Below are 55504 nucleotides of genomic sequence, written 5' to 3'. Positions count from 1 at the left end.
GTCAATTAATGTAATTTTCAACAACTTTAGGATATAAATGTAATTCATTCGCTCATTTCCAAACCTTTAATGTCAAAAAGCTCCTTTGCGAAGCTTTTTAAAAAAGAGTTTTTGGAGCATAATCATCTAATTGAAACCTTTCTTTACCAAACACTCAAATTAGAGAATTGACTAGTCAAATCTTCTAATATATGTTTAAACCTCTATAAGTTTTCCCCAAACCTCTCTTTACCAAACAAGGCCTAAAGCTCTGTTTGGTTTGATGGAAAACATTTTCGATGTAAATGTTTTCTGGTAGAAAAATCAAATGATTATTAGTTTTTCTCTAAATTTTGGAGAAAAATGTTTACAAAGTGATGGAAAACTCTTTGGAATCTTTTCCACCTTAATTTTCCTTTATAATTCATTGTCAAACCAAACAACAAAAAATGGAAAAATAGTTTTCCAAGAAAATATTTTCCTCCTAAACAAACGAAACCTAAGTTAATTCTTTATTTACATGAATTATGGGATGGGTTTTCTATCTCGGAGAAGCTCAAGGCTGGACTCCTCTCCCTCAAATTACTTTTTTTTTTTTAGAAGCCTCAAATTACTAGTTTATGGATGGAGGAGGAGTCAAATATAGGGATAGAGTTTTGGATTCGGAGTAGGGATTCAGTTCTCTCCCACTACTTTCTTATTTTATGTTAAGTGATAGAAATAAGGTAACACAATTGTATGAGTAATGTTCGATTTTAAATTGATAGTATCACCTACGTTTCCTTTTTTAAATAGTACAATTTACTTAAAAAGTATACAATTTGAATTTTACGTTTGTTGTTGTAAAATTTTAATCGTTACTATCTTTAATTATTAATAAGTAAAAAATTTAATTTAGTATTTTTAAAATTATATATTGAAAATAATGTAACAAAATTTTACGTAATTATATTTTTACAATAATTCACCTTTGCAAGTCGAAAAGAAATATGTGAATAGTAAAGAGAAGAAATTTTGGCTTTTAGGCTCAGGTAGTGCCTTGACTTGCTGGGTGAAATTTTTTTTAATGGAAATTATATTTGAATTTGAAAACACAAATACAAGATTTCATTGGATGAATGGAATAATACCATACTTTGTTATCGTTCTTCTCTTAATAACACAAGATTTTCCAAAACATGTCACGTCATTGTGTGCAAGTCCCCTATGTGCATGATTGAGTATATTTTGGATATTTCCACGATATTTTACCAACTAAATTAGCTGATATCTGTACAATTATATTTCTTCCGTTTATTATTAATTGCTATATTTTCGTTATTTAGAAATTTCATTTTAATTACTACATATCTATTTTTGGTAATATGTTATCTCTACCTCTCTCTTTATTACATGGATTACTCTTTTGATCTATTTATATCCCTCTCCTATTCCTTAAATATGTGTATATCCCCTACATGCAGTGCTTAATAAAGAACTCGAAAGTCCATGTATATATATATTTCCTCCGCATTTGAATAAATTCAACGTTTTATCTTTTGATAATGTCTTCTGAGCAGTATACCAATAATGCCCTTACTTTATATAGTAAGAGCAACTCCAATGGTGAACATTAGGGACTTGCTAGCAAATAAATAAAAAGTTGAGCAATTAGCCCAACCATTGGAATGAGTAGCTAGAATTTCATTTGCTAGCCAATATAACTTAACTAAGCCAATTGGCTTGAGCTAAAATTGTGGGCCCATGTGGAAATTTTGGTGAACAGTTTCTATACTCTTCTCTAAAATAAACTATCTTACTTCAAGTGGGACATACTCATATTGGCTAACCATTAGAGGAGTCTTGGCTTAAAGTGAAGTTAGCTAGAAAAATCTTTGTGGCACTCTAAGCCAATTTTCATTTTGCTCTACCATTGAAGTTGCTCTAAATGAGTTTTAGATACTATTTGGAAAGCACACATGTATATTCAGTCATAGTGATATAGACAAGATTCAATCACATACAGTATATGCTAGTGGCACCAATCTTATATAAATTTACAATTCAAGTTAATTGATATCCACGATTATACATGTATATTGTTCTATCCGTTTATAATATATATATTAAACATAAAGACTTGAATTATAAAAAAGCAAACTTGATTATTATTATTATTATTATTATTTTATTATTATTATTATTATTGTTATTATTATTATTATTATGAAAAAAAATCAAGCAATTAATTTTTTTTACAATACATATGATAAAGTGTGGACATCCTAATCACCATTATATAAAGGTAATACCACGACCACCTTTGACTCTTTCGATCACATCGAAAGTTATGTCCATGCTTATGAATAACCTCGAGTTCTTAAATGTGACAATTAATTCAGTAAATAATTATTTTCTCTAAACTCTTCAAAACACTTGTTGGTGTCCATTCTCATTAAAATATCCATAAGTATGTAAGCCACTCTGATTTGTCATATTATATGGCTTACTTCTATTGCAAAAGTAAAAATTCCTAATTCTTATGATTAGGGAGGAACAAGAAACTTCCATTTTAGTAGCAATAATGTAAATGAGGGTAGTTATAGGAAAAATAATTTAAGAATTGTATTATAACAAAATAGTAATGTTGTACCATAAATAATAAATGTATATAAAATTATTAATGTTGTATAACGAAAGATATATATGTTGTATAATTAACAAGCTAGCTAATAGTATTGTAATAAAAGTGATTGGTTTATGTTCGTAATATAAATTGACATTTTATAGTCCTTATTTTTTTATGATGTGATTGTTTTCAAACTTTGAATTATGTCCCAGAACAATGATGATCAAAAGAAGAATAAAAGAAATAGAGATCACTCCAATGAAAAATGAGAACACGAAGAATAACAAACATATTTACATCAAATTTGAGCAAATTGATACTGATTACTCTCAAAATTCACATGCTCACGCAATAACTAATGGCAATGGATAGAAAGACAAAAGATGTTGATGGAAAAGATTAGCGCAAGGTCAAGAATCAAGATGTTCATGAAAGGGACACAAGGCTGACCTTTTGCCTAGAATGGTGGTTGTTAGCTAAGGGATCACAAGCCTTTTGGGTTAGGGTAGGGCTAAAATATCACGCCCAAAACTCTAAATATCTATACCACCATCATTTTTCTAAGCAACTACTATTTTTCTTGGCAACCGAGAAAGGAATACAAGGATTTTACAAATAGATTGTCACGTATAGAGATGATCATGAATCGGAATTGGCCGGGTTTTTACCCAAATAAGCGACTCATTGTGCACTAAAGAATAGATCGGGTTTCACTATTGGTTGTAAATTTTATTTCCAACTTTGAGCGGGTCAATTGAGGCTGTTTTTGTGCCTACGCTAAAATAAGGCTACAAAGCACACATTTTAAGACTATGTAATACCCCAAGTATGTGAAAAAGTACCCAACATTTGGAGTAAAAGTATTACTGGGACTCCAACCATTATGACGCAGTCGGAAAATTCAGAGAAAAGCAAGCGCTAATCTCGATCAAGAACAAACAGATTTACAAGCGATAAATCTGTAGAAATCCGGAATCCACCATAAAAGAGTAGAAACTCTGAGATATTATTAAAGATCAAAAACTGTCTCCCAATAATGACCTAATAATGTTTAAATACTTAACACAGAACGCTAATACGAAATTAAGGAAATAATAAAATTCGGAAATAATTAAAATGCCGTTTCCGGGCCCTAAACGAACTCGAATGGCTTAAAAAGCCTATAGGTCACGGCATAGCGGTGAGTTTGACTCGTTGGCCCGTTCGCTTCCAGAAAGGTATTAGAATAAGCAATCGGACTCTGTCGGTCCGATTAGTAGAAATCATTTCAGGCTATTTTGACAAACTTCGTCATCGAACTTATCCGCTAACCTTCCTACGTCACATTAAATTAAACTTTTGGTTCAGTTAGTGCTTTTGTCAAAGGAATAGATCTATACTCTATCACGAAAGGAGGGTGGATGAGATTCGAACCCGTGACCTTTTTGTCACGCTGAATCTAATACCACGTCAAAGGACCAACTCAACCAAAAGTTTAAGTTGATGGTTGAGGCCCATGGAATAGATCTATACTCTAAAAGCTTAAGTTGATGGTTGAGGCCCATGGAATAGATCTATACTCTAAAAGCTTAAGTTGATGGTTGAGGCCCCAAGTTTAGATCTATACTCTATCAACTTTGACATGTAAAGTTAGCGTGACATAAAGGTAGCGAGTTCAAATCTTATTCACCCCTTCTTTCTAAATGTAATATTTAGTATAAAACTATTCTTGAAACTCTAACTATTAACGTCAAGTCGTCAGCTTTTAGTTGAATTTTTCCTTTCACGGCTTTTGATTGACTTTTCCCTTTCATGGTTAGTACCTTAGATAAATTAGCTAGGAGCCTCACGGTCTTCCAATTTTTTTCTTTTTACCCTCAAAATTATGGGTTAAATCCCCATTAAAAAATCTTTTAAGTGGGGATTCCCCTTATTCCCAAAAAGTCTAATTAACCCATTAAATCAAACTAATTGGCCTTCAAATTGGATGCTGATTTGATGATAAGGTATTTCTCCTAAAAACAATAATGGAATAGACAAAGATGATGCAACAGATGAATGGTACAAATACGTCATTCTGCATTTAAATGGTATCAATAACCTTAAAAGTTATGCCACTAGAAAAGATATAAAATTGCGAAATTATATTCCTATATAAGTCTTATAAACTAAGCAGTTGTCACGTATCCATGTTCTGCGATTACAAACTAAGCAAATGTCAACTATTGTATAGCTAGCTAGAGTTATTCCTAATGATCAATGAAAATTATCCCCCTTAATTCACTGAACTAGATAAGTGCAATGAATATATATATATAAAGAGGATTTAAATGTAGGACGTATAATGCTATATATCAATGAATATATATTGCTATATAAAAACACTATAATGTTGGCCTGTGGCAATATAATTTTTAGTAATATAGCAATGACTATATTGCTATTTCCTGAACTACATCAACATAATTATTGAAGGAGAGGTGATAACTCAATGGAGTATCTTCTCGAATTTTAAGGCATTACTCAGGTTTAAATCCTCATCCCAATAATATATTAGGCATTTAATTCTAGGTTGTTTAGCCTTATAAACAGCCTATGAACTGGTGTGTCATGCAGCTAAGTAGCCTAGTAGTAAGGATTGGTCTTCGGATCAATTATTTTTCCTAATCAGAAAAAAATAATAGCAACATAGTCATTTATTTATTTATTTGATCCAACATAGTCATTTATGTAGTCAAGCCCAAGAGACGCCTAAGTCCTTTCAGGAAAGAACAAAAATGTTCCTCTAATGACATTTTTGTAAATAAATAGTGATATTTTTGTAAATAAATAGTGACATTTTTGTAAATAAATTAAGTTTTTTCTAAAAAAAAAAGATTAAAAAATTAAAATTTTAATTTGTTTTCTAGAAATAATTATGCTGTTAATAGATGTCAAATGTACATATATAAACACAAAACTATAAATGTTGCAAACCAAATGATAGATGTTGTATGAAAAAATGGTTGAAGTTCGGCCATTAAATTATGTTCCTTCAAAGGAGGAATTGGGCAAATTCATTAAGCCCTACTCTTTAATCGTAGGATATGCTTATAAAATGGGTTTGAGAAAAAATTTAAAGAACAAGCATATACGTTAATAATATGTATGTGCATTTGCAACATGAAATATTACCTTATTACAAGTAGAGATCGCAATGGGTAGGATGTGGACAGGGTCCTCTAGGATCCATATCCAAATCCGTTTTTAGGTAAGGATCCATATCCTACTCGGATTCACTGGGTAATAATAAGAATGAGGATCCAGATCCAGATCTATAAGGATCCTATGGATCCGGGTAGGTCCTAAACGGATCTTTGCCTATTGTCTTCAAACTACCCTAATTTTTACAATAATTAAAGATTTTAAACAATAAAGTCATCTAATATCAACCCTCCATGACACCTCTTTTTCTATATTATATTCCATATCGCGACATTGGCATTTTTATTATCATTATTGTAGCCTTGACACCTTTTTTTTTTTTAAAAAAAAATGGAAAACTATATATCAATGACTATATTGCTATATTAACATTATCATACGCTACCAACACTGCATAATAGTACACGTGGTGGATTTTGGGAGTGATTAATTAAAGTTTTAAGAGAAAAATAACGGGTTGAAGGTTTGGTGCACATGTGGTACGCCTACACCTTACACACATAGTAGTATTATACATGTTGAAATTGGAGACTGAGTTAGGTGCACCCGTCGTTGCATTAAATTACAAAAAGAATCAACACAAATAAATCTAATTGTGTGTACTGTGCTTTCTTTTTCCTTACCTTGATACATTGAAGATGTAGTATGGTTTCTAAATATTGACATTCATTTTTACTTCAAAAAGAAAATTACAAAAAGGATAATTTGATAATTTTTTGTAACTTAAAATGCATTAAACTAACTTGTATACATGTTCTTGTACCTGCATTTAAAGATCTTGCATAGCATATATAACATGTCAAAGAAGTACTGTATCAAGTAACATGTATTGACGCTTATTGCAATTTGGGCTGACTTCAACAACTATATGGTATATGGGATCTTGATCTTGGCCTCTTCTTTTACAACTGGATACTTTTCTTTCACTTGTCTTGTAAAGTTGGATACTTAATTAGAATAAATATTCTGATTGTTTGATCCTCATTATTGTTCTAAGTCAAATTCAGAGTCTAATGATTTCCTCTCTGGTCTCATCCTTATGATTGTCTTAATCTAGAAGATTTCCCTATAATTTTCACTTTATTTTATATCTAAATATAACCAATTAATATATTCGGCGAGTGTTTTTATTTTTTGAGATCAAGATGAGTCTTTTTAATTTATTATATGTTCTCTTCATGACTTTACCTCAAAAAGAAATAAATTGGTCTAATAAATTTATAATAGTTACAATAAGGGTTTATTCTTTTGACCTTCTTTTTGCTAATTTTCATAATAAATAAGAAAATTTCAGAAAATTTCGAATTAAAGATAAAAAATTTCGATATATTTGTTAAGATAAGTTTGATCAAAAAAAGGTGAACATAGTACATAAGACACCTTTAGTAGAAGGATCTAATTCGGAGCCAACTTCTTGCATATTCAGGAAAAAGAAAAGTTAAAAAAGAAGAAGATGAGTGAGTGAAATAGTATATTTTGTTACTTGATCAAATCAAAACTCTAATAAAGAAAAATAGTATTTAAAATAGCTTATAAAGTTTGACGAAGTGTTTTCTAAAAGCTTAATAAGTTAGTATTTGAAGTAGTGATAGTTTGCATTATGTTTCTAATGGCTAAAAATAGGTCCATTTTAGTTATTTTAAAAATTAAAAGTCAATTACTGACTTTTACTAAACTCAAACTATTTTAGAACTTATAGGAAGCTAATGCCTAAAAGTTAAGATCTTAGCGTATTTCAACCTCTCAAAGGACCAACTCAACCAAAAGCTTAAGCGGATGGTTGAGGTCCAAGGAATAGATTTATACTCTATCATGCCCCCTCACGCAACTCCCTCATACCTGGCGCTAAATATTCCACGCAAGGGGTGGATGAGATTAGAACCCGTGACCTTTTTGTCACGCTGGCTCTTGATACCATGTCAAAGGACCAACTCAACCAAAAGTTTAAGCTGATGGTTGAGGCCCCAGGAATAGATTTATACTCTATCACAAGCAATACAATATAACTAAGTACTACCACAAATACATAACAACTATCTTTACCGAATAAATCTATACCTAGATTATAATTTAAATATCGAAACACACTTATAATTTGATGAAAATGGTCGAGAATCAATATTTTTGACCGTATTCCACCAAACTTAATTGATATGAAATACCATTCCTTGTTTCAACCTTTTGAGTTTTGACTGATCCTTCAAAGTTCAAATAGGGGGAACAAGTCGTGGTTTTTCCTTCTAGACACTTGAAGGTCATGAACAACTGAACAAGTACAACGGTCAATTATGTTTATTAAAATGCAATTGAACCTTAATATGTAGCCAAATAGCCCATATGCAGGAAAAGTATGCAAAAAGTTTTAGTCTGTTTGTATCCTAAAATAGTAGTCAACTGTGGAGTTCCTTTATAGTACTTCTATGAGGTAGGAGTTGAATTGAAAGTAAGATATATATATATGCACTTGGGAAGAGCAAAACTTGTATGAGCATAGATTTATATTAACTATTTTCTGACAGGATTTAGATTGACTTCATCTTAAGATCGTAGTGACTTTTTCTAATCTGTGATCTGTCACTTTTTGAGGGGGAATCTTCTTATAGTAATAATTCAGCTTAAGTTATTGTTATTCTCTAGATTGCTTAAAATGTTTTAGAAAAAATAAAAATGGGTTTGGACTACTTTAGGGTTTAGAATTAGGACTAGAGCTAAGAATACTTATTGTCAAATGACCAACTCAACCAAAAGTTTAAACTGATAGTTGAGGCTGCATAAATAGTTGTATACTCTATCACGCCACTCACGCAAGAGCCCTTTGACTTGAAGTGTGAATGCAGCACATGCCTCCCTCATACCTGGGCCTAGGTATTCCACTTATAAAGGAGGGGTGGATGAGATTTTGAACCCGTGACCTTTATGTCATGCTGGCTCTGGTAGCATGTCAAATTGTCATCTGGAGGTTGCAACCTCATGGTGTTGTAAACCTGGCCCAGTTCAGTAGGAGACATAAGTGGACCATAAGAAGGCTGTTGGGCCGAAAAGTAAGCCTGTTGAGGATGATGGTATATTGGGTGTGTGCTGGGAGATGGGCCCAGAATGTTGTTGGGTTAACGTGGGCCAGCAACAGTTGGGTAAGGACAAGGAGGAGATGCCCATGTAGTGGGGTGCAAGCCAGACCCGTCCACTTTGGCAATAAGAGCGTTGTTGGGTTTGCTGTTGGGCCATAACATAATTGGCATTATTATTTGAATAATCATGTGTTTTGAACGTTGCCATGGGAATTACTTCCGCGACCTCTACGCCTCTGCCCTTGCCTCCTCGCCAATGACCCCTGCCATGCCTGCGGCCACCTCCACGGTGAGTTTGGTCCGAAGACAGTGGGGGAGCAGATGAAGCGGTGTTAACGGTGGTGGTGTTGCTAACCAATGCCACTTGAGAGTGTTCTTCTTGCTTGGAGCGATGCATTTCTTCCAATAATAATTGAGAACGAGCTTTCTGAAAACTGGGCAAAGGATCGGCTTGCTGAATGATAGTAGCAATGGTGTCATACTCACCTTTAGGTAAACCAGTGATGAGTTGGAGGACCATTTTGTTGTCAGTGACGGGGCTTCCGATGTTGGACAATTGATCAACAATGAGTTTTAATTGTTTTGCAATATTCTGTCATGCTTGTGAAGTTTTCAAGACGGGTTGTATTGCATTGTTCCTCTAGATATACAGCCTTAGTATGTTTATTGTCTTGAAAAATATCTTCTAAACTCTTCCACAAGGCCATGGCGGTGGCGCCGAGTTTCATAATCGTGTGAAGGAGGTCTTTGGAGATAAAACCGTAAATCCATTGTTTAACGGATGTATCCAAGCGCTTCCATGTGAGATCATCAATGTCGGAGGGCCGAGAAACGGTTGTCAATGTAGTCCAAGACATTGTAAGCACACGCATATGTTATGGGAACATCAGATATCGTTTGATCATTAAAAGATATCGTGTTAGTTATCAACCCTGTGTATACCAAAAATATAATTGTAGGTCCGATCAGATTGATTATAGTTCAAAATAAAAGAAGCTAAGAACATCAATTTCACCTGCTATTTCAGCGCAACTTTAGGATATGGAGCAGATTTTCATAATATCATAGAAGTATTCTTTTTACAACTTTGGATCAAGGTTGGACTTTGAACTTCCAAAGGTGAGCCCAAACCAATACACGATATTAGGGACCCGAAATTTATTTAGTCTAAATACAATCCAACCCTTTTTGAGTCTAATCCAGTCCGACAAATTTGAACTAAACTTTGAAGTCTGAACTTTGGGCCATCCGGTGACACCCCTAAAATCCCCTCAGCTTTATCCTCGGACAAGTATGTAATCCAAGATCATGGTCATCATCTTTCAAGCAAGATTAGTTTTAGGAGTCATTGTTCATTTCTGCAAGTTGCAGTTTCCAAGACTTGGAGTCTTCTAACTCATCCTGTCACCATTAACAACAGAAAATCAGCATCTTCATTGATCAAGTTTAATATATTTGTCAAACCAGATTATAAATTTTCATACTTTTCGAGAAAAAAACTAACTTTAAATATACAGAAACTTTGGAAAAGAACAACCAAAATATGTTAATCTATCACTCGTTCGTTATTAAGTTTACTTTGTTCGCAAATCAATTCAATAGGACTGAATCTCAAGTTCTCAAATCTTTGTTTCCAGTTCACTTGAAAACTGATTCAAATGAAGAAACTTCATCTTAAAACTCCTTGACTAAAAATTTAAGAAAATTTTATCATCAAATAACTGCCAAATTATTATACCAACGACTAGAAGGTTCACCATTATAAAAGCTGAAATTGAAGTAAACAATCTCAAAATTTTCAGATTTAATATCAGATCACGAAGCTGATGAATAATTAACTTTACCTGAAACATTTTCTCTCTCCATTGGAACACACAGCCACGTGCTTCTAGATGTTCAAAAAGTGGTTGTGGAAGCAAAGATTTGAATGACGAGTGAAGCTTAACTTTTGTCAACCCTCCACAGGCTAATAAGGCTGCTGCTAGACCTCTTGGGCTCAATCCTTTCAAGTGCAATATGATCATGCTCTGTAAACAGCTTATGCTGGCAAGGGACAACAGGCCAACGTCTGTGATTGATGTGCATGACAGATTAATCTGTAGAGGATCCATCAGGTTCACTCGTTAGATCAATAGTTTATATACCGATTGAGTGGAATAAATAATTCAAGTCCAAAGATTTACAACAAGTTGGACAGATAAAGATACCTCTTTAAGATTCTGAGAGAAATGAGCAAGAGGTAGAACTCCAAAATCATTAATGTTGTAGCACTTCTTTATATCCAACTTAGTGAGGTGCTTACATCCAACTGCAATAGCTGCTATGCCTAGAGAACTTATAAGAGGACATCCTCGGCATTCTAATGTGTTTAAGTTTGCACATTTTGACATCGATATCAACGAAGCATCTGTGATGCCTTTGCAGTATGATATGTTGATCATTTCTAGAACAAGACAACCACGGGCAATGGCTGTGATGCCTGAATCTGTAATATCCATAGATCTGGTCCAGGAAATTGTACTTGTAATTAGACAAGAATAGGCACAATGAATATGAAGTATAGCATAAGACAAACATGACCACTAATTAGTACTCAAGTTGGCTTATTAGAATGAGAAGTGAACATACAATAATCACACGCCTTATAACCCAGCAAGTTCTATAAGTGATAAAATACACAAAATTCATCCACAGGGGCCTTCTCTTTCATATACTTCATAGGCATGGATGAGTTATCTAATAAGAAATTCTCAGCAATCAATTTTCATTCTACTTAAATTTCATCTATTAGCCTTTTATATTTAGAAAAGATATCAGTGGTTTGTCCTAGTGAAAGAATTCACTGCTCATGTACTTTTTTTTCCTATAATACAATTTATCATGGCTGTCTAGGAGAGGACGAGACAAGAATGAGCAGTCCTATGAGAAGACCAAAGCTAAGGCAAGTGTCAATAGCGCATGCTATGACCTGAATTCTCCTTCTCATGGTATTTGTGTGTTTTCTGTTATACTAGCTCTATACTTTTGATTCATGTAAACCATCTTAATTTCTTTACTACGTGTAGCACACAACTGGTCTAAGAACTGTACAGCACCTAAACTTTGATGAACAACAGTTAAATGAAAATGCATAATCCACAAACCTGTACAAGTCAAGTTCCACAAGCTTAGAGCAGCGATTGCCTATATAACTCAGCCCCTCATCAGTTATATTCAAGCAGATTCCAAGTTTAAGAATCGATAGTTTTGAGCACTTGGAGATGGACTTTAGACCTGCATAGAAAAAGAAGCTGTAAGCTCACTGAATTATAGCATTCATAAAATTCAACCACAAAATGCAATCAACAAACCTTCATCATCTATCTCATTATCAGTAAGGTCAAGCTCCTCCAGAAGATGGCATCTCCGACCTATAAGAACGAAGGCTTCTCTAGGAACCAGAGTACAAGACTCCATCCTCAGAGATGTGAGAAACGCGCAAGAATACGCAATCTGGGCAATGGATACACAAGTTAACTTCCGACAACATGTAATATCTAGCTTTCGGAGCTCCTTTTGTTTCTTAACCAAGGAAGACAGCCTTCATCAGTCACGCCAGAGCATTTACTCAGGCTCAGTTCCCGTAATGAAGCACAGTAATTACCAATGGCCTGAAGACCAGAACATGTAACTACACAACCATCTAGTTTGATGGATTGCAGTTTAGACAGCCTCTGCAAACTACGAGCAAGGTCAAGAGTGACCTGAAAATACAAACATGGTAAGGGACAGGACAGATGACCAACATATATTATTAAATAAATAAATAAATAAACAAAGAGGAATCCAAAATCTTACAGGAGAACCATATGCTAATGTCAGTTGCTGAAGACAGCCAGTCCCGCTTGTTAATGAAGACAAGCCTGTATCGCTCACATTCTGGCAACTTGACATGTCAAGAGTCTACAAAAGGGAAAACAATGCCAATCAATAAGGACAAAGATTCTCCTTCCATATGGCACCCAACAAAGAGCAAACTATGAAAAGGAACTCGAATGTCAACTTTTTTTTCAAGAATAAGAATGAGAAATTATGTTCCCCTACATGGCTACATAAAGCTTGACCTCTTTCAAAGGAAAAATGTTGTGGCAAGTTGACATGTCAAAAGTCTACAACAGAGAAAACATGCAGATCAATAAGGAAAACGTATTTCTTTCATAAGGCACCTAATATAGAAAACACTATAATTTCTTTACAGAAGGAAACTTGGGTAAGCTTTCTTCTTTCGCAACGACGAGTATGAGAGCTTATGTTCCCGTACATGGCTACATAAAACCCAACCTCTTTTCTGAAGGGGTGTAGCCAAGAATAGAGGATATCAATCCAATCGAAACCAAGTGTTTAAGACTAATTACGAGTCACTCTCAATCGGTCCAAGCTATCAGAAATGCGTACAAAGAAATGGAAAACTTTTTCAAAAGTATGGCAACTTTAGAAAATCCCAAATCATAAAAAGAAGCCATGCAAGTAGCAATACCTTCAGTGACTTGGACCCTTGCTTCAGAAGGGTGAGGCTATCGTCGTCAATCCCATAGCATCCTTCGAGAATCAATTCCTCAAGGTACTGTAACTTCAATATAGCTGGTAAACATTTACTCGTGATCTGCATCAAGAAGAATCAGTACAATCAGCTTTGAAATGCTATTCATCAAGCAGCCTATCATATCTTGACAATTTCGCTCGAAATAATCGACAACATTATATTGAAAATTCCCAAACTATTTCCCTGAAAGCATCATAAAAATCTACTTCCTCATGCAATAGAATTGTAAATGTACTGCTCAATATCAATGATCACCTTTACCTATCAAAAAACTTTCGATATTCTCAGCAAAAAAAAAAAAGGGGGATCATCTATCTCATCATTCATCACCAATGGAAAATACCAACCTAAACAGATTCCAGTGCGGAAATTACAAACCAAATGTGTCAATATCACCGGAATACTCCAGAAAAAGCATATGCCACAAAAGTCATTACACCCTTCACACAAAAAGTTTAAATCAGATTCCAATACAATATCAAATAAACAATCATCTTTCTAACATTTCTACACACCAACAAAATCCCACAACAAAACATACACCATTAATGAGCTCAAAAAAAAACTAATTATATTTGCATTTTCCATAAATCAAAACAAAATAACATTAGCTCAAAACAAATAGACAGTAGTATTACTCTATATGAAAGATTTGATCAAGTAAATTCTTTCAACTAAAAATTCAAAAAAAATTCAAAAAATTCAAGTAATTAGGAAAAAAGTTATACCGTTAAATAGGAAAGATCCAAGCTCCGAAGCTCTCTACACTTAACAGCAACCAACTCAACGCCTAAATCCCCAATTCCTAAACACCATTTTAAGCTAATCATCTTCAATTTAGGGCAACCAACAGCAATACATCCAATTCCAATATCAGTAATCAATTTACACCTCCCTAACCACAACTTCTCCAGATTTTTCGCTTCGCCAATCGCCGCCGCAGCTGCGTCACGCAATTCCGTCGCATTTGTCAAATCCAACGCCGTCAAATTCCTACAATTCGCGACCAAAATCGCCAATCCATTCCCGGAGAAAAACTTGGACCTCGACAAATCGATGAATCGGAGAGATTTAGCACACGTTGAAGCAATAATAGAGAGAGAAAAATCGGTGATTCTAGGGCAAAGAGTTAAATCTAAAATCGAAATATGAGGAAAACGAGTAAGAATTGAAGGTAAATGTTCAGAACGAAGAGGTTTTAGGGTTCTTCGATGTTTAGATTCGATAGAGTAAAACGATTTACATACTGAAGAGAATGATTTCTTATCTTGTGGATTGTTATGGTTGAGGTAATCAAGGATGATGAAGATGATTTCTTCGCTTAGTAGATCGAAGAGATTTGTTTCCACCATTGTTGATTTTTGCTTCTTCATTTTGAAGCTTAGCTCTTTAATGGCGGATGAAGAGAGAGAGAAGAAATTAAGAGAGAGAAAATGAGAGTGGTTAGAGTAAGAGAGAAATGAAATGAGAGTTAACGGTTAACAGATTAAGGTGGATATTCATATATTCATATTGTAGAGAGAGATTAATTAAGAGATTATCAGATATGCATATGGGTAGTTGATACTTGATAGAGAGAGAGTGAGTGGAAAGAAAGGTTATAACTACAGTAGTATTGAAAATTTTAAAATGGTTTGTAATTACAAGGCTGTCCCTTTTGGCTTTTTTCTAAAGTTAGGTCATTAAGTTGTCGTCTTGCTTTTTGGACAATATTGCCCTTTGTATTTATTTCATTTAAACTAAGTAGATCATTATTTTATGTAGATCGATGTTTGTTTTCTCCAACTTATTTTCTGTTTAGTTTGATTCAGCTTAGATTCAATTATCATTTTTATTTTCAAGATTCGATTTCATATTCGAATAAACACCTCGTAATTGTAAAAAGTTGTTTTTTCGCTATGTGGTTATAATTTAATTCAGTTTGGCTCAGTTGCAATCAATTCAGTTCAATTCAACTGTACTCAACTTAGTTGCAATCACTTCAACTCAATTGTTTTGTGTCGAAGAGAACAAACCCCAAAGCTATTTATTAAGTATTTAAGCTAGAGGTGATTATGGGTTGGACCTAATCGTACTTGGCCTAAAAAAAGTGGCCCATTTTGGGCTAAGCCGTGAGCGGAAATTCTCGCAACATAGCCCACAATTTCGGGCCGAGCCAAGCAAGTTTTTTGGTCATTTTCGGAACAAAGAAACAAACCATAAAGTAAGGTGTGTAGATTAAAAAGAAAATGGGAAAGTATTTCTAAGACAAGTACGTCATAAAAAAATTTGAGAATCATATTTCATTAACTTACGTCCGTCTATCTGAGTGATCGGTCTTAATTGGGGAGGAAAAACTGGTAGTAGACACAAAATCATCCATTCTGGTTCTATATTTGTTCGAATAAAATAATGCTTAGCTAATTTCATGCTATAAAATCCTTTTTTCTTCCAACTTTTTGGTCTTTTCATTCATTTCCTGTAGAATCTTATTTCCCTAACTCTTTCCATTCTTCGAATGAATAATAACCCCTTCATTCTCCTTAACTCCTATGAAAAAAAAAAGAATAAAAAGTAATATTGAATTATGTGAAGAAGGAAGTAAGAGACAACTAAAAAAAGCAAAAATTAATAAGAGACGGAGAAAATACTAGTTACAAATATACTCGGAACCTATTTTCCTTCTGTACTTTTTTTTACTTTTTTTTCAAAAAAAATGGTCAGTAGTCGGGTTCTAATAAAAAAGATAATTTCTTAAAATAATTTTGCTTTAAAAGTTAATCTTTCAAAACTCTTTTTCACAAAAATTTTCACAAAAAAGTTATTTTCTTAAAGTAGTTTTTTTTATTTTGACAAATTTTCCAAATAAAAAGAGTTTGTCTTGTAAGAGACCGCCTACTTTTAAATTAAAATTAGGCAATGTGAAGCCCAATATTAAAGCCCAATATTAAAGCCCAATAGTGACTAGGTTAATTTATTTCGGTCACTAGTTTAATCTATTTAGTTACTAGGTCTACTTTTATATTAAAATTAGACCACCTCATTTAATAATTTTTGTAAATAAAAAACGAGATACCATACACATCGAGTTGCAACGTCACACAGTTGTTGGCTTTACGACTTAGCTTAGGAGTAAGGAATCAAAACATAGCAGGGGGCAATTTTGTATTTTCCAATATGAAGGGGACAAAGAAAGAAAGTCCCGTACGAATAAGGACAACGGAAGGACAGTAAGTAAATAAAGAATAATAGCAAGGGTAATTTAGTAATTAAGACACAAAAGTAAAAGAAAAAAAAAGGAAAAAAGTTTCCCCAGATGTTATTAAACTACTGGACCGGTTGTTATTGGGGGGAGAGTTTATTTGGGGAAGGAAAGGACAATTTGAAGTGCACCTTATCGTACGTAATATCACTACTTGAAATTACTTTATTACCCCTTAACTCTGAATTTTACGCATATAGTAATAATAAATATTGATGGTGGAGTAATATTTTGATAGCTTATAGTGCATTATAACCTGCCAACATAAGTTTCTTTGATAAGGCCCATTTCTTTTTTTTTTAATGCTATTAGCATTAGGTGTATAAATGGGACCAACATTACAGTGATATTATTGCAGGAGTAAAAAAAAAAAGTTGTTAATTTTTAGTTTTTTTTTTTTTTTTGAAAAGGAAAGAAAAACTTAGGAAAGGCTCCTAGTCCGAAGGCCAACTTAAAACATCTTTACGGATGAGAAGAGAGAAATCAACATCAAAAGGAGGGAAACAATACAAAAGCGAATTCACCGAATGCCCTCTATGAGCCATGAAATCCGCTGCACGGTTGGCCTCCCGAAAGCAATGATCCACTGAGAAGGATACGAGTTGTTTTTTTTAGTGAAAACAAAAAAAAATCTAAGTAATAGGATTTTCTATTAAAAGGAGTGCATAAACAAGAAATTGTGCCACGTGGCGCTCTCCCTAGGGAATTTTAGTTCATGTAATTCATGTACAATAAAAAAATTAGAAATTGCATAGTATAGGAATTTGATCCCGAGACCTCAAGTACATATATTAAAGTCTTAAGCACTAGACTAAGTTGTATTTAGTGTTATATTATCATAAATTATAAAATTATTACATCAATAGATATTTTTTTTTTACCCCGGGCATAGCCCTGGCCTAATAACTAATTTACATTTGAAAGTTGACAACAAGAATATTGAATAGTGATGCAGCCATTAAATTCAAAAAATGTGGTAGTTGCCTTTGGTACATCTCTAAAATAAATGACATTTATTTCAAATAAAATGATATTAAAGCTTTGTTTTTTTAGATTTAATTAAAAATTCAGTTCAGATTCGTTTTGTTTATTTACTCTTTGTATTTTACTCTCTCTCAAATCGGTTCAGATTCTCTTAATCCAAAAGAATGGGACCTAGTTAGGTCTTTTTATTTAAGAAAAGTCATGATTTTCACATATAGGCCTTATCTTGTTTGGTAATTGGCGGTTGGCGGTTGGCGGTTGGCTGTTGGCTGCTTTGTGTGGCTGTTTTGTGTGGCTGGTTTGACTGGTTGTTTGTATTGGTTGTTTGTGTTGGCTGTTTGACCATTTTTATTTTATAAACATGTTTGGTAAAATTGTATTTGGTTGTTGGCTGTTAAACTATAAAATGGCCATTATGGGCATGGATTTTTTTCATCCAACTTATGCCGTAAGGGTATATATGTAATTTTATTATTAAAAAGCCAACAGCCAAAGAAGAAAAGCTACTTGGAGTAGCTTTTGGCTTTTGGCTGAAAAGTCGGCTTAAAAGCCAACAAAAAAGGCCACAAACCAAACATAATTTTTGGTTGTTTGACCAAACTAAAAAACTAAAAACCAAGCAAAAAGCCATTTACCAAACACCCCATAATGTAATTATTTTCCTGTGAATTTTCTTTTTGCTAGTAAAGGCCTTACGAGAGCTTTGTCTACATGTCCGTGGAATGTGAAAGAGAGTACTAAAAGGGGAAGGGTTGGATGCGAAAAAAAAAAGATATTTAGTAAATAAGCCAAAATCAAGTCGAAATTAGGACAAAATTCAACAATCTTGCTTCTTAATTTAAAATTTTATTTTTAGATATTGTTAAAGGGGTTTTAATTCCCTCTATACACGAGAATCTTTATAGTAAACCTGGGTGTACCATGCTCATGGTACATCCAAGGCTATTTTCAGCAAATGAGCAAAATGAACAAATGAGTAAATGAGCAAATGAGTAAAATGAGCAAAATGAGCAAAATGAGCAAGCATTTCTACTCATTTAAGAAAATGAGCACACTTTTACCCAAATAAGTAAACTTTGTCATTTGCTCATCATCTTCTTCCTCAATTTTCAGATCTGGAAATTTCTTTTTTTTTTCGCGAATTTTAGATCTCCATTGTTGTTTTTGGAAGGAAGGAGGAGAGAGAGAATTATTGAAACAACAACAACAGAACAACAACAACAGATCAATTGAACAAATGAACAACAATGAGCAAAACAACAAAAACAAATCAAATGAGCAACAATGAGAAATTGAACAAATCGACGAATTTCAACTCGTTTCTTTTTGTTTCGCAAATTTTAGATATGTCGACTTTCAAATCGTGGAATTTCATTCGCCCCATCATCATCATTTCGCGAATTTCAGATCGTGGAAGTTTTGATTTCTATGTTTCCGACGAGAAAGAAGAGCAAGAAAGAAGAGAGAGAAAGAATTGAGAGAAATGAGCCCTGAAACAACGACTACGATAAAAATGACGAAGACTTGAACGGTCACCGCCGTCGGAAATGAGCAGCGACAAGCCCGACAACATTGCCGGAAAAAATGGCTGTGAAATCACGCAGAAGAGAAGAACATGCGGAAAATGAAGAGGAGAGAGAGTATGCAGAATCACAAATATGCCCCTGAAGTTGTAATTTATTACAAAAATACCTGGGTGTACCATGCTCATGGTACACCCGGGTGTACCATGAGTGCACTCCTCTATACACCGATGTTAAAATTTATTTCCTGCATATTGTTCATGTAGGAAAGCATGTCAAAAATTTAGTATTTCTTGTACTTAAGCAAAATCGATATTCAAGGTAGCAGTTAACCACAATGAGCTACAAATTCCAGTACTGGTTAAGGGAAAAGAAAAATGCTACATTGAGAAGCGGTTCATTAAACATGACCGCTACTCTTAGTAGCGGTTTCACTATGTATTATGGTACTTCAGCCAGTAAAGGCAAAACAGAAGGGTTGCGTGTGGTGTCTCACATAAACCGCTACTCAAGGTCGTGGTTATATACTCCCTACGTTTCCTAAAGATCTTCCTTGTTACTGTTCCTACAGATACCAAGGATGATCCATTTGTGTGGGGTGGGTAAAGTAGGAGAGAGAAAGGGGTGAAGATAAATAAACAAATAAAAAGGGGTTAAAGTATGAGAGAGAAATGAGTAAAATTGAATTAATAATGTAATGGTGGACCATATGATAGGGACATGAGAGGGTAAAAAGGAGAAAAAAGTTCCAAATAAGGAATAAAGTAACAGAGGGAAGATCTTTTGGAAACGCACTTAAACGGAAAGAGGGAATATCTTTAGGAAACGGAGGGAGTAACTACTAAAATTGGTATGCTGCATATAGCAACATATATAATTATTTTAACCATGAATCCTATTATTTCCACTTCTAGTTAGAAACAAATTATTTTTCGTTGCTAAATTTCCATTTATAATTAGAAATAAATTATCTATACAAATATATTAAAAGGCGTTCCTATTAAAAGAACGGTGTCATGTGACACTCTTAACTTCTCAAGCTTCTAATACGCATGTTTATAAACTCAATAAAAAATATTAAAAATATGTAGTTACTAGGATTCGAACACATGAACCTTGAAATGAAATGTGGGAGTTTAGCTTACCCAAATTCCATTGAAATTATTAATTTTATCCCCAATTCCTTGGAAGTTTTTTCCGAACATCTTATCATGACATAACATCCATTTTTCAATTTCGTACTAGACGAAATATTACAAAAAGCTGATAGAATCAATTATAAAATTTATGAATAATATATTTGATAATTGTAACTAACCAAGACATCATTTGGGGTAAAATACTAGTTAAACCGCTATTTTAGCAGCGGTTCCTCTTGTTGTCCGCTTCTCTAAGGGGCGCTTTGTTTTATTATAACCATTATCTAGTCTCTAAATAGCGGTTTGTTTTGCCAAAAATTAAAAAAAAAATTGTTCATTGTCTTTACTTCATTCGTTGGGGAATTTCGAGCTTTGTCCCTATCTGAAGCACAAGGAAACTCCGTACCAACAAAGAGACTAGTCTAATAACGATTCTTACGCTTTCTTCCTACCTTTTTCAGTGTTGTCCTACATGGACGATATGCATGGAATTATTTTTTAACTTCGACATATAGAAGGAATTAAAACTCCTTTTGATAATATATAGGAAAAAAATTCCCTTAATTCATCTTGGTAAGTAAAAATCGACTAAGTACTTACCACGTAATGTCATTTTAGTAATGGTATTAAATTGCCAATAAACTTTTAAAAAAAACTTGGTATTCGACAATCATTTTCCTAAATTACCATCATCAGCTAGATTTGTCTTACATGATTAAGTATACATTTCTTACCATTATCATAATTTATTAATAATGGTATCAACTAACCATCGACTTCATTATTAATGTTTGCACCAGAAAAAAAATTTCATAATTAACGTAAATCATATATTGACAAAACTAAGATTATTTTGGGCGGTTGATGTTCTTATCACATGAGTTGAAACTGTGGCAAAAAGAAAAAGAAATTTAGGTGTTTGATAATTATTCTTTTCTCCTTCTCAAAAGATAGTGCCGTACTTATAAACGACCTTTCTTAGGTACAAGCCTCACTCAAATAGAAAAAAATTGAGTTTAATATTTGCAGTTGTTATTCTGGGGAGGTAAGATAAGTCATATAAGAGAGAAAATGACAACAATCTAAAATCCCATACTAGAAATAATCAAATATAAACAGATATAGTATACTTTAGCTTTTAGAGGGTATAGATTATAAAATAAAGGCAAGTGGGTGAGTGGTGGATGCTAGTCAATATTTGGTGGTACATCAAAGAGTACAAGTTTTTGGTGGGGAAGGTTGTATCTAGTCCATTTTGTAATCACTAATCACTACTAACATTAATTAGTAGCACCTTCTAGAGTGTAGTTGATCAGAAAAGCTAAACTACTCGTGAGTCTAGTGGTTCCCCTTTAACTTTTACCCCTTCGTCACATATTATAGTGACTGATTCTATTTTTGTACGGACATTAAGGTTAATAGAATCTAAAAGAAAGGTAAAGAGTGTTTATGTATTGGAGTAAATTTTTATGGGAAAAAAAACTAATTTTAGGAGATAGAGTGACAATAAATAGTGAAAGAGTATTAACTGCATTACTAATTCAACCTTTTTTTATATAGTTTTTCTGTTTAATAAAGTTTTCTTTTTTTGCTTTTTCGACATTAATAGTTAAGGAATAATTTTTTATGGAAGGGAACCTCAATAGAGGTAATTACTTTAATAAATCAAACCCCGCATAGCGAGTAACAATATTCGGGATATCATCAACCCAACACTACCTATAGCCAAACTACACAGGTTGGAGATGAGCAAGCATATGAGCCACCATATTTAACGAACGTTTGACAAAAGATCAAACTACAACGTTAAAATGACTAACTAATGCTAAAATATCATCAACGAGCAAAAAAAATTCACTAGAACCAGATCACTTAAGCTTAAGGGCATGAACCACTCGGAGGCAATCACTCTCCACAATCAGCTTCCTAACACCCACCCTCTTTGCTAATCGCACACCCTTCAACACAGCTCGAGCATCAGCAACTCGCGGTTCCCACCGTACACTAGTGGAAAAAGGCCCATCAAATCCGGTCAAAATCGCACTTACATATACGGTTTTGTTCCGGATCGGATGGGCTCACAACAATTATGTATAAAGCCAATCCGGTTCTAAACCAGACCAGTTAGGAATTGATTATATTGATTCGGTCATGGCACAGAACCGGGTCAGTTAAAGGACTTAACTGATCCAGTTTGTTTCCATAACCGCATCAGATAAGTAGATTGGGTTATTAAAAAAAAAGCACTGCATACAAAGCACAATTGACCGTACTTTGTATGCAGTTCCAAATTTCCAATTTTCTTTATTTTCGATATGTGGCTTTCAACTTCCATCTCTTTTGGTGTGGACTTCCAATTTTTAACAGAGCAAATGACGAGACTATTCTTAGCTGTCTTAACTTATTCTTAACACAGCATAGGAATTAATAGAGCAAACGACGCCAAAGCCAACAACGAGATGAAATTAAACAGAGCAAACGATGAAATAGAAAGGAGATTATAACCAACGAACCCTAATTACAACCAACGAAATTGCAGCAAAAAATCAAAATTACAACCAACAAATTAAATATTACAACCAAACGAAATTAAAAATTATGAAAACCGAAACTAAAAATTACATCAAACAAAATCACGAAATACAAAATAAAAAGGAAAGCGAAAATTGCAGCAAATAATCATAATAAAAACAAACAAACCCCGATTACAAAATGAACCCTAATTACAAAATGAACACATTTTTGAACAAAAACAAACTCATTTTCACTGATGAAGAAAATCTGGTGTAGGCTTTTGGTTTTCGCCTTCCTCGATGAATGTTCTCGCCAAAATCAAGCAAGGAAGTTGTGGGCCATCGAGGAAGATGAACGTGACACCATCCTCGACGAATGCGAGGAAGATGTGGGCTTTTGGTTTCACCTTCCTTGATGAATGCAACGCCAGTGAAGATTGACAATTGTACTCGTTTGACGTATCCGACGAAGAGAGTTCATAATTGCGAGCTAAAAGCCAAAATCGAGCAAAAACCAAAATCTTGATTTAGGGAGGAAGGAAGATGGACGTTTCAATTGAATGTTCTCGAAGACGACGAGGTGAGGGAGGAAGGAGTGGGTTGTTGCTGGAGAGGAGTGTTGGTGTTGGGCGAATTAGGTTTGAGAGGGGAGAGAAGTGTTCGGAAAAGTTGGGCGAAGTTTACGTATTCATCATCACTTTCAGAAGAATAACGATAGTAGTACGGATCCATATATAGATGAAAATTTGATAGAGAGAAAGAGAAAGATCTCGAAAAAATCTGCAAATTATCGACGGTTTATAGGGTTCTTGAAGAGTGAAATGAGTAGATCAAAGCTCAGAACAATGACGCATAGCGGATTGAATAAGCAAATTCTCCATAGATCGAAGGAGAGAAGATCGAAATAGAGAGGATCAAAGTTTTAGGATTCTTGAAGTTGAAGAACCAAGACTAGATGTTTCTAGATTTTCTTATTTCAGTAAATTCGAGGGAAGGAAAATAGTTCATTTGATTTTCTTTTTAAAAGGTACGTGTAATGGGGATATAAGGTGGGTAGATTTAATAATGATTGGTGAGATTAATAAATTGGAGGGAATGGTTAGTAGGTGAATCATTAATATTAGAAGTTAATAGTAAGGGCAAAAAGGTAATTCGAACCATGAAAGCTTACCAAAAAAGGAAATGGTGCAACTATTATGACATTGCCGAAAAGGGAATACGATGCAACTATTTTGAAACGGAGGAAGCTAAGTATATTTCAGCGCTTAACTAATTTATCCAAAAGTAATTTAAGGTTAACATAACTAATAGGTTCAAGTGCTTAACTAATACCAATGTTGGTATGATTCACACGCGTGATATCAGCAGGACATCAGTTGGTCTCATGTTAACACTAATGTGAGACCGTTTTTTATAAGAATTGGTGAAAACATTGATCTTTAGTCTACTATAGATATGTTTTCGCGTTATGTTAGATAGACTAAGGATTCTATCTTGAGAGATTTTTTTTTTTGTTTTTTTCTAAAAAGAAAAAAAAATCTTGTCAAAGTCTTTTTCCACTCTTCCAAAATGCATTGATGTCAGTATGTCACCATAGTGTGCTGGATCCTTATAACATACTTCATCTTTGCCTATTCTTATCACATTAATCAGTATAGAAATTAGGTCGAGGATCTTGCCTAAATTATGCATAAGTGGAGAATTTAGGTAATGTCGGTCCCCCATTTGTGTTTTCAATGGAAGAGAATTGATGCTAATTAAGCACAAAGAGAGGAGTCCACATCAAAATTATGTATAGTAAAATACAAAAATTATGAGCAGACTTAAATAGTATATTGTCGAATTAGGAAAACCTTTCCATCTTATGGGTTATTCGCTGAAAACATCTTACAATAACTTATTATACTTCTTACAATTTGTCGATAATAGATTCTTCAACCAAAAATATTCTATTGAGTTATGAATCGATACACACAATACTAACAACTTTTATCATACATCATGGTGTACCGTGAGCATGATACACTCATTACTATTTTTTTGCTCATTAATTACTCATTTGAAAAACTACAAATAAACAACAAATGAAGATTGATGAAAGCTCCAATCGAGCAAATAAGCAAAAAAGTAGCATTAGGTGTAACAAGCACATGGACATGGTATAGACGAGTGTGTAGTAAATGCACTCCAAAAAATGTCACTAAACTGTAGGAATAAACTTAACATTGTTTAATGAATTAAGATAATTCAGCTCATTAATAACTAATTCAATTTAAGCCTAGTAAAGTTGGTAAAAAAAAGCTAAGGTTTGTTAGAAATTAATACTTCTACTATTTAAATATCTTTAAAAAGCTTTTTATTCATTAGAGATAGTACACAATAGATGGATTATCCTACTTTACATATAACAAGCCATAGGCACCAAGCAAGGCTTTAACGATTTGGCCTCATGACTTTAAGGTCATGGGATCAAATCTCATTAGGGGCTTTTTGGGGGTGAAGTTTCCCTTACCATCTCCCTCCCTCCAAAGAGTCTGACCTGCAAACTTGATTGGTCGTACCTGTACGGGGTACCGATTCAGTAGTATCTTTCATCTTACCAACTTAGAAAAAAAAAACCATAGGCGTATACCAAATTTTATGTACTTATCATATATACTTCACTTAATAACTTCATCTCGGTCACTTCCTTTACCTAACTCACTAATTTAATGAAATCTAAATTATTCTGCAACCCATGCATAACCCAAAAGATCAATCAATAACTAGCATATTGGAAGGAAATGTAATAAAACATATGATTTCATTGCTTCTAAGGGTCATGATTACAACTCTCCCTTTTTTTCTTTCCTTCTCATGATGTTGATTTTTTCCTATTGATACAAAAGGATATTTTAAGTTGACTCCGATCCGCGACAAAAGATTGGTCTAAATTTTCTTTCTTTGATAAAAAAAATCAATAATTAGCATAATTAGCTCAGCATCTCCAATCCAATCACCAATCACCAATCACGAAATCTCACATTATGGAGATGCACATGGCAATTAGCAACAACCCCATCCGTTCAACTCCAAGTTCTTCAAATTAGTTTAGAAGCACGTTACTTCAATCTAGGTCAAGGGACAAGGGGTATCCCTCCCTCTTATAATCTTATTCCATATGTCCTATAAAAATTTAAATATTTATTAAAACATGTTGTTTAAGACGATAGCCCGATAGGTTGTTGTGTGGTTATCAAATGATATTTTAAATTATTAAAAAATCGATATTAGGAAATTAATACTCGTATAATAATAGCTGAACGTTACCATATAAGACGTGTTTAGATTATTAATTTGGAAAAAAAAAGGAAAAAAAGTGTCTAAATTATTTTGAGATGGTGGGAATTTTAAATTTATTCATTTATCAATTTGTAGTGACTGTTATACCCTTTTAGGACAATGATATGCCCCGTTTTTTTATCTTATCATCAATTTCTAGATTATATTTTGCGATAAATATTTCTTCTCTCTCTACTTTATAGTGTTTCTACTTTTATAGGAGTTTGAAGACTTCATTTATTTATTTTTACTTATAGTTGATCTACAATAAATCATTTTATTGTCAGTTTTCATACACAGCTAATCAATAAGCTATGCAACATTAAATGATATTTTTAACATGAAAATGTTAATAACCCTGGACATCATCCGGACTAAAAACTAGTTTAAAATTAACCTTACACTCCCCGTGTTTCATGAAAAACTACTCACTTGCATTTTACACATTTTTCAATATACAAATTTAAACATTAATAATTAATTTCTTATTAATAAAAATTACGAAAAAATAATAATTCAAAAATACACATTATTGAAACAAATCTTATATATGTATTTTCCAATTTTTAAAATTGTATATAGAGTACATGAAATAAACATTAAGACAGAACGTCATGTGATACAATTTCTTATTCAAAAACGCCTTTTAATATATTAGTATAGATATATTGATTAATGATTAAAATCCTAGAAGGCCACTAAAGAAGAATGGTTGTAAACTTGTAATGTCGTATGATTGCTATTTGCAAGTCCTACGATCCTATGAGTGCACTCAAACTAGTAATATTCAATATATATGCGAGTTTTCTCCTATAGGTGGAAAAATTCAATATATTTAGAAAATGAAATTTGTACCACTAGACAAGTACCCAAGTACAAACTAAAAGTACGGATGCAACTACTCCAGTCCTTAATCCTAGATAATATTAAATTAGCAGAGTATTGTGTTAGAATTTAAGATTAGTTTATGCGTTATGCATATGTTGAGTATATTCTAAGAAATGCCTTCTTTCTCATGGAATGACCTAATGGTTGAATACTTGAGTTAGTTTATACTTGAGTACCACATAATATTAAAATGGAGGGGACCAAATTTGATGACTATTTCAAGCTAAGCTATTAAATTATATGTGCAACATGGCACTAAGATTCAATTAGATTATAATAGGAAATTCAAATATTATTCAAATTCGCATCATATGAACAAGCAAAGCTTAGAGCATGAAACTGATCGAATATTAGCAAGTGTAAATGCGAACAATATATTACATATGTGTATGTGAAATAACCATGATCAAATTAATCACACTCTTATATTTTTTTTGAGGGGAAACAAAGGAAGCTCTATTACTCCAAAGACAATTTGTCCATCAATACATAGGGCGCCACTTCAGAAGGAACGTGGTTTTCCCATATTTGTTCATTCCCGAAAGGAATTATTTTTGCAAGATGGTGAGCTATAAAGTTCCCGTCACGTTTCACATGTGACCAACTAATGGATTTAAAATAAACACAAGAAGAGAAAATATCATGGAGAAAAACATCAAGCTCGGAGAGGGAGGAGGCATTTTTTCCAAGGCGGCGGATCACTACTTGGCAGTCCGACTCTATGACCACATCTTGGAGCCCAAATTGCTTCCCTAGCCGAATCCCCAGAATGATAGCTTTTGCCTCAGCAAGCTCGGGGGTCCAAAACGCTCTTACTCGACAAGTGGCAGCAAACCGAACATCACCATTTGAGTCCCTCGCAACAACTCCCAGACCCACCCAACCATCAACCATCAAAGAGGCATCAACATTCAGTTTAAAAGAGCCACAAAGTGGGGCCATCCATTGATGAGGGCTCGCCACAGCAGCAGCCAAATGGCGTGGGTAGATGTTGTCCGAATACATCCCATAATCTTTCGCAATTCTCTCAGCACGGTCCATGAGGATCTTGTGAGGAGTAGTTTTTTGATTAAAAACCAAATTATTCCTTTCCCCCCAAATGCACCAGGCAAGAAAAGCACCCTTGATTTTTAAGCTATCATCAATCTCCCTCCAACCCACAATAAGATCACAAAAATTAGTGCTACTGTCCGCACCCCACAACACCTCACAGCCACTCTCTCTCCACAAAGCATGCCACCGAGAGCAAGAGAAAATAGCATGGATGGGTGTTTCGGGCTCCCCACATCCCCAAGGACAAAGGTCGCTCTCAATCATGTGACGTTTTTTTCAAAAGAGTACGAACCGGAAGAGTAAGAGTGCAAAGGCGCCAAAGAAAATGACGTACCTTAGGGCTAACCTTCATACTCCAAATATCAATCCATGCTTGATGAAAAAGATCAAGATTACCTCCTTTCCCAAACATGTAAGCAGTCTTCACTGAATAATGACCATCCTTTGTGAGAGCCCAAGTGATCTCATCTTGCAGATCATAATGACTAAGTGGGGTGCCAACTGCCAAGAATGCATCTAACATCCCTTTCATTAAATGTAGCCTCAATAACATCTACCTTCCATTCCATAAGATCATGATCAATCAAATCACACACTTTAGAGAGCGAAGCATGTTGATCACTAGTTAGAAAGCGGCCACTCTCATCAACAACCCAAGGGTCCTTCCACAAATCAATCCGAGAGCCATCCCCTACCCTCCAAACGAAACCTTCCTTTATCAACGCTTTTGAGCTCCAGATACTTCGCCAAGAATAACTATTTGAATGCCCAAGGGAAGCACTCAGGAAATCACAAGTAGGGAAGTATTTGGCTTTCATAACATAGGCCTGTCAATCAGGTCGGGTTGGGTCGGGTTCGTGTTCGGGTCAAGTAAAATCGGGTTGAAAATCCCTAACCTGAACCTGATCTGTTTTAATTTTCGGGTCAATATCATCAACCCTAACCTGATCTGAAAATTATCGGGTCAACCTGACCTGATCTGTTTAACCTGATTTTTTTTAAAACGGGTTGTAAATGGGTCAACCTGAACCTGTTTAACCCGGTTTTTTCAGGTTGACCCAACCCATATAACCTGATTTTTTTTTCAAAACAATTGTATAGTTCATGACAGGCACTTGGCATTTGGGCCTTGAAATTTTATCAAAGTATTAGCTAACCAGGTTTATACTTCACATACTTCTACCAAATTCTAACTAACCAAGTTCATACTTGGCAATATTACAAACCAATTTAGCAAAAATTTATGAAACTATACAACCACAAGTCCACAACTCAAACAAACATTGTTGAATCTCCTCCTCCGCCTCTGATGAGAGCTCAATTTGCTCCTTGAAGAGTTGAAGTCGTCATCAGCCCTATTAAACTAGAAACCAAAGTAAACAAATAAATAAAGAGCATGAAAAACAACAGAAATTGGTAATTTGGTAGGAAAAATAGAAAACAACATTAAACAAAAAAAACAACATAGAAAAATCAAACAGAAATAAATGACAGAACATTAAACAAAAAAAATAGCATAAGAAAATAAAACAAAAAATTTATAACAGAACATTAAACAAAAAATTAAACAAAAAAACCGAAAATTAAAGAACAAAAAACAAAAAATTAAACAAAAAAACAGAACATTAATACTAATTGGTAGGAAAAATAGAAAATAACATAGAAACATAACATTAAACAGAAAAATAGCATAAAAAAATTAAACAGAAAATGAATGACATGCAGAACATTAAACAGGAAAAATAAAACAGAACATTAAACAGAAAATTAAACAAAAAAAAATAGAAAATTAAACAAAAAAACAGAACATTAAATAGAAAATTAAACAAAAAAAATAGAAAATAAAAAAAAACAGAACATTAAACAGAAAATAACATAGAAAAATAAATGACAAAATACGAAAAAAACGAAAAACAAAATATGAAAATCACATAAATAACAGAAAATAAATGACAAAATACGAAAAAAAGGGTCAAAATACGAAAATCACATAAATAACAAAAAATAGCAGAAAAAACGAAAGAAAATAAAGGACAAAAGAAGAATACCTGATGTTGAAGAAGAAGAACAAATTGTGAGACTTTGCGAGACGAAGAACATCAAATGTTGAAGAAGAGAATCGAAGAAGACTGTGAGAGAGAGTGAAAGACTGAGAGATTTCAATGAGAGAGAGAGAGGCGTTAGAAATTAGGGTTAAGCGAGAGAGTTGAGAAAGAAAGAAAGGGGCTTTAAGAGAGAGAGTGAAGGAACGCCAATTAGTATTAGAAATTTAGATATTGGGCTGGGGGAATCTTTTGGGCTGGGTAAAGTGGCAAACACCAAGTTTTTTTTTTTTTAGTTCAATCATTCGGGTCAGGCGGGTCATTGCCGGGTCAGAAAATTCGACCTGAACCTGACCCATTTAACTTTCAGGTCGGGTTCAGGTCGACCCATTTAACTAATCAGGTTGAAAACCTCAACCCAAACCCGCTATTTTCAGGTCGGGTTCGGGTTGGGTTGTCGGGTTGGGTCAGCTTTTGCCAGGCCTATCATAACACGCCCAAAGAGGGAGCTAGGGGCACGGATTAAGCGACATGCTTGCTTGCCTAAAAGAGCATCATTGAATAATTTTAGGTCCTTGAACCCCATTCCACCAAAGCACTTGAGGGTGCACATCGAATCCCAATTCTTCCAATGTGTTTTCCGGTGAACATCAGAACTGCCCCACCAAAAACGAGTCATAGCCGAGTGAATTTTCTGAATAACTGAGTGTGGAATTTTGTAAACCCCCATGAGATAAGTCGAGATTGCCTGGATCACTTTTTTGAGTAAAATTTCCTTCCCCGCTCTAGACAGCAATTTCTCCTTCCATCCTTGGAGTTTCTTCCAAATTCTATCCAAAAGTGAATCAAAAACAGCTTTTTTTGATCTACCAGAGATAGAGAGGATACCAAGATACTTCTCGTGTTTTTCAACCTGCCTCATATTCAAAATTCCCATCAGTGCTTCTCTTTGATCAATAGAGACTCCTTTGCTAAAAGAGACTTCCGACTTCTCATAATTAATTTTCTGACCGGATGCTAACTCGTATATGACTTCAAAGCGTCAAAGAGAACTTTATTTGTCGCATGTAAAATTTGTTGGTATATAAGTAGTACTTCATCCGTTTCGTTTTAAATGCAACAAAGAAATATTTTACATTTCACAAAAAATACACCTTTATTACATTTAAAACGAAACGGAGGAAGTATTACACTTTCTTCGTTAATCACCTATAAATTTTTAATTATCAAAAAAAAAAAATCACCTATAAATTTTCAAATGAAAAGTCAAACAACAAAATATGAAGAATTTCTTCAACCTACATTTTTGGATCTTCCTCATACTCTGTAATGACAATTCCTGGCAGACCCAAAATTTTTGTTTTGGGGTATCAGTTATAGCTTTAATACTAGTATTTTTAGGGTCGCGAAATCGACAATTAACCTATTAAAAAAAGTATTGGCTCAATAAAATGTTGGATAAAATTTTTTATGTATATATTTAAGCTAAATTTACCGTCACTCCTTACCTCAATATAGGTACCTCAATGACTACGACCAAATTGAATGATTCTTAAACTTACTTTTTTTGGATTTAAGATTATCAATGGTTAAGCTAACTTGAAAGGATCATGTACAATTCAAAAAGTTGGACCCAACCCTCACCCTAATCCCACTAAATTCCTCTTGGAGCGAGGTTCAAAATTGGGTCTTCACTTAGGAGATGGAAGCAAGTACTAAAAGAACAAATTAAAGGCTCTTCAGTATTGTATTGATATTGTGCAAAAGCAAATGCAAAAGATGAGAGAAAAAGAGAGAAAAGAAAACCAGAAAAAGACCCAAAGTCTCTAGAAAAAACCCTAGATCTAAAGCTACCAACCAAGCCAAATCTCGAATCCTCTGCATCCTACTAGTCTCATGGAGTATAAAAAGCAATGTCCTTGCAATATCCAACAAGCAAAGACAATCAACTGTCTAAAAGGAAAGAGAAAGCAGAACATGCAAATACAAATCCACAAAACACTACCTATTACCCGGCGAACAAAAGGAGAAATCAGAAAATCTCGAGTACCCACAAGCAGGTGACTCAAAACAAAATAAAAGAAGACAAAAAATGCTGGAAATTCAAAGATTCGTATAGATGGTTCTACTGGTATTTGTTCAGATATCAAAACGAAAAATTTCCAGGGTTCTTGAGGCCTCACCCTTCTCCCAAGTCCAATTGGTTTCCCATTATTCCAGATCTAGGGTTCTTGGGGCTTCACTTTTCTCCCAAACCTAATTTTTTCCCTAATTTGATGAATAGGGCGGCGATGTCGAGTCGTTTGAAGAGCGAATTGACATATAACCTGAATCTATCCCTAATTTTGGCATGTGCAGGAGGAGCTACTAGTCCTACAACCTTGGAGACCTTCTTTTTTACCCTTTTTCTGAAGAAATTAAGGAGGTGGATTTGTGGTTCCTCGATTCCCAACTGAACTCTTAAATTCCGAATCAGTTGCTAATCTAGTTTTAAAAAAATAAGTTTGGGAAATTTATTTGGTTGGATCAAAGATCCCTTTTACGTAACAAAATTCGCTTTGCACGTGCTTCATCACAGCCAACATTCATGAACCCCTTAAAACTTACAGTTTTTTCACCAAGTACCCCTGAGTTTTCAAAAAATTCACGTGTTACCCTCCAACATTTTAAAATACACGGGGTACCCATATGTTTAAATAATAATTTACGTGGTACCCTCAAATACCCTTAATGACTAACCGATGTTAGTCATTAACCTTAATTTTCTGTTATAAATCCTAATCAACCCTATAATTCAAACCCTAATCCCAACTCCTACCTCTAACCATAACCCTAACCCACCACTCCTCCACCACCCTACCACCCCCTTCCCCCACCACCTGCCTCCATTCCCCCACCAGCCCCCCCCCCCCCCACAGCTCGATTTCCCCTTCCCCAATGCTCCTCCTTCCTTCGCGCCTGCCTCCCCTACCTCGTAATATCGAAGATAAACTTGAAATGATAAAAAAAGAAATGTGGAAAAGTGGCCCTGAAAAAGGTCCAATCCTCCTGGATAATTCCAGTAATAGTACCAGCCATTCAAACCTCCCTCAGAGCTCATTTCACTCTCTTAACGCTGATGACTCCTTCTCGAAGCAAATTGAGGGCCTTGAGGTTGAGTAGTCAGGCACTTCGAACACATATCTCCTTTCGGATGCGTTCAAGAGAAAAGGGAAGGAATATGATGAAGATGATTCAGCATCCACCTCTCTAAAGAGGCTAGAATAATTCTAATTATGGGAGGATTGTATGGCCTGCCCAAACTTTATTGAAAAATTTCCAACATCTCATATTAATCGTCACTTGTTCGCTATTTCTAAACACTGCCAAATACAACTTCCTTTCTTAAAAAATCCAGATGGAAGTAAAGCATCCCCATGCAAATTTGAAAAACAATGGACATATCGTAAATATTATTTCTCATTGTTAGTAGCTAAACATGGAACAAAAGAATAACTGGATCTAACATGTATTGTTTTACACAAAAATGCAAATGGTTGAAAAAGGAAGCAAAGACATGGAGCCAAAATAAATTTGGCAAAGTAACGGGCCAAATCAGACAAATAGATTCGCAAATTGGTAATATCCAACATGAAATTATAAATAACAATGCATCCAAAACTATGATAGATTTATGTCTTTTTCAAAGTAGGCACTTATATTTATGGATTTTTTCACCTGATACCCCGAGTTTTCAAAAAATTCACCTGGTACCCTCCATGTTTTCAAAATTCACCAGGTTAGGATTAGGCTTAGGACGAGGGTTAGGATTAGGATTAGGGTTAGAATTAGAGGTTAATTAGAGTTGAAAACAGAAAATTCGGGTTAATGACGAACGACAGTTAACACTGTTAGTCATTAAGGGCATTTGGGTGTATTTACATAAAAGTGAGGGGTACCTAGTGAATTTTGAAAACATGGAGGGTACCATGTGAATTTTTTGAAAACTCGGGGGTACTTGATAAAAAAACCGCATAATTAATCTCCTTTTGGTACTGCCTACTGGCAGCAATGTAGCAAAAAAAAACACCTAAAGTTGGGTGATCAAAACATCACATTCTTTCACAAGGATGCTTCCATTAGAAGGAATAGAAACTTGTTGAAAACATACACAACCAATAACAATAATGTTACATTGGCAAATCCAAGTATAATAAGAAAGTTGGTGGAAGATGATTTGAAAATGAGATTCAAAATGGATGACACAAGTACCTTTAATTCAACAACAGACTTCCAATTACTCGAAGAAATTATAACATAATCGGGCAATTCAGATGGTGTAAAGCACCCGGGATACATTATAAGTCGTCCCGCACCCCATAATAAGCTTTTCGGCGAAAAATATGACGGGTCCTGAAGAAGCCCTAAAACGGTCAAAATTGAAGGCTATAAGTCACGCTTTTAGACGTCCACGGGAACCGTGTATCGAATGTTGTGGGATGCCTCGAGGGGATATGAGATGGTGTATTTAGGACTCCCACGACTTTGAACGGGAATAAGAACATCTTTTACGACCGTTTTGGGGGTATTCAGTGGTTGCACGACAAAATAATAAATGGGTCGTTTGTTGGCATTCTGGGCAATTCAGATGGTGCGAAGCACCCATGATGAATTATAAGTCGTGCCGCACCCCATAGGAAGATTTTCGGCGAAAAATCTGACCGACCCCGGAATAGCCGTAAAATGGTCAAAATTGAAGGTTATAAGTCACGCTTTTAGACGTTCATGAGACCCGTACACCGAATGTCGTGGGATACTTTGAAGGGACATGGGATGCTATATATAGGACTCCCACGGCTTTGAACGGGAATAAGAACAGCTTTTACGACCGTTTTGGGGAATAATAAATAGGTAGTTTGGTGGCATTGTGGGGTAATTCAGATGGTGTGAAGCACCCGGGATGCATTATAAGTTGTGTCGCACCCCATAGGAAGGTTTTCGATGAAAAATCTGATCGGGCCCAGAAAGAACCCTAAAACGGTCAAAATTGAAGGTATAACTCACGCTTTTAGACGTCCACGGGACCCGTGCATCGAATGTCGTGGGATGTCTCGAGGGGACATGAATGCTATATTAAGGACTCCCATGGCTTTGAACGGGCATACGAACATCTTTTACGACCGTTACGGGGTCATTTTGTGATTGCACAACAACATAATTAATGGGTCATTTGGTGACATTCTGGAGCAATTCAGATGGCATAAACCACCCGAGATGTATTATAAGTTATGTCGCACCCCATAAGAAGTTTTTCCACGAAAAATATGACGAGTGCCGAATGAGCCCTAAAACGGTCAAAATTGAAAGCTATAAGTCACGTTTTTAGACGTCAATGTGACCCGTGCACCGAATGTCACGGGATGACTCGAGTAGACATGGTATGATATATTAAGGACTCCCACGGCTTTGAACGGGAATAAGAACATCTTTTACTACCGTTTCGGGGTCATTCTGTGGCTCAACCACAAAATCGTAAACGGCTGGTTTGATAGCATTATGGGGCAATTCAGATGATGCGAAACACCCGGGATGCATTATAAGTCGTGTCGCACACGATAGGAAGCTTTGCTGCAAAAAACATGACGGGGGCTGAAGGAGCCCTAAAACTGTCAAAATTGAAGGCTATAAGTCATGGTTTTAGACATTCACGGAGCCTGTGTACCGAATGTCATTGAATGTCTCGAGGGGACATGGGATGATATATTTAGGACTCTCACGACTTTGAACGGGAATAAGAACAACTTTTACGACCGTTTCGACACCATTCTCTGGTTGCACGACAAAATAATAAATGGGTAGTTTGGTGGCATTATGGCGAAATTCAGATGTGGGATGCATTATAAGTTGTACCGCACCCCATAAAAAGGTTTTTGGCGAAAAATATGACGGGGACCAGAGGAGCCTAAAATGGTCAAGATTGAAGGCTATAAGTCACGCTTTTAGACGTCCACGAGAACCGTGCAAAGAATGTCGTGGGATACCTCGAGGGGACATGGGATGGTATATTTAGCACTCACACGGCTTTGAACGAGAATAAGAACAACTTTTACGATCGTTTCGAGAACATTCAATTGCTGGAGGACAAAATAATAAATGGGTCGTTTGGTGGCATTGTGGGCGATTCAGATGGTACGAAGCACCCGGGATGCATTATAAGTCGTGCCGCACCCCATAGGAAGGTGTTCAACGAAAAAATATGATCAGTCTCGGAAGATCCCTGAAACGGTCAAAATTGAAGGATATAAATCACGCTTTTAGACGTCCAAACGACCCGTACACCGAATGTCGTGGGATGGATCGACGGGACATGGGATGGTATATTAAGAACTCCCATGGCTTTCTACGGGAATTAGAACAGCTTTTACGACCGTTTCGGGGTCATTACGTGGTTGTACCATAAAATAATAAATGGGTGGTTTGGTGGCATTGTGGGGCAATTCAGATGGTGCAAATCACCTGGAATGCATTATAAGTCGTGCCGCACCCCATAGAAAGGTTTTCGGTGAAAAATATGACCGGGTCCGGAGGAGCTCTAAAACGATCAAAATTGAAGGCTCTAATTCACACTTTTAGACGTCAACGGGACTCGTGTACCGAATGTCGCGGGAGGCCTCGAGTGGACATGTTATGGTATATTAAGGACTCCCACGGCTTTGAACGGGAATAAGAACAGCTTTTACGACTGTTTCGGAGTCATTCCGTGGCTGCACGACAAATAATAAATGGGTCGTTTGGTGGCATTCTGGGGTGATTCAGATGGTGCAAAACACCCGGCATGCATTATAAGTCGTGTCTCACCACATACGAAGCTTTTCGGCGAAAAATATGACGAGGAGAAAGGAACCCTACAACGGTCAAAATCGAAGGTTATAAGTTACATTTTTAGACGTCTACAGGACTCGTGCATCGAATGTCGTTGGATGCCTCGAGGGGACGTGGGATTGTATATTTAGGACTTTCACGGCTTCGAACTGGCATAAGAACAACTTTTACGACTGTCGGTGCCATTCTTATGGCTGCACGACAAAATAAAAAATGGGTGGTTTGGTGGCATTCTGGGGTAAATCAGATGGTGCGAAGCACCTGGGATGCATTATAAGTCATACTGCACCCCATAAGAAGGTTTTCGGCGAAAAATATGACGGGGACCAGTCAAGATTGAAGACTATAAGTCACACTTTTAGACGTCCACTAGACCCGTGCACCGAATATCATGGGATGCCTCGAGGTGAGATGGGAAGGTATATTTAGGACTCCCACGGTTTTGAACGGGTATAAAAACAACTTTTACGACTGTTTCGGGCTCATTCCGTGGCTACACGACAGAATAATAATTGGTCGTTTGGTGGCATTCTGGGGCAATTCAGATGGTTCGAAGCACCTGAAAATTGGGATGCATTATAAGTCGTGCAACACCCCATAGGAAGGTTTTTAGCGAAAAATAAGACCGTACCAAGAAATTAAAGAAGTTGTTTTCCAATTAGACCCAGACAAATCCCCTGGCGCAAATAGCTACCCTCCTCTATTCCACCAAAAATATTGGGGAATTATTGGTCGATCGGTGATTAGATCAGTGAAAGTTTTCTTCCATTCTGGTAAGCTCCTAAAGGAAGTTAACCATACATTCATAGCGCTTATCCCAAAAATAGAAAATCCTTCGGCAGCTAATCACATTCGACCAATCAGCTTATGCTCAATAACTTACAAAATAATTTCTAAAATATTAGTTAACAGACTCAAACATGTGTTAGGGAAAATGGTCCACTCCCTTCATGGAGCATTTGTGCCTGATCGACTAATACAAGACAATTTACTTATGGCCCATGAAGTTTTTCATGCCTTCAAAAAAAAAAGACAGGTGCTTCAAGATGGATAGCTATAAAACTTGACATGGAGAAAGCATACGATAGACTCGAATGGGGTTATATACTTACCACATTAGGAAAACTAGGATTTTGTCAACAATTGATTAAGTGGAATAGTGGATTAGAGAATGCATCACAATTATATCCTTTTCAATCCTAGCAAATGGAATCCCTTCATATCTTTTTTTCCCCAACCAAGGTATACGATAAGGGGACCGGTTATCCCCTTACCTCTTTATCCTATCTGCAGAACTTTTAGCGAGACAACTACCATATATTGGGAAAGGAAGAGATCAAGCACTAGGTGTTAGTCAAGGACATTCTGGGATGAGAATCCCATTTCTCACATTTGCCGACGACACTATGATTTTTGCAAAAGCCAATATCCAATCATGCCATGTTATTAAACTTATCTTAAACAAATATTGTATCGTGTCAAGTCAACCAGTAAACTACCATAAATCTGCCTTCCAATGTACAAATAATGTGACAGCCCAACGAATATCAGAATCTAAGGCTATCCTAGCAACAGAAAATGTCGACGCGCTCGATTCTTATTTATGGTGACCAATCATCGATAAGAGAGTCAATGATACCACATTTGGAAAAATAATATCGAGTGCAAACAACCAACTGCCAAGTGGAAAGCAAACTCCACTACCCAACCAGGAAAATAACACTAATAAAGTCTTGCCTCGCCACTAAGTCAAATTATCAAATGCAAAGATTTACACTTCCAAGCACCACACTTTCAAAACTAGATAAAATTTGCCGTAACCTTTTTGGAATCGAGATCCAACAACCTCAACCCCCAATTTAATTGGTTGGGACATAATTTGCAAACTAGAATACTTAGGTGGTTTAGGCCTCCGGAAAGCTGAAGCAAATAAGAAAGCAATGCAAATGAAACTTGTCTGGAAAATACTAGTGGATCCTAATAACTTATGAAATACCTGAAATCTAAGACCCTTTTTTTTATCATACCCCCCCCCAATAGGATCATAACATTGGAAAAATCTCATGAAGCTGAGATGCATATTTGCCAAAGGTCTCCAATGGCAGGTGGGAAATGGGAAATTTATTTCGTTTTGTAAAGAAAATTGGGAAATCTATTAATTAATGTTAGCCCTACTTATAGTAATTTAGATGAAAAAGTATAGGACTATATCCCCCCAAACAATAGCTGGAATATCAATGCTCTGAAAAGGTGTCTTCCAGATCACATAGTCCCATCAATTAGTAATACTCCTATTCCATCTAATGAAATTCCAGACACTGTGTTCTGGAGGCTCACCCCTAGCGGTGAATTCTCCACAAACTGCAACCTTTTTAATTTAAGGAATAACCCTAGAAAATATTCAAAATTGCTCTTTTCGATGGATTTGGAAGCTCAACATTCCCCCAAAAGTTAGCAATTTTGTGTGGAAAATTTGCGATGATGGCCTCCCAACAAAAGAGCCATGTTGCAGTCCCTTTTGCTTGTGTTTTTTGCAATCACCATTCATAAACAACTAATCATCTTCTTACAACCCGCTCCTTCACCCTATACCCCTTAAACTTGATCTCTAATATATATATCCATGGCCTAGAATCAGGACACATGAGGTCCAAGATATGGAAGCAGTCGAGGTCCTGAATAAAATGTGTTCCTCTCTGACTATAAAGGAGCTTCAAGAATTAATGATTGATTGGTGGTTTATCTGGCTCTTCAGAAACAAGATTTGCTTCAACGAAGAGTCCATAAATTTGCAAAATGCGACAATGATTATCATAAACTATTATCTTGGTTTAACCCCATAGCGAAGAAATGTGAGTCAAGGTTAACTTAAAGAATGCAACTTCTCAACACTCGCCAACCTCAACTATCTCGGTCCTTTAGACCCCCCCCCCCTCCACGAGAATGCATGGTTTAAATTAAATTTCAACGATTCCAACAGTCATCCCACTGTTCTTTTGATTTCATCATAAGAGATAGCAAAGGAAACCTGGTAAAATGGCGTGCTAAGGCCTTGCCGTCAACTTGGTCCATACTAATGGCTGAGACAATGAGTTTATATATTGGTATATTTCCCTTGGAATAAGCAAACTCATCGTAGAGGAAGATAACTTAACAATTATCAATTCTATTAGACGGGAGTGGTGTGTACAATGGGAAATTTCTAATCTCATTATGGATGCAGGTCAAGACATCAAGAAGCTGGAGTTTTTTGTGGCCCAACAAGCTAATCAAGCTGCAGACCTACTTGCAAACTCGGACAAAAATCTTCATCAACTTTGGCTCTCTTTGTCGGTTCTACCACCAAGGCTCCCGCTCATCATCCACAAGGATGAGCTAGGTTTCACTTCTATTAGGATGTAACCTAATTTACTTTCCTTTTTTTTCCAAAAAAAAAGCCTCTTCAGTATTTACTTTAGCTTGATAATAGACTATGTTTGGGCCCATTTCTTGGACCAGCCCACCTATGGCAAAGTTACTAAAATGCCCCTACATCTAGGGAAGCCATCCCTCCACCAGCTGGAGGTGACCAAAATACCCTCATTTATTGGGGCTCCTCTCCTCTATAAATAGGGGTTGTCTCACCAGGCAAAGGTAAGCAACTCTAAGTTGCCAAACCCAGAGCATCTTTCTCTACATTGATCCCTTTCTCTCTCTACCTCAATCATTTACTGACTTGAGCGTCGGAGGGGCGATCCCGGGACCACCCCCGGGGTAGGCTAACCTTACCTTTTGCAGGATTCCGATGTACGGATAACGGAGCTCATGCGTACCTTCTTGGGGCCCATATCAAGTTTCTCAGCACACATCAACACTTATGATCACCCTCAATTTCTTAGCAGAAACAGTTTGGCGCCGTCTGTGGGGAAAGTACAAGAAGTTACTTCGCCACCACTCAGAAAACTCACCTCATTGCTGCTCAGCAAAACTCACCGCGCTCCCAACCATGAAGACATGCTCTCAAGCCAACTGCTCCTGGGGAGCTCAAGCATCCCATATGCACCTATGGTGCTATCCCTCTATTCGAATGATGAGGATTCCACCCCAATGGAGAATCCATTACGGAGTCGGTCATCCCGCAACATCAGGTCAGATATGAGTAGCTGACCCAATGCCCATAACTTCAACAAACGTCACCTTGATTGCATCTCATCTTCAACAAACTCTCCAGCAAAGTCGGATGTGTATGGTCTCCACTCGTCGTGAGGAGATCATTCGTCCTTCCTGGGATGGTCAGCCTAACCGGCTAGGGCCTAAATAGAGGGAAGGATCGCGTCAACCCTCAAAAGGATAAAACACGTTATCACTCGAACAAGTTGTATGAAAGAACACAACCCATAAAGACTGACCTGAGCAAGGGGTGTGGTGACTCAGAACGTAAAACCTCTCCAGAATAAGAATGGCACTCCCGAGTGTATGATGTAATTCGGCCAAAGGGGCCTATTCATCAAAAACATCGACTCATCGACGATGTCTACTCATTTAAGGTTCACACTCATCCTTGGGTGCCCACTCGGCGAAAAGAATATGCTCAGCGAGATGTGCCTATTCATCATCAAATGCACCAACTCATCAACGGTACCTACTCCTTCGATGTACCCATCATCCTTGGGTATTGTCATCCTTGGGTGCTGCTCAGCTGAGGCATCTACTCGGCCTCAGATGCCTGCTCAACTTATGGAAATTTATCTCAGCTTCAAAGGCACACTATCAAAAGCCTTGCATCACCCAGATCAGTCCAGCAAAACTAAGACTATCAAGCCAATAGAGGCGAGCAAAAGGAGGCTCAAAAGGCTAGAATTTCGCCATGACACCTCCTCAGTCAGGAGGGGAAATCTCACTAACATAGCAAAAAATGGCTAAGTACAACATACCGGAGCATTCATGACGTCAAAATGGCGAAGCTCAAGTCGACCCATATCCTCCATATCTGGACCCGCTCGGTCACTAGGAGACCCCTTCTCCTTTGCTGAGTCACTCATACTTAGCGGCATACTCATTCAAGCTAAGTACTTAAATTGGCGCCCACTCGGACGACATGTGGCTCATTAGTCCCTTATCCGAGTGGCATCCGACCCGCTCAGCTGATAGGAGACCCTCTCTCCTTCGTCGAGCCGCCCTTATACTTAAGCCAAATTTAGGCTAAGTAATTCACTGATACCTGCTCGGACAGGGACCCGGTCGGCCATCCTGTATTGAGCATAACTTGAAGCGAGGCACAATCTCGGCCAAGGGAGCTGTTCGGGAGCTTATACTTCGCAAAAGTTCGAGGGCGTTGCTTCCTAACTTTCACTGGGCTTCTCCCCCCCCCCCTCTCAGGCCTAGCAGGGTACCCCGGAGCGTAGATCTCTCTCGGTTTCCGCTGGACGATCGCCTTGGGAAAGAATGATGCTACCCTATCCGATCATCCAACGTGGGGCTAATTGCTTGAACGCCTCAGCTGGTCAAATGAATACAATTGATGGAGGTGCGATGATGTTCGTCATCTCCTGAATAAAAACTTCTCCAATGGCACTCAAATATGGAGAAGCCTCCCCGACTAACTTAGTCGAAAAAACGGCTAAGTATCAACTATTGAACCTACTCGAGATCTGAGTAGCGTCAGAAGACCTCCTCGGGAAGCATGGATCTCCCTAGCTTCCCCGAGTCGAGAATCCTCCATCATGGGCACCTCCTCAGTCAGAAAAGGAGCGTCCCACTAACTTAGCGAAAAAACGGCTAAGTATCAACTATTGAACCTACTCGAGGTCTGAGTAGCGTCAGAAGACCCCCTCGGGAAGCATGGATCTCCCTAGCTTCCCCGAGTCGAGAATCTCCATCGCGGGCACCTCCTCAGTCAGAAAAGGAGCGTCCCACTAACTTAGCCGAAAAACGGCTAAGTATCAACTATTGAACCTCTCGAGATCTGAGTAGCGTCAGAAGACCTCCTCGGGAAGCATGGATCTCCCACTCCGAGTCGAGAATCCCCATCATGGGCACCTCCTCAGTCAGAAAAGGAGCGTCCCACTAACTTAGCCGAAAAACGGCTAAGTATCAACTATTTAACCTACTCAAGATCTGAGTAGCGTCGGAAGACCTCCTCGGGAAGCATGGGGTCATTAGCGCCCCCGAGTCGAGCATATATAGCGGTACCTCCTCGGCTATGCCAGGAATACCCTATCACTTAGCAAAATAGCTAGTGCAAACAAATCGAGTCGCTCGGTCACTAGGAGACCCCCTATCCTCTAACGATTCGGCCTCGTACTTAGCCAAATTCAAGGCTAAGTATTTCATCGGCACCGACTCGGACAAGCTTGGGGCTCATTAACCCCTCATCCGAGCCGCGTCCAACCAACTCGGCCCTAGGAGATCCCCCTCCTTGGTCGGGTAAGTCTCCTAAGTCCCAGATTGACTTAGCGAGAGACGGCACCGGCTCGGACAAGCTTGGGGCTCATTAACCCCTCATCCGAGCCGCGTCCAACCAACTCGGCCCTAGGAGATCCCCCTCCTTGGTTGGTAAGTCTCCTAAGTCCCAGATTGACTTAGCGAGAGCAGGCACCGGCTCGGACAAGCTTGGGGTTCATTGGCCCCTCATCCGAGCCGCGCTCCAACCAACTCGGCCCTAGAGGCACTCCTTGGTTGAGTAAGTCTCCTAAGTCCCAGATTAGACTTAGCGAGAGCAGGCACCGGCTCGGACAGCTTGGGGTTCATTGGCCCCTCATCCGAGCCGCGTCCAACCAACTCGGCCCTAGGAGGCACTCCTCCTTGGTTGAGCAAGTCTCCTAAGTCCCAGATTGACTTAGCGAGAGACGGCACCGGCTCGGACAAGCTTGGGGTTCATTGGCCCCTCATGCGAGCCGCGTCCAACCAACTCGGCCCTAGGAGGCACTCCTCCTTGGTTGAGCAAGTCTCCTAAGTCCCAGATTGACTTAGCGAGAGACGGCACCGGCTCGGACAAGCTTGGGGTTCATTGGCCCCTCATGCGAGCCGCGTCCAACCCAATCGTCCCTAGGAGCATCCTCTGGTTAGCAAGTCTCCTAAGTCCCAGATTGACTTAGCGAGAGACGGACCGGCTCGGACAAGCTTGGGGTTATGGCCCCTCATCCGAGCCGCGTCCAACCAACTCGGCCCTAGGAGGCACTCCTCCTTGGTTGAGCAAGTCTCCTAAGTCCCAGATTGACTTAGCGAGAGACGGCACGGTCTCGGACAGCTTGGGTTCATTGGCCCCTCATCGAGCCGCGTCCAACCAACTCGGCCCTGAGCACTCCTCCTTGGTTGAGTAAGTCTCTAAGTCCCAGATAGACTTAGCGAGACAGGCACCGGCTCGGACAAGCTTGGGTTCATTGGCCCTCATCCGAGCCGCGTCAACCAACTCGGCCCTAGGAGGCACTCCTTGGTTGAGTAAGTCTCCTAAGTCCCAGATAGACTTAGCGAGAGCAGGCACCGCTCGGACAAGCTTGGGGTTCATTGGCCCCTCATGCGAGCCGCGTCCAACCAACTCGGCCCTAGGAGGCACTCCTCCTTGGTTGAGCAAGTCTCCTAAGTCCCAGATTGACTTAGCGAGAGACGGCACCGGCTCGGATAAGCTTGGGGTTCATTGGCCCCTCATGCGAGCGCGTCAACCAACCGGCCGAGAGCACTCCTCCTTGGTTGAGTAAGTCTCCTAAGTCCCAGATTGACTTAGCGAGAGACGGACCGGCTCGGACAGCTTGGGGTTCATTGGCCCCTATCGAGCCGCGTCCAACCAACTCGGCCCTAGGAGCACTCTCTTGGTTGAGCAAGTCTCCTAAGTCCCAAGACTTAGCGAGAGACGGCACCGGACAAGTTGGGTTCATTGGCCCTCATTCGAGCCGCGTCCAACCAACTCGCCCTAGGAGGCACTTGGTTGAGTAAGTCTCCTAAGTCCCAGATAGACTTAGCAAGAGCAGGCACGGCTCGACAAGCTTGGGGTTCATTGGCCCCTCATCCGAGCCGCGTCCAACCAACTCGGCCCTGGAGGCACTCTTGGTTGGTAAGTCTCCTAAGTCCCAGAAGACTTACGAGACGCACGGCTCGGACAAGCTTGGGTGTTCATTGGCCCTCATGCGAGCCGCGTCCAACCAACTCGGCCCTAGAGGCACTCCTCCTTGGTTGAGCAAGTCTCCTAAGTCCCAGATGACTTAACGAGGACGCACCGGCTCGGACAAGCTTGGGGTTCATTGCCCTCATGCGAGCCGCGTCCAACCAATCGGCCTAGGAGGCACTCCTCCTTGGTTGATAAGTCCCTAAGTCCCAGATTGACTTAGCGAGGACGGCACGGCTCGGACAAGCTTGGGGTTCATTGCCCTCATCCGAGCCGTTCCAACCAACTCGGCCTAGGAGATCTTGGTTGAGTAAGTCTCCTAAGTCCCAGATAGACTTAGCAGAGCAGGCACCGGCTCGGACAAGCTTGGGGTTCATTGGCCCCTCATTCGAGCCGCGTCCAACCAACTCGGCCCTAGGAGGCACTCCTCCTTGGTTGAGTAAGTTCCTAATCCCAGATAGACTTAGCGAGAGCACAGCACCGGCTCGGACAAGCTTGGGGTTCATTGGCCCTCATCCGAGCCGCGTCCAACAACTCGCCTAGGAGGCACTCCTCCTTGTTGATAAGTCTCCTAAGTCCCAGATAGACTTAGCGAGAGCAGGCACCGGCTCGGACAAGCATGGGCTCATTGGCCCCTCATCCGAGCCGCGTCCACCTAACTCGGCCCAAGGAAGCCGCCTTCCTTGGTTGGGTCACTCTCCCAAGCATGGGGCTCATTGGCCCAAGGAGCTCGGCCAAGAGACCAGCTCGGATAAGGGAGCTCGGCCAAGGAAGCTCGGCCAAAGGACCAGCTCGGATAAGGGAGCTCGGCCAAGGTAGCTCGGCACCTCAAGCACCCGGTCGGCCAGCATCGGCCACCCTCGAAGCATCCGGGTCGAAGCACCTGGGTTGGCCTGCCTGAGGCCACCCTCGAAGCGCCTGGTCGGCCGACGGACCAGTTCGGCCAGCCTCAAAGCAGCCTCAAAGCCTCGACCATGTTACCCGGTCGGCCAGTGGACCCGGTCGGCCAAGAAAGCGGGTCGGCCCGTGAAGTCGCTTGACCGGCATAGTGGCTCGGCCCGTAGACTCGGTCGGCCAGCCTGGCATCCGGTCGGCCACAAGAAGCCACTCGGCCATCCCAGCACCGGCTCGGCCAGCCCGGCACCCGGTCGGCCAGCTCGGCCACTGGAAAAGCCGCTCGGCCACTCAGCGAGACCCCGTGCTTGGTTAATCCTAACGCCAGAATTTCCTCCGCTCGATCCGCATGAAAATTCCGCCAATCAACCGAGCTAAAATGGCGATTTTCACTCCGATTGCTTGGCTGGGCTAATTGTTTGGCCCTTTCTTGGACCAGCCACCTATGGCAAAGTTACTAAAATGCCCACTCATCTAGGGAAGCCATCCCTCCACCAGCTGGAGTGACCAAAATACCCTCATTTATTGGGGCTCCTCTCCTCTATAAATAGGGTTGTCTCACCAGGCAAAGGTAAGCAACTCTAAGTTGCCAAACCCAGAGCATCTCTCTCTACATTGATCCCTTTCTCTCTCTACCTCAATCATTTACTGACTTGAGCGTCGGAGGGGCGATCCCGGGACCACCCCGGGTAGGCTAACCTTACCTTTTGCAGGATTCCAATGTACGGATAACGGAGCTCGGGCGTACCTTCTTGGGGCCCATATCAAGTTTCTCAGCACACATCAACACTTATGATCACCCTCAATTTCTTAGCAGAAACAGACTATATGATTTATTTATTTTTTTGATAATTGATAATAGACTATATGATTAATAATGTTGGTATGCAAATAATGAAATAAGTCAATCCTCATCAGAATTGACGCAGCAACATGTGACCTATATATATCCAGATTGTGACAATGTATTATGTATGCAAGCCAAGCATGAACTGTGTAGTTCATTCATAATGACTCGTTATTCTGTCAAAAAAAATGGCTTATTTTTGTCTTTTAACTATTCTTTAATAAAGTCAACCCCCTGCCGAAGACTTACTTTGTAGTTTGTAGTTTGTACTTTTCATAAGTACGGCATCGCATATCCCCTGATAATAGTAGCAACAATCTTTGACAATGCCTTCGTATCTTCCGTTGATGGAAAATTATGCATGATGTAACCTTAAACAATATATAATTGGTTTTACATTTTCATACTAAAATGTAACTTGAAGTATTTAATAATTAAATGACAATTATTAAGCTAGGCATAAACTTCTTTAAAAGAATACTAGCTATTAGGCCCGGGCTATGCCCCGGGTAAAAACATTTTCATTTATTAATATTGTAGTTTGATATAATAACACTAAATACTACTTGGTCTAGTGGTTAAAACTTTAGTACATGGACATGAGGTCATGGGATCAAAACCTATACTATGCAATTTCTAATTTTTTTATTGTACATGGATTACATGATCTAAAACTCCCTAGGAAGAGCGCCACATGGCACCGTTCCTGGTTTATGCACGTGCTATAACTTATCTCTCTTAATATCATTACCTCTCAGATCATCCATTGATCTATTAAGCAAGAAACATCTGAAATTTTACTATTCTAGATTTCACGATTTATGAAACGTTCCTTTTTTCTTTTATAGAAAAAAACCTCAATTATTTTTCTGTCAATGAAGCACAAAAAGACTTGTATGTACAACAAAATTTACCATGTTTTGAATATATTACTCCCTCCGTCCCATAATATAGTTCCCATTTCTATTTTGGGAGTCAAAATTTAAAATCTTTGACCAAATATTCTCATTAATATATACACGAAAACACATTCATGTGGGGTCTTGTTGGATTGGTCTCAACGTGTACATTCATAATATCAGTTTTTTATATTTTTTACTAATACGAAATAGAAGATATAATAGATCAAAGATACGTCTTGGAAACTGTGCAAAAAGAAATGGGAACTATATTTTGGGACGGAGGGAGTACAATATAACTAAGAACCCGTTCGATATCAGTGTAAGTTTCTAGTTGTTGATTTTATGAATATAAAAGTCATATGATATAAAGAGGATGATAAACTTTAAATTAATTATACTTATACTAAACATGCTAATTCTAAAAACTGACAACTAAAAATTAGAACCTACTTTTTTTGATTTTCATATTTTTATTTTTGATTTTCTAAAAAACTGAAAATGAAAACAAAAAACAATAACGAACTAACCATAAGTTACTGGTTGTCTCGCATCATTCACATAACGTAGCCCTACTTCCATATTTGGGATTATACAAAGATGATCATTGTCACACATTGCTTGTAGTTATAATTACTCTTGTGGATTTTTCTGATTGAAAAATAGTGATAAAATGACTCATTTCTGCAACTTGTTAGACAAAATAACTTCTTTAAACTTTATGATTATGTATTATGAAGCTGCCAATGGATTGTGATAAACTGATAATGATGTCTCAGTAGCTTTTAATGCACATAAAAGCAAAGAAATATTCCAATAAAACATTTAATGGAGAACAAGAGAAAGAAGCATGATGCAAACTTACAAAATTAGACGCTATATGTTCAACTTATTTCAAATTATTTAAAATTTTATAAGATAAGATTAGATGAATAAAATGTTATGTTCAACTTATCTTCACTCATTTCAGAAAAAAAAAATAAAAAAATAAAATCAGATATGTTCAGATAAGACAAGACAAAATAAACTAAATCAAACGAAAATATCAATTCTCTCTTATCTCCCCAAAAACATGTTACATAAATGCCTGACCCTAATATAACTCCCCTAAAAATTCCCTTATTAGTAGCAAACAAAATGGATTTTGCGCTGGCAAACTTGTAGTGGATTTCCAGCAAAAAAATTACCAAATCAGCATCCATTATGGTGCAAGATACCAGATTTAAAAGTGACCTTGGTGACTAGAAGTATTTCCACTTTAACTTGAGCTTTATATTGATGTAACGAGAATGTATGATACAAAGACCTGGTAAATATGATCAATCCCTGTTACGCAAACCATCTACCCAAGTTACCTGAAGCAAGCCTGTAATCTCACCAATCAACAATAAGACAACATGTTTAAGACCAAACCTAATATGCTCCAATCCGATTTAAAAGCAAGCTGAATAACGAGTAATGTTCGGTATATACCCAAATATACTTTATTAACGCTATTTTTTGCTCATTTGCAGCTCTTCCTATCGCAAGAATTTTACTTATTTGGAGAAATTCAAATGAACAAGCAACAAAAAAAAAAAGCCCCAAGTGCATCACTCATTAAGGTATAAAAGTCCCAAGTACATACTGCCCATAATTCCTCAGCATCATGAAGGCAGGACTTTGTAGAATTCTTGGTGCAAATGGAGTTATGAGGTAGAAGATTTCTTGGTGCAAATGGAGTTATGAGGTAGAAGATTCCTTAATACAAGGTTGTTTGAAAGTGGACTCTAGCCTCCAAGTATTCAATACAAGTTCAACTAGAGACTAATGAACAGGGAAACTCCAAAGATCATCATATATGATATTACATCTATTTCACAATAAGGGTAACAATTTTCATGGCTAAAAAATCAAGGAAATGAGGCGGAAAAAATGTGATAGGAGAAAGAACGAGAAAAAAGACCTTCGGTAAGATGCAAGCTCTAAGGTTACTGCAAAATGTTCTTTTTTAGTAAGTGTGGAGCTCACTAAGAAACCTAAAAGGCAAACTATTCTGCATGACACTATCTGTACTAGGTTGGATAATTCTTCCGCAAAAGACTTCTTGAGTTCTTGTACAGGAAGCCTCACATTTCAGGAAAGTATAATATCAAAACAAGGTACACAAAATATCAGAAGTCGAGTAAATGGCTCCTGAGACAAATGAAACAAATCATGTGGGAATTGCCGGTTGTCGTTAACCAAGCTCAAGAACAAGATTGATAAAGTATATATAACAGGAAATATAGTATGAAATCGGTGCACGACTAGCTCATCAATCAAGAATACTTTATAAGCTTATTGCCACAACAATTATACAGTTACTGCTAGGACAGCAGTCCAAAGTGGCTACATTGCCTAGTAAAGCCTCAAATTCTTCATTTTTATGCTCTCCTTCCGATCCCAATACCTGCCACTTACAACAGGATTAGAATCTTCTGCAGTCGCAACAATTCTTGCAATGCCTGAATAACGGGCATTACATGGCTTCCACACCGAACAAGCCTCGTATATGTGGAAGCCATCTAACACTATATTGGAACATCGCACAATTTCACTTTGCAGGGAATCCAAATCCCAAATTATGGGGTAAGACGAAAGAATTGGTAAAGGGTATGAGAGATAGACCCTTTCATCTTTTTAGGGTCTCCTAAATGGTAAAGAATTGAACACTATAAGCTGAAAGTAAAATAACCAGAGGAAAAAAGCAAAAAAGAGAGAAACCTTTAAGGAATAAAAGAGGGGATGGAAAATAGATTAGCTTCTTGTTACAATGGACTCTAACCACTCAGACGAAAATTCATACGCCACAAAGGTTACAGCACCTGCAGGTGCCGCTTTCACAATGGAAGGAACAATGCCTTTATAGAGACCAGCCCACCCTTCTGCTTGCAAAATTCGCAAGAGTGCATCATACATGTTCTTGTAGGCACCTTGCTCCACTCTTGCTCCATATCGTATATCCCTTTGCAGTCCTTCAATCTAATTAACAGCCCACATAAGTCAGAAGCAAATTCTTTTCATCGTGTCGAGTTGTTTCCGATAAGCGTGTCGGAATAATACTTAAAAGACACAAAAAGAAGAAAAGCAATATTCCATCCCATATTAGTTGCAAAATTTGTTTTTGCTGGTCAAGATAAACTTTGACCATTCTTTTCACTAATATAAAAAGAAAACATATTACAGTCTGGATCTGAAAACAGCAATTGTCAAAGGTGTGGATGCTTAAATACCGTGAAAAGGCAAATGTTGCAACTCAATTAACACAGAGGGAGTATGTTGGATGCAGGATTTAGCAATGAGTAAAAATACCACCCCATACTAATATTTCGAGAAGTCTAGTTGCCAACAGACTATTGGAACGTGTAAGGCAGTTGTGCCTTCATCATCACATCCACATTAAATTACTACTATATGATAATTGTAGTGCATCTCAGTTGAATGGTATAGCATTAATATTTAACCTCAGTAGTCAGTACACAATATAAATGATAACCATAAGACACAGAGACCATAAAACCTTGGTTTATTTTGAGAGAACCAACACAGCAGCAAACCTAATGATATGACATCTAAACTAGTTTCCAAACTCCAACATCCCATGTAAACTGACCTCATTCTGTAATGAACTATCAATTGGTCTCTAAAAGTTTAGGCCCGTTTCCCCTCAAGCATAATCCTGATGGAGAATCAAAGGAGAGAGAATACTAAGAGTAAATTAAATATGTCACTTGGCTGAAAAGTGACTCAGCCATCAACCTCGTATTCTAACTAATGAGAACACAATCTCTTAAAACATTAATGCAAACTCAAGAGTCAGACACAGATTCGTAGAGTATAACAATGACCAAAGTGCAAAGTGCTCCTATGAAAAACCCCACAGTTGGACAACATCCGAAGATGTAAAGCCTAACAAGCGTACCAAGTAAATAGATAAAAGAATTTGTCTTATCAACTTTACTGATGTTCTTCCATTTCAATTCTATTACCAACTACCAAGCTCAACTTTTTGCCAAATCAAGCTGAAACACACCCTTTTGGTTCAAAAAACAACCTATAATTTCCACTTAAGAAACTCAGGGTATGAAATGTATGCCTTTTTGACATTCCTTTAGAATCTTGATGTATTACATTGATTTATACATAGATACCAACAAGATACATTAAATGTTTACCTGGAATCTCTTCTTGATGACATCCAAAGGGTGGCAGACAGCCTTAGCACATGTACCAGCTGCTAATCCACAGATGAAAAGCTGGAAGCTTGAAAGGTTATTGTCGCTGGTGCCATTTTCTCCAGAATATCGAATTTGATTCCAGGCCTACAAGAATTTAATACATGCAACCAAAATGTAGTTAATACAGCATGACAAAGATTATCATAACATATAATATGACATAACATGGGATCCTTCAATAACTTGTATTACTGAAAATAGCTAATTCAAAGATTACACTCAAACCCTTTAGTCATTCTGGAGGGAATATTAACGAGCCGAACCGACACCGAGCGCGAGTTGCTCAGCTTGGGTCATTACACTTCTACTCGGACTCGAGCCGAGTCTCGAGCTTTTTCGAGTTTAAATTTTTTAGTTCAATCTATCTTAAAACTGAACTTAGAGTAAAAGAAATTACATTACTTATATTCTATAAATAGGTTAGACTACTTAGTTTGAGTTTATAAACAAGTATTGTGCATAATGTAAGTATAATTTTTCATTTAATTTCTATAATATGGAAAATAATATAGCTAAAATGTATATCGAGCTTGCTCACGAACTTTGCTATGCCCAGTCTAAAAAATTTCGAGCCGAGCTCGAATAGTTTGTGAGCCAACTAGGCTCATTAACACCCGTAGAAGGGTTTATAAGGTTGCAAAGAGACCTAGGGAGCCCTCTCTAGAAAGAGTAGTACTCTTGGGTAGATCTCTCCTGCAACTATTAGTGTAGAGACCAATAACTCAACCGCTTCGGAGATTAAAATAAGAAAAAATATTTCCTATAAAGATGTTAAGAATCAAATTCAGTCCATTAGATAGGCAGGGATCAAACTTCATGAATGGAGCTAAGTTACTCATTAAGAAGATGGGAAAGTGTGAAGAATGACTAAAAGGAAAAAAAAAAAAAAAAAAACAAACCTCTGAAGTTATAAATCTCAAACTGCCATCAAACAGTCACTTAAACAAGATATCTAAATTGACACAGAACCTTCAAAACTGAATGTCGCCTCTGCTATGAATAAATAAAGAAGTCAATAATCTATTGCACCATGAGTCAATCTCCTGTCATAAGCCACCTATCTATTGTCCCTCTTAGGAGATTGCATCACTGTAGTGCAGTATGCTCAAAAGTATGGCAATTTGTTACAAACAGAAGAAGTACCTTACACCCTAAACATTTGACTTGGCAATTGAACAAGCCAAATTTTAGATACTAATATCCTAGCCATGCAGCTATTTAAGTTTAAATCACTCCCCTAGACAAAACCAGCTATACATATAGTCCTTGTAAACACTACATAGCCAAAATCAGTAAAGGGAGTTAACCCCAAAATTAAAGATCAGGAGCTGCAACAAATTTAAAACGAAAATCCAAAACATTGGTGTACCATAAAAATAACATGGTATAGCTGAAGGCATTAAGAAACAATTAAGGTCTAGAAAGAAGAACAGAAACAGTTAGCAAGTAATACCATAGACCAACGCTTGAAAGTGTCATAAGTGCCAAACTGAAGGCCTGCGTAGGGTATTATTTCAACTAGTGTAGGTGACAAACCAGCATACAATCCCCTCAAGCCACGTGTATCAAAAAGACCTACAAATGCAGACCTCATGTTGGGGTACACCTACATATTAAGCATACTAATATTATAACATGTCCACAGTGATTAAAAAACTCCCGAAAAAAATCTAAGGAAATGAATATAAACAGAGAAAATAAATATCAAATCAAAGAAGCAGGAAGACCGACAACAAATGAGGTCAAATCAATAACTAGAAAATCTGAAGAAATCTTGGCAACATAAGCTCAATGTTTATAAGACACAACCAATAACAGCCTTTGAAGTTGCAACTTGCATACTTCCAACAGATCATGCAGATAATATTTACTATTATTGCTCAAATTTCATGTTAGACTTTGATTAATGGTTGTTCGAATACTGATTCAAGCATTAATATCTTACAATTCTATGATCTAAATCAAAGCGATCAATCCTAGTCCATATAGAATCTTAATATCCATAAATATATATTATAGTTATAAAAAATCGACAGTGTTAGAATCTTTGCGATCCTACAGAAGGGAGCTATAATAGTAGAAGCACAAGTTATATGTTTCTAAGTTTCTAACCTTCTTTAATAATAGAGATTGATGGAACCTTATTGACATTACTATTAGATATATCCATAATCAACCTTAGCAAGAGATATATTATATAATTGAGTATGCCTAGGAATAGTACGCACAGAACACAGTTTTAATGTCTCGTGTACCTTCTAACATAGAAAATAAATCCGCCTACAAATGTACAAGGTCTGACTTGGTTTACCTAAACTTCGGTACATCCGGGGTGTGTACGAAATGTATGACATGGTTGCCTAACTAGGATCACAATTTTTAACTACCTTACAAGTCACTACTATATGTCAAGAATTTGAGAGTTGATGCTAAAGAGTTAATTTTTAGTATTATTAAACTTCAAATGTAAACGATTTTTAGAAAATATTGGAGCATCACTATCATAGTTTTAGTGGATCTTTAGAATCAAACAATTCTGCCATTTGATCTCAATCCTACATCAGGGCCTGATTCTACCAATCCAAAGCAGGAGTATAAGCCTTTCAACGTTACTTTCAGTTTCTAATATCCAGTCAGTCCAATATCATTTGACAAACGCCCACCTCACCCCTCAAATTCACATTGTCCTGAGGTGTCATTGATCATGGCACTGGTGGGCGCATCTATCATGCTCAATAAACAAAGGCATACCGCATACCAATAAGTCTCAACTCTCAAGGTCTATATAGATTGAATGTTCTACAATATTAGATGAAAAACAATTATTATAGAATCTGAAGACTTGCAGACAAAATAACCCAAAGAATTTTGATAATATATACACGGCATTTTTATTGACAACTATACCTTTGGCTCACCCTGTGAAGCCAATATGGTGCGTACAAGATCAAACGGATATGATCCAACAGTGGCGGCACATCCTGCAATGGCGCCGCTGATGTAGGACAAGTAAGGACTCAAATGAATGTGGTCTTCTGCACATCAGAATCAGAAACAGTAAGACAACATGATGTTAAAGTCATAATAAGCTACAACGTTAAGCAACTCTAATATTCAAAGAGGTAGAATCTGATACTAACTTTAATAAAAGGTATCCTCAAATCACAAAAAGATAATATATAAAAGATTTTACACAATATACAGAGCCTCCCACTTAACACTTAACAACAATGCCAATCGAATAGCAGCACCAAACGAGTAGTAGTTATATAGCAAGAACAAATTTGATACACTATCTCTAAACTAAACAAACAGTTGGGAAGTAGAAGGCCAATTTATGCCTTATTATTAAGGGACTAAGAAAGCCGCTTCTTGATTGGAGTATAAGCTCGTATACATACTGTAAAACTGAATAATCACTCCTGAATCCTGCCTTAGGCAAGGACCATATAGAGCACTTGTACAGGAAATTGGAGCCAACAGGAAACCTTCCAACAACATATTCTCACGAACAACGAAGTGAAAGCCATATTATCAGTG

General features: G+C 37.4%; 4 protein-coding genes across 7 annotated transcripts in view; all 4 read right to left on the bottom strand.

Moving 5' to 3' along the window:
- Positions 1-9871: 9871 nt before the first annotated feature.
- On the bottom strand, positions 9872-14982 carry LOC104898419 (F-box/LRR-repeat protein 3). Its single transcript, XM_019250724.3, is given in 9 exon segments — positions 9872-10239; positions 10683-10934; positions 11046-11340; positions 11982-12111; positions 12189-12416; positions 12419-12581; positions 12676-12780; positions 13355-13480; positions 14149-14982. Coding segments are annotated over 9 exon segments (2007 nt in total). The 5' UTR covers positions 14794-14982; the 3' UTR covers positions 9872-10176.
- A 12506-nt stretch (positions 14983-27488) lies between these two features.
- LOC125491744 (uncharacterized) lies at positions 27489-28346 on the bottom strand. Its single transcript, XM_048633837.1, has one exon. The coding sequence runs from the start codon at positions 28344-28346 to the stop codon at positions 27489-27491; it is 858 nt and encodes a 285-aa protein (XP_048489794.1).
- Positions 28347-30557: 2211 nt separating this feature from the next.
- Positions 30558-31061, bottom strand: LOC125491743 (uncharacterized mitochondrial protein AtMg00310-like). Its single transcript, XM_048633836.1, has one exon. It carries the CDS (start codon positions 31059-31061, stop codon positions 30558-30560), a length of 504 nt encoding a protein of 167 aa, XP_048489793.1.
- Positions 31062-49998: 18937 nt separating this feature from the next.
- Positions 49999-55504, bottom strand: part of LOC104898238 (mitochondrial thiamine diphosphate carrier 2) — an 8996-nt gene continuing 3490 nt past the window's right edge. For 3 of the 4 annotated variants that reach the window (XM_010685289.4, XM_057396162.1, XM_010685290.4), the window contains 4 exons: positions 54872-54999; positions 53418-53570; positions 51902-52048; positions 49999-50708 (listed from right to left, as the gene is read on the bottom strand). In XM_010685289.4, the coding sequence (XP_010683591.2) occupies positions 50484-50708; positions 51902-52048; positions 53418-53570; positions 54872-54999 (653 nt within the window). In that variant the 3' untranslated portion in view covers positions 49999-50483. The remainder of the gene's footprint in view (positions 50709-51901; positions 52049-53417; positions 53571-54871; positions 55000-55504) is intronic. The other variant, XM_019250723.3, reaches the window with a different exon arrangement.

The sequence above is a fragment of the Beta vulgaris genome, chromosome 7 (genome assembly GCF_026745355.1).
Source record: "Beta vulgaris subsp. vulgaris cultivar EL10 chromosome 7, EL10.2, whole genome shotgun sequence".
In the NCBI taxonomy this organism is placed as follows: domain Eukaryota; kingdom Viridiplantae; phylum Streptophyta; class Magnoliopsida; order Caryophyllales; family Amaranthaceae; genus Beta; species Beta vulgaris.
Note: the sequence above shows the minus strand (reverse complement) of the source record. Positions and strands in the feature narration are given on the sequence as shown.

What these genes read in the sequence shown, in the direction of transcription:
- LOC125491744 (XM_048633837.1), bottom strand. Translation starts at nt 28,346, where the DNA reads ATGATTGAGAGCGACCTTTGTCCTTGGGGATGTGGGGAGCCCGAAACA.
- LOC125491743 (XM_048633836.1), bottom strand. Translation starts at nt 31,061, where the DNA reads ATGGGAATTTTGAATATGAGGCAGGTTGAAAAACACGAGAAGTATCTT.